Source organism: Lutra lutra, chromosome 6, assembly GCF_902655055.1.
Source record: "Lutra lutra chromosome 6, mLutLut1.2, whole genome shotgun sequence".
In the NCBI taxonomy this organism is placed as follows: domain Eukaryota; kingdom Metazoa; phylum Chordata; class Mammalia; order Carnivora; family Mustelidae; genus Lutra; species Lutra lutra.
Window position 1 is genome coordinate 84,406,859 of NC_062283.1, and position 66,650 is coordinate 84,473,508.

The 66,650-nt window shown below is 38.7% G+C and overlaps 4 protein-coding genes and 1 pseudogene across 4 annotated transcripts; all 5 read right to left on the reverse strand.

Moving 5' to 3' along the window:
• Positions 1–11,322: 11,322 nt before the first annotated feature.
• LOC125102874 (trace amine-associated receptor 5-like) lies at positions 11,323–12,336 on the reverse strand. The gene has a single exon (XM_047734476.1). It carries the CDS (start codon positions 12,334–12,336, stop codon positions 11,323–11,325), a length of 1,014 nt encoding a protein of 337 aa, XP_047590432.1.
• Positions 12,337–19,791: 7,455 nt separating this feature from the next.
• On the reverse strand, positions 19,792–20,839 carry LOC125101628 (trace amine-associated receptor 4-like; annotated as a pseudogene).
• Positions 20,840–32,461: 11,622 nt separating this feature from the next.
• On the reverse strand, positions 32,462–33,475 carry LOC125102875 (trace amine-associated receptor 5-like). Its single transcript, XM_047734477.1, has one exon. It carries the CDS (start codon positions 33,473–33,475, stop codon positions 32,462–32,464), a length of 1,014 nt encoding a protein of 337 aa, XP_047590433.1.
• Positions 33,476–40,937: 7,462 nt separating this feature from the next.
• LOC125102750 (trace amine-associated receptor 4) lies at positions 40,938–41,981 on the reverse strand. Its single transcript, XM_047734223.1, has one exon. It carries the CDS (start codon positions 41,979–41,981, stop codon positions 40,938–40,940), a length of 1,044 nt encoding a protein of 347 aa, XP_047590179.1.
• A 16,145-nt stretch (positions 41,982–58,126) lies between these two features.
• LOC125103045 (trace amine-associated receptor 3) lies at positions 58,127–59,203 on the reverse strand. Its single transcript, XM_047734818.1, has one exon. The coding sequence runs from the start codon at positions 59,156–59,158 to the stop codon at positions 58,127–58,129; it is 1,032 nt and encodes a 343-aa protein (XP_047590774.1). The 5' UTR covers positions 59,159–59,203.
• Between the last annotated feature and the right edge of the window lie 7,447 nt (positions 59,204–66,650).

Below are 66,650 nucleotides of genomic sequence, written 5' to 3' on the forward strand. Positions count from 1 at the left end.
CGGAAGGAACTAAAGACAACGAAATGAATATTGTCACCCAACGTCTAAGTAACCCAGTTATAACCACCTAAGCAACCTAGGTAAATGCCCATGTTCTGGTTGCACTAATATGCAGCCCTTACTCGGGATTCTAAATCTAGAGACAGATCAAGAATCCCCTCAGGAGTAACCAGGACCTATGGAACTATTATTCAGTGTTTAGCTCAAACAATAATTACAGTCTAAAGATTGTGCTTTTTTTCATTCCTTAATTTCTCTTGTGGGTATTTGCATATGCTTTGAATCCTGTTGCTTGTTATGTCCTATTCAATTTAAGAAACATTTCTCTTTCCAATGTGAACAATATGGTTTTTTGCATTTAGGGCAATTAATGATAAACTGAAAATGTGCTAAAGCCTACCAAATTATATGCATGAGTAATCTCTGAAAAAAAGGAGGAGGAAATACTGAAATGAAAGATTCTGTAAATCTCATGGGTTATCTCCTTTCATATAGCAACTGCATCCATGAATTCAAATTTAAGTTGAGGTCTCCCGTCCACAGATTGCAAGGCTTCTATTGGTAACAAATTTGACACACAAGGGTGCTCATGGTTTAAACTGACACTTTACATAATTTATGCTGTTGCCCTGAAAATGGAGAATAATGAGACTGACTTACTCAGAGTAGGACTGAGGTTTGATTTGTTTTTCCGGGGACAAGACTGGATGTATGACTCTGATGACCAACGACGAGCATTACTGAGATCTAAAGCCAGGTTGGAGAAATGGACTTTGGCCTGAGAAGAATACATTAAATGAGAATATAAGTACCTTTGAAAATGATTTACCATATTTGCTACTATAGCTCAGCAATTTTTTCTATTGTGTATTATTTGACATTTTAACATTACGGCACATTTTATTTGGATTTAATAATTTAACTTCTCAGGTTAGCATTTTTCTTTACATGGGTTTTAATTGTGCCAATCAAATAGTATGCAATGGAGTTGAACTTGAGAAACCAAAACACAGAGAAGTAAGAGGTAAAAAGGATGAAGACTTATTCCAGTCCTTTTTAGACTAGATTATCAACTTTGGAACAAACATTACAAATTATCTGATCACTTATCACTTAAGCCATAAAATACTAAATATTTTGAAGTCTTTTTTTTTTTATTAAGATGGTGTCTTTTTTTTTTTTTTTTACAAATTTATTTATTTATTTATTTGACAGAGATCACAAGTAGGCAGAGAGGTAGGCGGGGGGGGGGGGGGGGGGGCGTGTGCGGGAAGCAGGCTCTCCACTGAGCAGAGAGCCCGAGGCAGGGCTCAATCCCAGGACCCTGAGATCATGACCTGAGCCAAAGGCAGAGGCTTAGCCCACTGAGCCACCCAGGCGTCCCTGAATATATTGAAGTCTTAAATACCAAATTAACTCCTTAATAAATTAACTTTATTCTGCTTTTTATTTTCTTTCTTTTTGTGAATTTAAAGTTTTTTCTTTAATTCTTTTAAAAATTATCTTTATAGGTAGCTAACAAGTACCACAAAATTAATCATTTGTCACTGTCTTTCCATAAACACAGCATTCCTTGTACAAAATGTATACTCTTCAATAGTTCATGGTATAATTTGGGGAGTTTGAAGTTTTATTTTTGAAATCTTAATGCTTAAAAGAATTGCTATAACTTAAACTCTTGGGTTTGTAAAGTGAATGTCGTTTATTTCCTCTTACTTATCTTGTGTGGGAGGAAAGAAGGTATGAAACAGCTTCCTGAACTTAATCTCAAGTTTCTGACCCAAGGTTATCTCTATCAGGGAAGCCTTTAAACATTTAAGTGTTAGAGCAAGACAAAAAGAGTAAGAGCCACACATTTACTTAAAAAGTTACTACATGAATGAATTGTGAAGGTAATGTCAAAGGTAATAATACTTTAAGCCTCTACCTGTAAGTTCTTGGCCCCAAATTACAAAAGCAAATGTGGCTGCTGGTCTCCTGCTTCCTTAAACAAGGAAAGTGTCATGAAATCAAGCTCATTGAGGGTTTTGTTTTTTATTTAAGAACATAGCAGAATAGGTTCCTTCACTTTGAAGATGCACTTCCAAAAAAGATACAATAATTTTAATACAATAATTTTAAACAAAGTTAAACCCACTATGACATCTCACTTTTATCCGAAAATATTATTGTTATACCTTTTATTTTTTTATTATTATTTTTTAACCAATAACATTTCCAGGGGCCGAATGAGCGACAACATTGTAAACAATCACAGGAGGCAAGCATAGGAAATTATTAGTCATTTTTGCTGGGAGGTAATAAGAAACACTTGCAAACAACTCTGGAGAGGAGGAAGAATTGCATTGTCTTTAATTTCAAACTTAATTCTTTAAGGAGAAAGATAACATAAACAGACATAAAGGACTCTGAAAGAATTATTTCCTTAGAATTGCAAAGAAAAAATGAAAAAGGACCCACATAATAATTTCTGTTAAACATCAAATACCTAAAATTCTATTAATATATATGTATTTCCCATATAATAAGGACAATATCCGTCAAGCTCAATAATGTATTATAAGTAAAGTGGAAATTTTAGCAAAGGACATATCATACCTGCTTCATCAGGCATGATTTTTCTTCCCTTTGTTGGTGACAAGCTCAGCCGGTTTACCTCTGAGACTATTTCTGTGGGGGGAAAAGGCTATTATCTTCTTTTGATGTGTCTCACTCATCAAATAGTTTCTTAGGTAAGGGAACTTCCTTGTGAAGTAGATTTCAGAAAGTACTGCTATGGGTCCTCCTATCATTGCTTCTTTAGAATTTCCATGATTTAAAAAAAATTATCCAGATTTATTTTTTAGATCAGTATTTTAGGTTTGGTTCCTTTCAACATGCAAAAAACAAAAACAAGGATAAATGCGTCTCATCTTTTTCTTCTTTAATATATTCTTCTCTGGCTTACCAGAATTTGTCTAAAGAGATCATTTGGAGCTGAAATCTTAGAGAGATGAATGGTCTGTTGTGCTAAGGTTTCTTACCATGCAACTGGGCATTGCGCTTCACCGGCTCTCCTCTTTGCTGATATTCGACCAGAAAAGGCACGAAGGCCCAAGCTCTTACAAACAGACTCTTGGCAGATTAGCTGTCGTCAGTACATATACACAGAATATGCCTCCTGAGGCTGCATTTCCTACTTGGTCCTGCATTGGACAGGTGTGTCCTGTAACAACATTCAGTGTGCTGCCCGAGAAGTGATTACAGCAGGTCACCGGAGAATTGGCTCTGGGAGGGTGAATCCGTTCGTGTGACTATCCCTTTGACCTCACAGAAGGCCAAAGTGGAGAAAAATGAAAGGAAGGGAGGAAAGGGGCAAGTGAGGATAAGGAAAGAAGGAAGAGTAAGGAAGGTGAAAACTTAGTTAAAATTCAAAAAGTGCTCACTCCACTTTTTACCAAATGATAGACATTTTAAAACACTTTAATCCCAGGGCACCTGGGTGGCAGTCGGTTAAGCCCCCGACTCATGGTTTCAGCTAAGGTCATGATCTTAGGGTCCTGGGATTGAGCCCTGCTTGGGCTCTGTGCTCAGCGGGAAGCCTGCTTGAGAGTCTCTCTCTCTCTCTCTCTCCCTGCCCCTCCCACTCATGCTTGCTGCTCCCTCTCTAAAATAAATCAACAAAATCTTTAGAAAAATAAATAAGTAAAATAAAATGCACAACGGACCACATCACTTAAAAGGAAAATAAAAATTAAATACTTTAATCCCTAGTGAAAATTTGATTTATTTGTATCTTTTCCTTTTGCTGCCCTGCACAGTTCAGTGATATTCACACTGCAGTAAAGTCCATCATTTTCCAAATGAAGGTCTCAGCCAGACAAAAAGCACTAAGAACCATGTTTCAAACCAACCAAATGGAAAGTGAAAACTGCTGTCACCACGTGGGTGTTTTCATGAGCCCTGAGGGAAAGTGTTTCTATTAGTGTACTACAGTTCTAAACAGCAAGCTTCAAGTTGTTTACATTGATAACTTTGTCATCCATCAAGGACACAAACCTGTTATATGTCAATGCTCAATGCTTTAGACAACATCAGAGATTCAGTATTTATAAAAAAAAAAAAATAGAATCAAATTATTTGTATTTAAGCTAACTAGTAAAATCCAAACTTTATTTTGTCCTCTGAGGATTTTTCTTTATACAATGAAAAGCCTCAGTGAATGGGGATGGTTAGAAGATGTTGGGTTTTCTTTTTATGCTCATCTGGGTTTACAAAACTTTTCCTTCCAAACTGCTTCCTAGACAGAGCACTAGTAACATCATAGTATATTTTTATGAATTTTCGTTGCATCAGGCAGGGTCTAGTCAGAAAAGTAAAAAGGGAAATTATTATTTTAACTGAAAGAAATTCGTTATGAAACTGTTTTAAGAGAGACTGGAGGACTTGCGACCCATTAATGGCTTTGTTTGTCCAGGCCCAAGCTGAGGCTCAAATGTATGAAAATAACTCCTCAGGGAGCTTCTGACATGATAGCACAGAGAGAGACTTGGCTGGTGCAGTCAGGTTCTGAGCTGTCTGACCCATCATCACAGCTCTCCGGGGGCTCCGCTGGGGCCAAGAAGACGACTGGAACACCAGGACTTGGTTTTTACGGAGAGAACTTAGTTTGCCAAAGGAAAAACAATGGCATCCTTTTGATCTTAGGAAGATCTTTTCTGTCCTTGGCATTCATTTACCAGAGAACCCCTCTCAGCTGCTCATCCCCAAGATGAGTGAAGTAGTATAGGATAAAGTATAAATACGAATAAAGTCAAAGAAATAAGAATGAAGTGACATAGAGTAAAATAAAGACCACACAATAAGTAAAAAAGAAAGGACGAGAGGAGAGAAGGAAGGGCGAGAGGAGAGAAGGAAGGACGAGAGGAGAGAAGGAAGAACGAGAGGAGAGAAGGAAGGAAGGAGAAACCAACGAGCTTAATAGGTACTTGAAACTGCACATTTGAATTTTCAATAGGATTTTCTTTGTTCACCAAAGAACTAATAGATCTAAATTAAACGAAAAATAGTTTCAGGTTAGGTATATTATACTTGAAAAGCTTTGCAAAATATCTGGTCATCTCTCCTTATGTTTCCTTTTCCCCTCTAGGGTTCAAATTTCTAGAGGACAGGGTTTAATTCCAGTTTATCACTGTGTTCTGTTCTGTACCTCTCCGGGTAGGCATGGGTCACTATGCTCCGTACTCAATCACAGAAGGAGAAGTGAAGGGATACAACGGAATCACTGCGATGCAGTAAAATGAATATCAAAAACCAAACAACTGAAGTATTTACTGATATATGGCAATGAATGTACATGTGCTTGCATGGATATTTAAGTTATGATATTTCCAAATAATGGGTATTTTACAGCCTTTTTGAAAAATTGTGCAAAACCTTTTCCTGATATAGAATGAACCCGTAAGAGGTGTATTAAGTGAAATAACCAAGAGGCAGAACAACATTAATAGGTATTTTGCCATTTTTTTTAAAGTGTGAGAGAACAGAATGTGCATATATGATTGTTTGTGTATGTCTAGAAAGACATGTAGGAAGGTGGTTGCCTCTAAAATGGACGTGTATAAGACAAAAGAATGAAGACTAGAGGGAAATTTTTTTTATAGTCTATAGACCTTGATTCCTTTTCCTTTTTTTCATATGCCTGCACTCCTTTAAAAAAAATTAGAAATATTCTTAAATAAGTTTTCTTTATCTTATTTTTCTTTATGCTATCCAAATGTATTAATAAAAAATTTAGCTAGCTTTAGCAGAATTTAAAAACCGTTATAACTCAGGCTCATGAAGGCTCTGAATTAGAGAAATGCAGTCATTCAAATCCATAGTATTAACATAGTTTATGTTCAGTTTAAAGGAATCTTTGTATATTTGTCATTTTCAGTATTTGTAGTATTTAAGTGATTAGCAAATTAAGGCACTTATCACCATAGCTTTCTGATTCCCACTTAAAATATGTTATCAATTTTCTTTCTGTTTTACAATTCTTAATAAATCTTTTATTGTGGTACAACACACACCCAGTAAGTACACAAATATCAAGCATATAGCTTATGAGATTTTAAGTACGTATAGATCTGTACAGCCATAATCCGGAAGAGACATAGACTATTTCCAGGATGCAGATGATTCCTTCTTGCCCCTTTCCAGTTATACCTCTCCCCAAGGACAAACCAAGTGGAAGGAGAGGGTGAGTTGCCCCCAGATAGGGCAAACAGAGGAATGAGTTACTGGGGGCCAGTGATGCCTTCAGAGAAGTAGGAACCCCAGGAGAATGACTAAATTTGAAAATACAAGGAAAGGCAACTTAGACGTGGACAGACTTGATGTCTTTGGTGAGAATTTCAAAACCTTATCTCAGAACAATGAAAAGCTACATTCACCACGTGTCTAGCAGGAAACAGATGGTATGGTCAGCCTGGGTGACGGAGCAGAGTTTAATAAAGGGCTTATATACAAAGACATGTGCAGCATTAAGAAAACCAGCAAGAAAAAGCTTGCAGCCTTTCTGTTGAGATCAGGAACACGACAAGGATGCCCACTCTCACCACTCTTGTTCAACATAGTATTAGAAGTCCTAGCAACAGCAATCAGAGAACAAAGAGAAATAAAAGGTATCCACATTGGCAATGAAGAAGTCAAACTCTCTCTCTTTGCAGATGACATGATTCTTTATATGGAAAACCCAAAAGACTCCACCCCCAAACTACTAGAACTCATACAGCAATTCAGTAACGTGGCAGGATACAAAGTCAGTGTACAGAAATCAGTGGCTTTCTTATACACTAACAATGAAAATACAGAAAGGGAAATTAGAGAATCCCTTCCATTTACTATAGCACCAAGAACCATAAGATACCTGGGAATAAACCTAACCAAAGAGGTAAAGGATCTGTACTCGAGGAACTACAGAACACTCATGAAAGAAATTGAAGAGGACACAAAAAGACGGAAGACCATTCCATGCTCTTGGATTGGAAGAATAAACATTGTTAAAATGTCTATACTGCCTAGAGCAATCTATACTTTTAATGCCATTCTGATCAAAATTCCACTGGTATTTTTCAAAGAGCTGGAGCAAATAATCCAGAAATTTGTATGGAATCAGAAGAGACCCTGATCACTAAGGAAATGTTGAAAAACAAAACTGGCGGCATCACGTTACCTGATTTCAAGCTTTACTACAAAGCTGTGATCACCAAGAAAGCATGGTACTGGCATAAAAACAGACACATAGACCAGTGGAACAGAGTAGGGAGCCGATATGGACCCTCAACTCTATGGTCAAACAATCTTCGACAAAACAGGAAAAAAATATACAGTGGAAAAAAGACAGTCTCTTCAATAAATGGTGCTGGGAAAACTGGACAGCTATATGTAGAAGAATGAAACACGACTATTCTCTTACACCGTACACAAAAACAAACTCAAAATGGATAAAAGACCTCAATGTGAGACAAGAATCCATCAGAATCCTAGAGGAGAACATAGGCTGTAATCTCTTCGATATCAGCCACAGCAACTTCTTTCAAGATACGTCTCCAAAGCAAAGGAAACAAAAGCGAAAATAAACTTTTGGGACTTCATCAAAATCAAAAGCTTCTGCACAGCAAAGGAAACAGTCAAGAAAACAAAGAGGCACCCACAGAATGGGAGAAGATATTTGCAAATGACAGTACAGACAAAAGGTTGATATCCAGGATCTATAAAGAACTCCTCAAACTCAACACACACAAAACAGACAATCATATCAAAAAATGGGCAGAAGATATGAACAGACACTTCTCCAATGAAGACATACAAATGGCTATCAGACACATGAAAAAATGTTCATCATCACTAGCCATCAGGGAGATTCAAATTAAAGCCACATTGAGATATCACCTTAACCAGTTAGAATGGCCAAAGCAAGACAAGAGACAACATGTGTTGGAGGGGATGTGGAAAAAGGGGAACCCTCTTACACTGTTGGTGGGAATGCAAGTTGGTGCAGCCACTTTGGAGAATAGTATGGAGATTCCTCAAGAAATTAAAAATAGAGCTTTCCTATGACCCTGCAATTGCACTACTGGGTATTTACCCCAAAGATACAGATGTAGTGAAAAGAAGGGCCATCTGTACCCCAATGTTTATAGCAGCAATGGCCACGGTCGCCAAACTGTGGAAAGAACCAAGATGCCCTTCAATGGACGAATGCATAAGGAAGATGTGGTCCATATACACTATGGAGTATTATGACTCCATCAGAAAGGATGAATACCCAACTTTTGAAGCAACATGGATGGGACTGGAAGAGATTACACTGAGTGAAATAAGTCAAGCAGAGAGAGTCAATTATTATATGGTTTCACTTACTTGTGGAGCATAAAAAATAGCATGGAGGACAAGGGGAGTTAGAGAGGAGAAGGGAGTTGGGGGAAATTGGAAGGGGAGGTGAACCATGAGAGACTATGGACTCTGAAAAACAATCTGAGGGGTTTGAAGCAGCAGGAGGTGAGAGGTTGGGGGAACTGGGTGGTGGGTATTAGAGAGGGCACAGATTGCATGGAGCACTGGGTGTGGTGCAAAAACAAGGAATACTGTTATGCTGAAAATAAAAAAAAAAGAAAAAAAGAAAAAAAAAAAAAAGAAAGAAAACCAGCAAGAAACAGCCTAGCACCCAGGGACAGCAATAACACAGATTCACCACACTGCAGGCTCCAAAGTGCCTGGGGAAGGGCACTGCTTATGGGAATTTGAGGGGATGGCTGTATAGAGAGAGGGATTCCACCTGACCTTTCCTGAAGGAAGTCTACCAACCCCAGGGCAATGTTGCAGAGAGGTTGTCTGGGTTAAATACCTTCATTTCAACTTCCTTACATCCTGCAAGTACTTCTCATTGGTAAAATGCCCCTGGACACACCAGGGCAAGGGGAATCCCTTAATTCTAATCCTAATCTGTGCTCCCTTCTAGGGAAAACAGAGGGAATCTAGTATAGAAACCATGGGAGATACTTGAGAGGACAGTCATTAACTTCAGATTAACTGCAGAGTAGATTGAAAAGCTGTGAAATCTGCAGCAAGAACTCAAGTTAACATGGATGGGAAGGGAGGCCTATTTACAGATGACCATGTATGTCCTTCATTGAATAAATTAATGTCTATATCAATAAATAGAGACAATTTGCCCATAACCTAATAGCTATATATTGCATGCAGCCAGCTAGTAAATCTATCCAAATAGATGATTCCATTTCTATTCAGATAGATTTATATCTACAGACAGTCCTAGTCTAACAACCACATGCCATTGTCCCACACACTAAAAAGCTGGCCATCCCTGTAGTGATCCCTCCGTTCTTGGGAAACCCCTGATGCTGTATAATAAGCATACAGAGGTGGGGGAGGACACGTAACCGAGGCTCTCTCCTTTGACCAAATTTTAATCAGGCTCCTTTAATCCCTGTACTTAGCTAGACCAGATCCTGGGCTTCCCTCTCTGCCTTTGTAAAATCCAGTTTGAGCAAGAATCCTGCTCAGTCAGTTCCGCAAAAATCTCCCACCTTTGGTATCTAACCAGCTTCAACCTCTTATCATTCTGGCCCGCCTTCAGCAAAAATTCTGATGAGTTAGTCTAGCAAGAAGTTCCTTTAACCCTGGTGTTTCCTCTTAGTAATTTTCCACCTACTGTCCCATACCCAGTTCTTTGTGAATAGATCCCCACTGGAGTTTGTGGGAGTCAGAGTTGAGTCCAATCTCCCCTACAATACAAACCATGCTGTAGTAGCCTCCCTTGAATAAAGTCTGTCTCGCTACCATTGATGAGGGGATGAATAATTTATTCTTTAACACACACACACCGCGCAGTGATTTTTTTTAATGATTTTATTTATTTATTTGACAGACAGAGATTACAAGTAGGCAGAGAGGCAGGCAGAGAGAGAGGGGGGAAGCAGGCTCCCTGCTGAGCCGAGAGTCCAATGCAGGGCTCAATCCCAGGACCTTGAGATCATGACCTGAGCCAAAGGCAGCGGCTTAACCCGCTGAGCCACCAAGGCGCCCCTACAATAAATAATTTTTAATTAAGAAAGACAATAAAGTCAATAGAAGTTATCTTTCTATCCAGAAAGAAAGAAATGGAGTAAAATGAACTCATTTCAACTAACTTCAAGGACAAACTAAAACATTACTTCTTTATTTATGGAGATTGATTGGCTTATGTTTATATCTATGTTACATCTATCCATATTATTTGTACTTCAGAGACCTCAAATTAATTTACAAGTAAGTTTTCCAAACAAGCAATTATTGATTTGAAAAACATTCAGTAAGAAATGTGGGAATTACTAGAGACCTGTTGGAAAAGATTTAGGAAGAAGACAGAAGCAAAATGTACATAAAAGATGTCAGTGCCTTTACTAGTAACAGCTTGTAAGAAACACTTGGTTCAATGCTGAACAAGCGTGTGGGATAGGTACTTGTTTTTCCAAAGAAAATCATATACTGGTGTCCCTGGAAAGATAGTAGGTCTAACTTACGTGATTTTTAAAAAGGAAGAAATATTACAATGGCAAGATGTGGATCATTATCACTTTACAAAATAGTCCACTATTTCCAAGTTTCAATTATTAAAGGAAAAGGAGGAGATTTCCATTTAAGAATAAAATACATTTACTCAGTAATCATTGAAATGGACGAATCCGGCTTACAATCCTGCTTAGTGGTGGGGTTCCACAAAGACAGGGATTCTAAGGGAACATTATGAAAAAGAAACAATCCAAACACTTAACTATGACTATGAAAAGTGATGTGAATTAGGATGCAACTAATATTGCTGAAAATTAAATTACACAATATTAGAGCACAAACAGTATGAAACCCTAATTTTCTATCTGAAACTCTGTGAGATACAAAGGAATTCAAAGATTGCCAAAATAGTCTCACCCGGCACTGGCAGATGGCAGAACCAGGAGAGGATTCAGAAATCCCAGCTTCTGTGCTCTTTTCCTTCACCTCTGTATCTCCTCTGTCTCAATGAAGTAACAAACAAGGAGCCTAATATTTTCACAGAATTTTAACTTATCCAAGGAATATTCAGTTGACTTCATTCTCTCCTTTCCTACACTCTCCTATAGAAACACTGAATAAAGAAGGACTTTATTTCTTTTTGAATTAAGAAGTTTTTTGTTTTCCCCACCACTCAAACCATGGTGCCCTAAGAAGCATGTCCACAATCTCATGACACCACACAGCCCACTGTCACAGCACCATTCATCCTTCCTACCCCTTGCCTGCCTTCAGCTAAAGAAGTCATTCTTGGTACAAATCAATAGTGCGTGTCCGAGATGAGAAGATCTCCCAACTCAGGCAGAGTTTCAGTGCCTTTCTGAACCATCTGTAGGAAAAAACATAGATGATAGGGTTGCAGGCTGAGTTGAAGTATTCAAACCAAATAATAATGTCAAAGATCAGTGGTGGTGTGATGAAGTTAAGAAGGCTGTCAACCAGCGTGTCAATGGTGAAGGGAAGCCAACACAAGAGGAATATCCCCACAGCGATGCCCAGAGTCTTGGCAGCTTTTCTTTCACGTTTGGAAGCCCCAGCCAGGTTTTTGCTCAAGGTGTTGATCTGTTGGGCCTGCCTTGTGGCAACCACAAAAATCTTCACATACAAGCTGATCATGATGAGGCAGGGGAAAAAGAACATAGGAAAGTTTAGCCAGCCCCAAAACTTATTGAATAGCAGTTGGCAACTGCCAACACAAGGCATCTCTTCCAGCCACTGACTGAGTGCATTCTCTACCACATCTGTGTAGAGGAAGAAGGCAGTGTAAACTGCTGGGATCCCCCACCCTGCCAGGATGTACCTGACGGCCACCCTGACCGTGAACTTGGAGGGATAGATCAGGGGCTCACAGATGGCACAGTGGCGGTCTATGGAAATGAAACAGAGATGGAAGATGGAGGTGAGGCAGAAGAGGGTGTCCAAGTAGGTATGCAGGTGGCAGAGGAAGTCTCCAAAGTACCAGCAGCTCTCTACTGAGCGAACGATGCTGAGGGGCATCACTAGTAGACCCAGAAACATGTCAGCCAGGGCCAGGGAAAGCAGTAAGAAGTTGGTGGGAGAGTGAAGCACTTTGAAGTAGGACACAGCAAACACCACAAACAAATTTCCTAGGACCGTAATCACCATGCCTAATGCACAAGCCAGGTAGATGGCCAACCGAATGTCCAGAGGATGGATTGTCCTGGGGCAAGACCCGTTCACCTGGTAGCAGAATGTTATGGAGAGTTCTTCAGCACCTTGGATGAGGACAGCGCTCATTTATGATTTCTTCTTTTCCTCTCTCTCTGGGAACTGGCCACCTGTCCCACCCCCCAAAAAAGACATAGAGGAGAAACTGAAGAGCGGTTTGGAACCTAGTACAATTTCCTCAGGTACTGAATAAAATGTGCTCCAAAAATCAAAGCAACATGGGATTTAAGATCTCTCAAGAGTCACTTCTCTGCTAACTCTGTTTTGTCTGACTGGGCACTTTTGAAATTAATGTAGACTATATCTTTAAGGAAAAAGAAGAAGAATGTAAGTTAAATGTTCCCACAAAGACAAAACAGGCAATGTCACAGTAGCATTATACAATTATTGAGAGGGTGCCTCTGCCATTTTGATAATTGCACCCATTGTCAAGTGTAAAGTGAGACTTTAAGTTATAAGTCTGAACCAAAGGAAGAATTCATTCTTTGTAACAAATCATCACTTGGGGAAGGAGTAACTTCTGGCTCCTCCCTTCAAGACTTAAATAAAATGACAGTAAAATCCACAGCTTACGATTTTTAATTACATGTCACCTTTTCCTAGAAAATCATTCAAAATGCAAATAATTAAAAGAATAGAGAATGACCTGATTTCAGTTCTGCTGCTGCACAATTCTTAAAGAGAACACACATTGTTTATACATCTCTAAAGAGCTATGTGATTTGAAAAAGTATTTCTTCTATCTTAACACTAACCTGTGAAATTTTAAACAAGTTTTAATAAAATGAATTCAACATTTCTAAGCTGCTTACATAGGTAGGAATCAGAATCACTTCATCAGAAGAAGCCCTCTTATAGCAGGTGAACATAGGTATGTAGAATTCTCTCCCAGCAGCAAAGATGACAGATGTGCAATCAGGATATGATTTTATACTCCAAATAGAAACTAGTCCTCAGTGTGTATGTCACACAAATGAGGGCTAGAGGAGCACCAAGGGACCTAGTTTGCACTATTCACAAGCCTCAGTAGTTTGAGGCTCCTGCTTGGGACAGGATCACTTATCCTGCCAATTAATTAGAGATCATTAAAGACACTGGTTTTATATGTTCTTTAGTTTTATTTTTGGTAAGTTTCATATATCCCTTCTGCTTTAGGATTATTCGTGTACAATTTTTTCAACAAAATAGTTGAGAATAATTGATCATAATCCCTTTGGTTTTTGACCTCCACATTGGATTCATCATTTTTTTTTTTTTTTTTAGCTCTTATGTTTATCTTCGTTAGAGAAATCACAGTAGATGAAAAAGTGCCCTGAACACAGCAGTTAGATTCTGGTTCTGTTACTGCCTACGTCATGATTTATACCCTTCATCCCTCTCTCTCCTAATTGGTAAGAATACCTATAATTAGACTTACATGTCCCTACTTCACATGGATATGGAAAATAATATATTCAACCATATTCTGCACTCTCTGATTCTTGGTACCAAACCTCCAGAGGATGAAATGCCTCTTTATGGCCTTAGAGAGATCATTACACAATATAAGTCAAAATGACGTTGCAAAAATGACATAATGCTAAAGGTGACAAGAGATTACATCTGCCAGCAGAGTCTTTCATAGAAGGTGTAGAGGTCAAAAAGAATGAAGGAAAGAAAATGGAGAAAAAAAAAAGAAGGAAGTTGGCAGGCATCTCTACCTTCTCTACAAAGCCTAGGCTAACCTCAGTAGTGATTGCTGGAAATTTGCCTCGTACCAAGTCCATGTTCACGGAAACAGATTTCTGACTCCAGAACTTGATAATCAGACCAGGAAGGATCCTGCGTTACCACAAACCATGACACCCTTCAGTTTATAAGACATAGTCCAGGGGCGCCTGGGTGGCTCAGTGGGTTAAAGCCTCTGCTTTCGGCTCAGGTCATGATCCCAGGGTCCTGGGATCGAGCCCCACATCGGGCTCTCTGCTCAGCAGGGAGCCTGCTTCTTCCTCTCTCTCTGCCTGCCTCTCTACTTGTGATCTCTGTCTGTCAAATAAATAAATAAAATCTTTAAAAAAAAAAAGACATAGTCCATCTGCGATCAGCCAGGAAGTCTTACAGTTCTAAGTTTATGTGACCAAGAGTGTGTGAAAAATAGGAACAAATCCCTTACAAATAAAATAAGGCCTGAAGGAGGAAATTCTCTCTTAAAAAAAAAAAGTTTTGTGCTTTTTTGTTTGTTTGGGGGGATGTATTACATCAAATCTGAAATGCAATATGCAATCACAAGTCTATTTGGAGATACAGAATTTAAAAAGACTATTTCTAGTTTTGTGATCCCTAGATCAGAGATTACCTAATTCTCTGCACCCAGTTTTCTCATCCATTAATTGAGTATAATACACTACCTACACCAGAGTTTTATCATGACGATGAATGAATGTTAAGAACAGTTCCTGTCACAGAGTAAGCAGAATTGGACAGACAAGAGTGTGAGTGGATATTGGTTCAGCCCCTGTGTCAACCCTCCCAAGTTAGGGCTCTTGTCCCCTCTTCCACTCACTTTCAGAAATACATTCCAGTTACATAACAGCTAGGAGCAAAAGTCATTGGCGTCTAGAGCCTCTAGGTTTTCTTGCTTATCTCAGGACTCAGTGATGTTCCTTTCCACCAGCTTTCCCCAAAGGGCTATTTATTTTAAGACATAGGAAATAAGGGTAAGTGAAATGTTTATGAGATAGTCAAAGTGTTGTTTAGATTTAGGATTTTAACAATTAGTCTTGCTATTTTAATATCGCTAAAGTCACTATTCTAGGCCACAAGACAGGAATATTAGTGTTTTCCTGCCTAAGCAATGTCAGACTCCCTTGAAATAAACTATGAATTTTGGTCCAGTAGAGAGAAAGGTGACTAGGCAACATTCTAAAAAAAAAAAAAAAAAAAAAAAAATCTAACCAATAATCTCCAAGGAACGTGTAAATCTATAGCAATGTTAGGGACAAGGAGTTAGTAAGTGTTTAAGAATTGCCTCTGCTCGTTTTTGTAGTCTAAAACAGCAATCACTTTTGATGACTAAGGTCTGAGGAAGTGAGGGCTTTCTTTTCTTTTATTTCCTTTTCCTTTCCTTTCTTTTCTTTTTTTTAACAGAAAGAATTGTAAAAAAAAATTCCCTTGAAGATAAATAAATATATAAGCAATTATTTTAAGGAGTATAAATTTTCCAGTTTTTAGTAGCCCCTCTGTAATCCATAGACCAATTAAACGGCATATGAAAGGAAAACTTAGGTAGCAGTAGATGAGGTAAAAACCATGGGATTTATCAAGAGATAGACCTGGCTTTGAATCTTATAATATTGGAGAAGTTGCATAATCTCTTAAAGGAACTGGGGTTTGAGCTAGAGGTTATAGGGAATGCTAAGATTAGATATTTCAGTGGTTGGAAATGGCTCCCTTGTTCAATCTGATGACACATTGCTTTGACAGTTTTCCCTATACCCCAAGCTGGGCAAAAATTTCCTCCTCCATATTCCATAGCTTATTGTGCCTGGCTCTATCACAGAACATATACCATGTTGGGTAATTAAGTGGCTATGTCTCTCCTATTAGACCGTAACTACCTTGAAGCCAGGATTTCAGTTTTATTCATCTCTGAACCACAAAACACTCAAAGCAGCCCCTGGCACATAGTAGATGCTCAGTACATGTTTATTGAACTGAGTGGTTTTCAATACAGAGAGCACGGTGTCCATGGCAGCATCGTCCTCCTGAGATAATGGCTGCTCTAGTCAACCTAGATACCTTCTGGAAAGAACATTGGATTTGGAATAATAATGGAATGATTCACTTTTCCTAGGACTAGCCACCTCCCACTAGGGAAGAGCTTGTGGTGGTGTTTTGAGTAATAATTGAGCTGATGTTCACGGGCATATTTTGTACATGACAGAAGTTCTTTATGAAGGTAGGAGTGATTATGATTGCAACAGAAGCTTCCACTTGCTCTTTCATTTCTCCTCTGTTTAGCTATGCTTTTAGTGGGCAAAAGAAAATGCTGGCCTGCAAAAGGACCTGTGGCCTCAGATCCGAGGTTCCTTGATATTGTCGCATGTTTTATGCTATTCTGAGATCAAACGACAAAATGAGTTATGTACTGAGTGAAGGGCTGCCCTTCCTGTTCAGTCCCTAGGTTCTAGCAGTTCAACCACCTTGTTGAATCTCTTAAAGAGGAAGGAAGACTCATCACGGAAAGCCGATGGTAAAACGTTCCTGCCACCCTGCAGTGCTCTATTACCCCATCAGGTGCAGGAAGGAGGTCTCGCTCAGCCTAAAGCCTGAGTTGAGGAACCTCCTCCTGCTGCTTTGATTCTTCAAACAGAAGGAGTACCCTAGCCTCTGGCATGTTGCCTTCAGGATTAGGGGCAGAGGATATAGCCTCTGCAGGACTGTATTCCTGCAACCATTAAAGAATAAACCAATACTCCACTAGCATCTCAAAACCCAATTTTGATTTCAAATCCTGTCCTTTGATAATAATAATAATAATTTGCTGAAACATCTCAGGACCTAAATATGCTATATTCAAATGACCAATAATAAATACAGTCCTCAGGAGACACTTTTTAAAAATATATCTATTTATTTGAGAGAGAGTGAGAAAGAGAGCACACACAAGCAGGGAGAAGGGCAGAGAGAGGGGGAAGCAGACTCCCCGCTGAGCAGGGAACCTGATGTGGGGCTCCATCCCAGGATCCAGGGACCATGACCCAAGCCCAAGGCAGATGCCCAGTCAACTGAACCACCCAGGTGCCCCACTGGAGCTTCTTAATATTCAACAGAACATGTAGATCCAGAGAGTACTGGAAATTCTCAACCTGATAGAGATATTATTAAATGTGTTTTGGAGTAATGAGGTCACTCCCAATAATAGTTTACAGTGAGGATAGAGTCAAAAAAAGCAAAAACGTTCCCAATAGCATTTAAGATTTACATATTTGTGTGTATATATATGTATATATGTATATATTATATTACATATATTTATTATGTATATATGAGTATATTAATATATTTATATATTTATGCATAACTATACAAAATTATATAAACAATTTTATACATAATTATATAAAGTGTATAAATATATAATTACATATAATTATATGATTATATGTATTATATGATAATATTATGTATAATTATATTAAAATTTATATAAATATATATATAACACATTAGAAACCTCTAGGGTTAAGATGTCTTGCCTGGATGTGTGATGTCATTTGGCCAGATCATGAGAATGGAGGGGTTTGCTTAACCAAATATTCTGATATTACTATAAGAATTATTGTAATAAAATGCACTTAACATTAAAACCTCTGCTAATGGTAACAAGTTTTTCCTTTTCAACTTATCAGTGTCTGAGGTTATCATTCTGAAATGCAACCTTCCTTCCTGCAAAAGTAGGCCAAGTTATAAATAAAATGCATCAGCTGCATATAAACAGTTCTAAGTTTGCAGATATATTCTACTGGCTGAAGAGTCCTTCTATGAATATCTGCATTTGAGAAATTTCCCAATCTGCCATTACAAGATAGTGAGCAATATTTCTATATGACCAAATCGTTCTATGAAGCACTTCCACTAGTGAGTCACTAGGAAAGGGAAGGGAGATCTTATTTCTATTCTCAGGAAGCTCACTCTATGAGCATGAAAGCTTCATTTTAAGGTTGCAAAATGTTTCTGAGTCAGTAAGTCATTTTCCTCTAAGCACCTCTATTGGCCCTGTCCCCACGTTCCCTAATAGAATATTGTACACATATGACCAAGAGAACAGGAATTAAATTCAGATCCCTTTCTTCTTTATAAGTAGGCTCTTTCTTCATCTTCTCTCCCACTTGAGAAGGAGCCCCCACTTGTCTAACCTTATAATTATTTATTTCTGTGAATTTGAGTAATTCTCATTTTCTTCAGAGTTTTTATGTTTCTGTTATCCAGTGAACATGTTCAAAGATTTTTATGGAATGGAACCATACCAGACACTGTGGGATACAAAAATAGAAAATAGAAAGGCTACAGCGTCATACAAAGACGCTTCTAGTCCAGTGAGGAACCAACACACCTGTGTACTTTCAACTCTGTTACAAAGCTGGAATCAGAGAACAGGTTTGGGGTGTGGTAGGGTGCCCTAGAGGGAGGATGCTGGATACGTTGAGTTTGAGATCTTGATGGAGCATTCAGAAAGATACTTCATTGGTAATAAGAAATGAGGGACTCAAGTTTGGAAGAAATGATATAGCTGGAAATAAATATATTTGAAAAGAAGTCTACATAGATGTGAATATTGAGGCTGTGCGCTTAGCTAAGGTTAAAGCGGGACTTCTCAACCACGGAACTGTTGAAGTTTGGGGCCAGATAACCTTTTTTGTGGGGGCTGCTCTGTGCATTGTAGACAGCTGAGCCGTATTCCTCAGCTCTACCTTCTAGATGTCCGTAGCACTTCCTCCCTGACTGTGAAAACCAAAAATGTCTCCTGACATTGCCAAAGGTCCACAAGGGGTAAATCTGTCCCTGGTGGAGAAGAACCACCAAATTAGAGAGACAGGGTGATGGTGTGAAGGGGAAAAGAAGATTGTAAAGGACAAAATAAGTTTATGGGGTAGAAAAGAAGAGAAAGAAAGAGACATGAAGAGACATTTGAGGCAGTAAGTATTATCCTAGGACTCTGGGGTAGGGCAGGAACTCAGTTTGTGAATGAAGATCGAGCTTGGTGAATAATTAGTATGTACACACAGACACTCAAGAGGTGGAAATACCACCTATATGTTTATACCCATGTTCTCTCTCCATATATATGAGTATATATATATACATTATATATTGGGAGAATGAAAAAAATATATTCCTAAACTCTTTCTTTATTCATTCTTCTTATTCAAAAAAACTTTAATCAAAATATCACAAAACTCACATCAATCCTTTTTGAAAGAGGTTTAAGTCAAAACCACCACCACCAACCACCAAAAAAAAAAAAAAAAAAAAAAAAAAAAGAAAGTAGCTGCGCCTGTCTGCTTCCTTCTCCCCTTCACATTCACATCACGCACATGCTCAATAATCTAGGTTCCCAGTGTACTCAAGCTCACTCTCCCACTCCTCTAAGATATAACAATAATCTTAAGAAAGACTTAGATTAACCCAGCGTGGCTGCCAGTGAGTGTGAAGATCAAATAACTGTGTCTCCTCCTCTGATGTTTACAAGAAAAAAAGAGGATCCCCATTTGATTTAAAACAAAGGATGAAATTCCAAATCCTTTGTAATTCAGGAATCCACAGAGAGTTTCTTTTTATTGGAGATGCCTTCCCAGAACCCCAGAAAGGGACCAATTTGGTAGCTCTGGTACACCAGAAAGCTAGATCTATTCCTCCTGTTTAGGTGTCCAACACCAACACGAAGACTATCTTTATCCAGCAAGTCCATGGCCCTCCCTTTGGGGGAAAGAGCATCCAAGATTCCCTGACCAAAAAATAATTTTGGAGAATGGAGAACATTGACTAAGCATCTGCAGGAAATAGGTTTAGGGTGGAAGAGTCAGGCTGGAAGATGGTTCCCGTGACAATCATCCTCAAAGCCTTGCGAAACCGGGGATAAAACATACTGTATATAATGGGATTGAAAGTGGAATTGAAATAACCCAGCCAGAGGAAGGCATTGTATAAATCTTCAGGAGTTGTAAAATTAATGAAATGGGTCTGTGATCGTCAAGACAAAAAAGGGCAGCCAGCACAGTACAAACACTCCCATGACTATGCTTAAAGTCTTGGTGGCCTTGCTTTCTTTCTTGGATGATACTTTCATTTGTGCTTTCTGACCCTGCCTGTTTCCTGGTAGGACCCATGCCAATTTGCCTAGCATGCTTCCTAGCTACTGTGAAAATGTGTATGTAAATCCCCACCATTACAGTCCCAGGGAGGAAAAAAAGGCTATAAAGGAGGCCAGCACCCCCCAGAGCTTGTTAAATATCAATACACACAAACCTGTACAGTCAATGGCTGCAACAAAGTCTTCTGCAACCAATTATGTTGAACTCTGAGAATACCAGGCCAAAGGCAAAAAAGATGGGGATGGACCAACGATGAACAGAAAGGACCTCTATCACAGGGATGGTAATTATTGGTGACATAATGCAAGGGTCACAGACAGCATAAGTAGCGGTCCACAGAGATGAAGCAGAGGTGAAAGATAGACGTGGTACAGAGCATGATGTCACAGCAGCTGTGGACTTTGCAAAAGAGGTCTCCAAAATACCAGCAGGACTCGATGGACCTGACCATACTGAAAGGCATGACCACACAGCTCAACAAAAAGTCCGTGGTGGCCATGGAGAGGATCAGGAAATTGGTTGGGGGACTGGAGCTGCTTGAAGTGGGCAATGGAAATGATCACAGCCAGGTTGCCCATCATGGTCATCACTATAGCACCAATCATGACAATGTACAGGTACACACACTCAACACAGACCTCACATTTCTAGGGATGAGTTGTTGACCAAAGCAAAGCAAATTGTACTTCTGGAGGGTTCCAAAGATCAGGTGAATTCATCGTCTTTGTCCTGTGGATACTATTAGTCTTTTCCAAAAATACTATGTTTCTCTCCATTCTATAAAAGAAAGAGGAAAAATAATGAAAATTGTTTTTGGACAAATTTTCTGAAAGGCCCAGCTAGCTGCAATTCTAATCCCCAGTTGAACTCCCTATCTACCAGGAGCATTGCTTCCTAAATTTTAATGTACACAGGAATCCCCTAGGGATCGTTTCAAAACATAGATTCTGATTCTGGGATGGAGGTTGAGATTCTGCATTCTCACTGGCTCTCTGGAGATGCCTCTACTATTAGTCTAAAGACTGTCCCTTAACTCGGAAGGAACTAAAGACAACGAAATGAATATTGTCACCCAACGTCTAAGTAACCCAGTTTATAACCACCTAAGCAACCTAGGTAAATGCCCATGTTCTGGTTGCACTAATATGCAGCCCTTACTCGGGATTCTAAATCTAGAGACAGATCAAGAATCCCCTCAGGAGTAACCAGGACCTATGGAACTATTATTCAGTGTTTAGCTCAAACAATAATTACAGTCTAAAGATTGTGCTTTTTTTCATTCCTTAATTTCTCTTGTGGGTATTTGCATATGCTTTGAATCTGTTGCTTGTTATGTCCTATTCAATTTAAGAAACATTTCTCTTTCCAATGTGAACAATATGGTTTTTTGCATTTAGGGCAATTAATGATAAACTGAAAATGTGCTAAAGCCTACCAAATTATATGCATGAGTAATCTCTGAAAAAAAGGAGGAGGAAATACTGAAATGAAAGATTCTGTAAATCTCATGGGTTATCTCCTTTCATATAGCAACTGCATCCATGAATTCAAATTTAAGTGAGGTCTCCCGTCCACAGATTGCAAGGCTTCTATTGGTAACAAATTTGACACACAAGGGTGCTCATGGTTTAAACTGACACTTTACATAATTTATGCTGTTGCCCTGAAAATGGAGAATAATGAGACTGACTTACTCAGAGTAGGACTGAGGTTTGATTTGTTTTTCCGGGGACAAGACTGGATGTATGACTCTGATGACCAACGACGAGCATACTGAGATCTAAAGCCAGGTTGGAGAAATGGACTTTGGCCTGAGAAAGAATACATTAAATGAGAATATAAGTACCTTTGAAAATGATTTACCATATTTGCTACTATAGCTCAGCAATTTTTTCTATTGTGTATTATTTGACATTTTAACATTACGGCACATTTTATTTGGATTTAATAATTTAACTTCTCAGGTTAGCATTTTTCTTTACATGGGTTTTAATTGTGCCATCAAATAGTATGCAATGGAGTTGAACTTGAGAAACCAAAACACAGAGAAGTAAGAGGTAAAAAGGATGAAGACTTATTCCAGTCTTTTTAGACTAGATTATCAACTTTGAACAAACATTACAAATTATCTGATCACTTATCACTTAAGCCATAAAATACTAAATATTTGAAGTCTTTTTTTTTTTATTAGATGGTGTCTTTTTTTTTTTTTTTTACAAATTTATTTATTTATTTATTTGACAGAGATCACAAGTAGGCAGAGAGGTAGGCGGGGGGGGAGGGGGGGGGGGGGGCGTGTGCGGGAAGCAGGCTCTCCACTGAGCAGAGAGCCCGAGGCAGGGCTCAATCCCAGGACCCTGAGATCATGACCTGAGCCAACGGCAGAGGCTTAGCCCACTGAGCCACCCAGGCGTCCCTGAATATATTGAGTCTTAAATACCAAATTAACTCCTTAATAAATTAACTTTATTCTGCTTTTTATTTTCTTTCTTTTGTGAATTTAAAGTTTTTTCTTTAATTCTTTTAAAAATTATCTTATAGGTAGCTAACAAGTACCACAAAATTAATCATTTGTCACTGTCTTTCCATAAACACAGCATTCCTTGTACAAAATGTATACTCTTCAATAGTTCATGGTATAATTTGGGGAGTTTGAAGTTTTATTTTTGAAATCTTAATGCTTAAAAGAATTGCTATAACTTAAACTCTTGGGTTTGTAAAGTGAATGTCGTTTATTTCCTCTTACTTATCTTGTGTGGGAGGAAAGAAGGTATGAAACAGCTTCCTGACTTAATCTCAAGTTTCTGACCCAAGGTTATCTCTATCAGGGAAGCCTTTAAACATTTAAGTGTTAGAGCAAGACAAAAAGAGTAAGAGCCACACATTTACTTAAAAAGTTACTACATGAATGAATTGTGAAGGTAATGTCAAAGGTAATAATACTTTAAGCCTCTACCTGTAAGTTCTTGGCCCCAAATTACAAAAGCAAATGTGGCTGCTGGTCTCCTGCTTCCTTAAACAAGGAAAGTGTCATGAAATCAAGCTCATTGAGGGTTTTGTTTTTTATTTAAGAACATAGCAGAATAGGTTCCTTCACTTGAAGATGCACTTCCAAAAAAGATACAATATTTTAATACAATAATTTTAAACAAAGTTAAACCCACTATGACATCTCACTTTTATCCGAAATATTATTGTTATACCTTTTATTTTTTTATTATTATTTTTTAACCAATAACATTTCCAGGGGCCGAATGAGCGACAACATTGTAAACAATCACAGGAGGCAAGCATAGGAAATTATTAGTCATTTTTGCTGGGAGGTAATAAGAAACACTTGCAAACAACTCTGGAGAGGAGGAAGAATTGCATTGTCTTTAATTTCAAACTTAATTCTTTAAGGAGAAAGATAACATAAACAGACATAAAGGACTCTGAAAGAATTATTTCCTTAGAATTGCAAAGAAAAAATGAAAAAGGACCCACATAATAATTTCTGTTAAACATCAAATACCTAAAATTCTATTAATATATATGTATTTCCATATAATAAGGACAATATCCGTCAAGCTCAATAATGTATTATAAGTAAAGTGGAAATTTTAGCAAGGACATATCATACCTGCTTCATCAGGCATGATTTTTCTTCCCTTTGTTGGTGACAAGCTCAGCCGGTTACCTCTGAGACTATTTCTGTGGGGGGAAAAGGCTATTATCTTCTTTTGATGTGTCTCACTCATCAAATAGTTTCTTAGGTAAGGGAACTTCCTTGTGAAGTAGATTTCAGAAAGTACTGCTATGGGTCCTCCTATCATTGCTTCTTTAGAATTTCCATGATTTAAAAAAAATTATCCAGATTTATTTTTTAGATCAGTATTTTAGGTTGGTTCCTTTCAACATGCAAAAACAAAAACAAGGATAAATGCGTCTCATCTTTTTCTTCTTTAATATATTCTTCTCTGGCTTACCAGAATTTGTCTAAAGAGATCATTTGGAGCTGAAATCTTAGAGAGATGAATGGTCTGTTGTGCTAAGGTTTCTTACCATGCAACTGGGCATTGCGCTTCACCGGCTCTCCTCTTTGCTGATATTCGACCAGAAAAGGCACGAAGGCCCAAGCTCTTACAAACAGACTCTTGGCAGATTAGCTGTCGTCAGTACATATACACAGAATATGCCTCCTGAGGCTGCATTTCCTACTTGGTCCTGCATTGGACAGGTGTGTCCTGTAACAACATTCAGTGTGCTGCCCGAGAAGTGATTACAGCAGGTCACCGGAGAATTGGCTCTGGGAGGGTGAATCCGTTCGTGTGACTATCCCTTTGACCTCACAGAAGGCCAAAGTGGAGAAAAATGAAAGGAAGGGAGGAAAGGGGCAAGTGAGGATAAGGAAAGAAGGAAGAGTAAGGAAGGTGAAAACTTAGTTAAAATTCAAAAAGTGCTCACTCCACTTTTTACCAAATGATAGACATTTTAAAACACTTTAATCCCAGGGCACCTGGGTGGCAGTCGGTTTAAGCCCCCGACTCATGGTTTCAGCTAAGGTCATGATCTTAGGGTCCTGGGATTGAGCCCTGCTTGGGCTCTGTGCTCAGCGGGAAGCCTGCTTGAGAGTCTCTCTCTCTCTCTCTCTCCCTGCCCCTCCCACTCATGCTTGCTGCTCCCTCTCTAAAATAAATCAACAAAATCTTTAGAAAAATAAATAAGTAAAATAAAATGCACAACGGACCACATCACTTAAAAGGAAAATAAAAATTAAATACTTTAATCCCTAGTGAAAATTTGATTTATTTGTATCTTTTCCTTTTGCTGCCCTGCACAGTTCAGTGATATTCACACTGCAGTAAAGTCCATCATTTTCCAAATGAAGGTCTCAGCCAGACAAAAAGCACTAAGAACCATGTTTCAAACCAACCAAATGGAAAGTGAAAACTGCTGTCACCACGTGGGTGTTTTCATGAGCCCTGAGGGAAAGTGTTTCTATTAGTGTACTACAGTTCTAAACAGCAAGCTTCAAGTTGTTTACATTGATAACTTTGTCATCCATCAAGGACACAAACCTGTTATATGTCAATGCTCAATGCTTTAGACAACATCAGAGATTCAGTATTTATAAAAAAAAAAAAATAGAATCAAATTATTTGTATTTAAGCTAACTAGTAAAATCCAAACTTTATTTTGTCCTCTGAGGATTTTTCTTTATACAATGAAAAGCCTCAGTGAATGGGGATGGTTAGAAGATGTTGGGGTTTTCTTTTTATGCTCATCTGGGTTTACAAAACTTTTCCTTCCAAACTGCTTCCTAGACAGAGCACTAGTAACATCATAGTATATTTTTATGAATTTTCGTTGCATCAGGCAGGGTCTAGTCAGAAAAGTAAAAAGGGAAATTATTATTTTAACTGAAAGAAATTCGTTATGAAACTGTTTTAAGAGAGACTGGAGGACTTGCGACCCATTAATGGCTTTGTTTGTCCAGGCCCAAGCTGAGGCTCAAATGTATGAAAATAACTCCTCAGGGAGCTTCTGACATGATAGCACAGAGAGAGACTTGGCTGGTGCAGTCAGGTTCTGAGCTGTCTGACCCATCATCACAGCTCTCCGGGGGCTCCGCTGGGGCCAAGAAGACGACTGGAACACCAGGACTTGGTTTTTACGGAGAGAACTTAGTTTGCCAAAGGAAAAAACAATGGCATCCTTTTGATCTTAGGAAGATCTTTTCTGTCCTTGGCATTCATTTACCAGAGAACCCCTCTCAGCTGCTCATCCCCAAGATGAGTGAAGTAGTATAGGATAAAGTATAAATACGAATAAAGTCAAAGAAATAAGAATGAAGTGACATAGAGTAAAATAAAGACCACACAATAAGTAAAAAAGAAAGGACGAGAGGAGAGAAGGAAGGGCGAGAGGAGAGAAGGAAGGACGAGAGGAGAGAAGGAAGAACGAGAGGAGAGAAGGAAGGAAGGAGAAACCAACGAGCTTAATAGGTACTTGAAACTGCACATTTGAATTTTCAATAGGATTTTCTTTGTTCACCAAAGAACTAATAGATCTAAATTAAACGAAAAATAGTTTCAGGTTAGGTATATTATACTTGAAAGCTTTGCAAAATATCTGGTCATCTCTCCTTATGTTTCCTTTTCCCCTCTAGGGTTCAAATTTCTAGAGGACAGGGTTTAATTCCAGTTTATCACTGTGTTCTGTTCTGTACCTCTCCGGGTAGGCATGGGTCACTATGCTCCGTACTCAATCACAGAAGGAGAAGTGAAGGGATACAACGGAATCACTGCGATGCAGTAAAATGAATATCAAAAACCAAACAACTGAAGTATTTACTGATATATGGCAATGAATGTACATGTGCTTGCATGGATATTTAAGTTATGATATTTCCAAATAATGGGTATTTTACAGCCTTTTTGAAAAATTGTGCAAAACCTTTTCCTGATATAGAATGAACCCGTAAGAGGTGTATTAAGTGAAATAACCAAGAGGCAGAACAACATTAATAGGTATTTTGCCATTTTTTTTAAAGTGTGAGAGAACAGAATGTGCATATATGATTGTTTGTGTATGTCTAGAAAGACATGTAGGAAGGTGGTTGCCTCTAAAATGGACGTGTATAAGACAAAAGAATGAAGACTAGAGGGAAATTTTTTTTATAGTCTATAGACCTTGATTCCTTTTCCTTTTTTTCATATGCCTGCACTCCTTTAAAAAAAATTAGAAATATTCTTAAATAAGTTTTCTTTATCTTATTTTTCTTTATGCTATCCAAATGTATTAATAAAAAATTTAGCTAGCTTTAGCAGAATTTAAAAACCGTTATAACTCAGGCTCATGAAGGCTCTGAATTAGAGAAATGCAGTCATTCAAATCCATAGTATTAACATAGTTTATGTTCAGTTTAAAGGAATCTTTGTATATTTGTCATTTTCAGTATTTGTAGTATTTAAGTGATTAGCAAATTAAGGCACTTATCACCATAGCTTTCTGATTCCCACTTAAAATATGTTATCAATTTTCTTTCTGTTTTACAATTCTTAATAAATCTTTTATTGTGGTACAACACACACCCAGTAAGTACACAAATATCAAGCATATAGCTTATGAGATTTTAAGTACGTATAGATCTGTACAGCCATAATCCGGAAGAGACATAGACTATTTCCAGGATGCAGATGATTCCTTCTTGCCCCTTTCCAGTTATACCTCTCCCCAGGACAAACCAAGTGGAAGGAGAGGGTGAGTTGCCCCCAGATAGGGCAAACAGAGGAATGAGTTACTGGGGGCCAGTGATGCCTTCAGAGAAGTAGGAACCCCAGGAGAATGACTAAATTTGAAAATACAAGGAAAGGCAACTTAGACGTGGACAGACTTGATGTCTTTGGTGAGAATTTCAAACCTTATCTCAGAACAATGAAAAGCTACATTCACCACGTGTCTAGCAGGAAACAGATGGTATGGTCAGCCTGGGTGACGGAGCAGAGTTTAATAAAGGGCTTATATACAAAGACATGTGCAGCATTAAGAAAACCAGCAAGAAAAAGCTTGCAGCCTTTCTGTTGAGATCAGGAACACGACAAGGATGCCCACTCTCACCACTCTTGTTCAACATAGTATTAGAAGTCCTAGCAACAGCAATCAGAGAACAAAGAGAAATAAAAGGTATCCACATTGGCAATGAAGAAGTCAAACTCTCTCTCTTTGCAGATGACATGATTCTTTATATGGAAAACCCAAAAGACTCCACCCCCAAACTACTAGAACTCATACAGCAATTCAGTAACGTGGCAGGATACAAAGTCAGTGTACAGAAATCAGTGGCTTTCTTATACACTAACAATGAAAATACAGAAAGGGAAATTAGAGAATCCCTTCCATTTACTATAGCACCAAGAACCATAAGATACCTGGGAATAAACCTAACCAAAGAGGTAAAGGATCTGTACTCGAGGAACTACAGAACACTCATGAAAGAAATTGAAGAGGACACAAAAAGACGGAAGACCATTCCATGCTCTTGGATTGGAAGAATAAACATTGTTAAAATGTCTATACTGCCTAGAGCAATCTATACTTTTAATGCCATTCTGATCAAAATTCCACTGGTATTTTTCAAAGAGCTGGAGCAAATAATCCAGAAATTTGTATGGAATCAGAAGAGACCCTGATCACTAAGGAAATGTTGAAAAACAAAACTGGCGGCATCACGTTACCTGATTTCAAGCTTTACTACAAAGCTGTGATCACCAAGAAAGCATGGTACTGGCATAAAAACAGACACATAGACCAGTGGAACAGAGTAGGGAGCCGATATGGACCCTCAACTCTATGGTCAAACAATCTTCGACAAAACAGGAAAAAAATATACAGTGGAAAAAAGACAGTCTCTTCAATAAATGGTGCTGGGAAAACTGGACAGCTATATGTAGAAGAATGAAACACGACTATTCTCTTACACCGTACACAAAAACAAACTCAAAATGGATAAAAGACCTCAATGTGAGACAAGAATCCATCAGAATCCTAGAGGAGAACATAGGCTGTAATCTCTTCGATATCAGCCACAGCAACTTCTTTCAAGATACGTCTCCAAAGCAAAGGAAACAAAAGCGAAAATAAACTTTTGGGACTTCATCAAAATCAAAAGCTTCTGCACAGCAAAGGAAACAGTCAAGAAAACAAAGAGGCACCCACAGAATGGGAGAAGATATTTGCAAATGACAGTACAGACAAAAGGTTGATATCCAGGATCTATAAAGAACTCCTCAAACTCAACACACACAAAACAGACAATCATATCAAAAAATGGGCAGAAGATATGAACAGACACTTCTCCAATGAAGACATACAAATGGCTATCAGACACATGAAAAAATGTTCATCATCACTAGCCATCAGGGAGATTCAAATTAAAGCCACATTGAGATATCACCTTAACCAGTTAGAATGGCCAAAGCAAGACAAGAGACAACATGTGTTGGAGGGGATGTGGAAAAAGGGGAACCCTCTTACACTGTTGGTGGGAATGCAAGTTGGTGCAGCCACTTTGGAGAATAGTATGGAGATTCCTCAAGAAATTAAAAATAGAGCTTTCCTATGACCCTGCAATTGCACTACTGGGTATTTACCCCAAAGATACAGATGTAGTGAAAAGAAGGGCCATCTGTACCCCAATGTTTATAGCAGCAATGGCCACGGTCGCCAAACTGTGGAAAGAACCAAGATGCCCTTCAATGGACGAATGCATAAGGAAGATGTGGTCCATATACACTATGGAGTATTATGACTCCATCAGAAAGGATGAATACCCAACTTTTGAAGCAACATGGATGGGACTGGAAGAGATTACACTGAGTGAAATAAGTCAAGCAGAGAGAGTCAATTATTATATGGTTTCACTTACTTGTGGAGCATAAAAAATAGCATGGAGGACAAGGGGAGTTAGAGAGGAGAAGGGAGTTGGGGGAAATTGGAAGGGGAGGTGAACCATGAGAGACTATGGACTCTGAAAAACAATCTGAGGGGTTTGAAGCAGCAGGAGGTGAGAGGTTGGGGGAACTGGGTGGTGGGTATTAGAGAGGGCACAGATTGCATGGAGCACTGGGTGTGGTGCAAAAACAAGGAATACTGTTATGCTGAAAATAAAAAAAAAAGAAAAAAAGAAAAAAAAAAAAGAAAGAAAACCAGCAAGAAACAGCCTAGCACCCAGGGACAGCAATAACACAGATTCACCACACTGCAGGCTCCAAAGTGCCTGGGGAAGGGCACTGCTTATGGGAATTTGAGGGGATGGCTGTATAGAGAGAGGGATTCCACCTGACCTTTCCTGAAGGAAGTCTACCAACCCCAGGGCAATGTTGCAGAGAGGTTGTCTGGGTTAAATACCTTCATTTCAACTTCCTTACATCCTGCAAGTACTTCTCATTGGTAAAATGCCCCTGGACACACCAGGGCAAGGGGAATCCCTTAATTCTAATCCTAATCTGTGCTCCCTTCTAGGGAAAACAGAGGGAATCTAGTATAGAAACCATGGGAGATACTTGAGAGGACAGTCATTAACTTCAGATTAACTGCAGAGTAGATTGAAAAGCTGTGAAATCTGCAGCAAGAACTCAAGTTAACATGGATGGGAAGGGAGGCCTATTTACAGATGACCATGTATGTCCTTCATTGAATAAATTAATGTCTATATCAATAAATAGAGACAATTTGCCCATAACCTAATAGCTATATATTGCATGCAGCCAGCTAGTAAATCTATCCAAATAGATGATTCCATTTCTATTCAGATAGATTTATATCTACAGACAGTCCTAGTCTAACAACCACATGCCATTGTCCCACACACTAAAAAGCTGGCCATCCCTGTAGTGATCCCTCCGTTCTTGGGAAACCCCTGATGCTGTATAATAAGCATACAGAGGTGGGGGAGGACACGTAACCGAGGCTCTCTCCTTTGACCAAATTTTAATCAGGCTCCTTTAATCCCTGTACTTAGCTAGACCAGATCCTGGGCTTCCCTCTCTGCCTTTGTAAAATCCAGTTTGAGCAAGAATCCTGCTCAGTCAGTTCCGCAAAAATCTCCCACCTTTGGTATCTAACCAGCTTCAACCTCTTATCATTCTGGCCCGCCTTCAGCAAAAATTCTGATGAGTTAGTCTAGCAAGAAGTTCCTTTAACCCTGGTGTTTCCTCTTAGTAATTTTCCACCTACTGTCCCATACCCAGTTCTTTGTGAATAGATCCCCACTGGAGTTTGTGGGAGTCAGAGTTGAGTCCAATCTCCCCTACAATACAAACCATGCTGTAGTAGCCTCCCTTGAATAAAGTCTGTCTCGCTACCATTGATGAGGGGATGAATAATTTATTCTTTAACACACACACACCGCGCAGTGATTTTTTTTAATGATTTTATTTATTTATTTGACAGACAGAGATTACAAGTAGGCAGAGAGGCAGGCAGAGAGAGAGGGGGGAAGCAGGCTCCCTGCTGAGCCGAGAGTCCAATGCAGGGCTCAATCCCAGGACCTTGAGATCATGACCTGAGCCAAAGGCAGCGGCTTAACCCGCTGAGCCACCAAGGCGCCCCTACAATAAATAATTTTTAATTAAGAAAGACAATAAAGTCAATAGAAGTTATCTTTCTATCCAGAAAGAAAGAAATGGAGTAAAATGAACTCATTTCAACTAACTTCAAGGACAAACTAAAACATTACTTCTTTATTTATGGAGATTGATTGGCTTATGTTTATATCTATGTTACATCTATCCATATTATTTGTACTTCAGAGACCTCAAATTAATTTACAAGTAAGTTTTCCAAACAAGCAATTATTGATTTGAAAAACATTCAGTAAGAAATGTGGGAATTACTAGAGACCTGTTGGAAAAGATTTAGGAAGAAGACAGAAGCAAAATGTACATAAAAGATGTCAGTGCCTTTACTAGTAACAGCTTGTAAGAAACACTTGGTTCAATGCTGAACAAGCGTGTGGGATAGGTACTTGTTTTTCCAAAGAAAATCATATACTGGTGTCCCTGGAAAGATAGTAGGTCTAACTTACGTGATTTTTAAAAAGGAAGAAATATTACAATGGCAAGATGTGGATCATTATCACTTTACAAAATAGTCCACTATTTCCAAGTTTCAATTATTAAAGGAAAAGGAGGAGATTTCCATTTAAGAATAAAATACATTTACTCAGTAATCATTGAAATGGACGAATCCGGCTTACAATCCTGCTTAGTGGTGGGGTTCCACAAAGACAGGGATTCTAAGGGAACATTATGAAAAAGAAACAATCCAAACACTTAACTATGACTATGAAAAGTGATGTGAATTAGGATGCAACTAATATTGCTGAAAATTAAATTACACAATATTAGAGCACAAACAGTATGAAACCCTAATTTTCTATCTGAAACTCTGTGAGATACAAAGGAATTCAAAGATTGCCAAAATAGTCTCACCCGGCACTGGCAGATGGCAGAACCAGGAGAGGATTCAGAAATCCCAGCTTCTGTGCTCTTTTCCTTCACCTCTGTATCTCCTCTGTCTCAATGAAGTAACAAACAAGGAGCCTAATATTTTCACAGAATTTTAACTTATCCAAGGAATATTCAGTTGACTTCATTCTCTCCTTTCCTACACTCTCCTATAGAAACACTGAATAAAGAAGGACTTTATTTCTTTTTGAATTAAGAAGTTTTTTGTTTTCCCCACCACTCAAACCATGGTGCCCTAAGAAGCATGTCCACAATCTCATGACACCACACAGCCCACTGTCACAGCACCATTCATCCTTCCTACCCCTTGCCTGCCTTCAGCTAAAGAAGTCATTCTTGGTACAAATCAATAGTGCGTGTCCGAGATGAGAAGATCTCCCAACTCAGGCAGAGTTTCAGTGCCTTTCTGAACCATCTGTAGGAAAAAACATAGATGATAGGGTTGCAGGCTGAGTTGAAGTATTCAAACCAAATAATAATGTCAAAGATCAGTGGTGGTGTGATGAAGTTAAGAAGGCTGTCAACCAGCGTGTCAATGGTGAAGGGAAGCCAACACAAGAGGAATATCCCCACAGCGATGCCCAGAGTCTTGGCAGCTTTTCTTTCACGTTTGGAAGCCCCAGCCAGGTTTTTGCTCAAGGTGTTGATCTGTTGGGCCTGCCTTGTGGCAACCACAAAAATCTTCACATACAAGCTGATCATGATGAGGCAGGGGAAAAAGAACATAGGAAAGTTTAGCCAGCCCCAAAACTTATTGAATAGCAGTTGGCAACTGCCAACACAAGGCATCTCTTCCAGCCACTGACTGAGTGCATTCTCTACCACATCTGTGTAGAGGAAGAAGGCAGTGTAAACTGCTGGGATCCCCCACCCTGCCAGGATGTACCTGACGGCCACCCTGACCGTGAACTTGGAGGGATAGATCAGGGGCTCACAGATGGCACAGTGGCGGTCTATGGAAATGAAACAGAGATGGAAGATGGAGGTGAGGCAGAAGAGGGTGTCCAAGTAGGTATGCAGGTGGCAGAGGAAGTCTCCAAAGTACCAGCAGCTCTCTACTGAGCGAACGATGCTGAGGGGCATCACTAGTAGACCCAGAAACATGTCAGCCAGGGCCAGGGAAAGCAGTAAGAAGTTGGTGGGAGAGTGAAGCACTTTGAAGTAGGACACAGCAAACACCACAAACAAATTTCCTAGGACCGTAATCACCATGCCTAATGCACAAGCCAGGTAGATGGCCAACCGAATGTCCAGAGGATGGATTGTCCTGGGGCAAGACCCGTTCACCTGGTAGCAGAATGTTATGGAGAGTTCTTCAGCACCTTGGATGAGGACAGCGCTCATTTATGATTTCTTCTTTTCCTCTCTCTCTGGGAACTGGCCACCTGTCCCACCCCCCAAAAAAGACATAGAGGAGAAACTGAAGAGCGGTTTGGAACCTAGTACAATTTCCTCAGGTACTGAATAAAATGTGCTCCAAAAATCAAAGCAACATGGGATTTAAGATCTCTCAAGAGTCACTTCTCTGCTAACTCTGTTTTGTCTGACTGGGCACTTTTGAAATTAATGTAGACTATATCTTTAAGGAAAAAGAAGAAGAATGTAAGTTAAATGTTCCCACAAAGACAAAACAGGCAATGTCACAGTAGCATTATACAATTATTGAGAGGGTGCCTCTGCCATTTTGATAATTGCACCCATTGTCAAGTGTAAAGTGAGACTTTAAGTTATAAGTCTGAACCAAAGGAAGAATTCATTCTTTGTAACAAATCATCACTTGGGGAAGGAGTAACTTCTGGCTCCTCCCTTCAAGACTTAAATAAAATGACAGTAAAATCCACAGCTTACGATTTTTAATTACATGTCACCTTTTCCTAGAAAATCATTCAAAATGCAAATAATTAAAAGAATAGAGAATGACCTGATTTCAGTTCTGCTGCTGCACAATTCTTAAAGAGAACACACATTGTTTATACATCTCTAAAGAGCTATGTGATTTGAAAAAGTATTTCTTCTATCTTAACACTAACCTGTGAAATTTTAAACAAGTTTTAATAAAATGAATTCAACATTTCTAAGCTGCTTACATAGGTAGGAATCAGAATCACTTCATCAGAAGAAGCCCTCTTATAGCAGGTGAACATAGGTATGTAGAATTCTCTCCCAGCAGCAAAGATGACAGATGTGCAATCAGGATATGATTTTATACTCCAAATAGAAACTAGTCCTCAGTGTGTATGTCACACAAATGAGGGCTAGAGGAGCACCAAGGGACCTAGTTTGCACTATTCACAAGCCTCAGTAGTTTGAGGCTCCTGCTTGGGACAGGATCACTTATCCTGCCAATTAATTAGAGATCATTAAAGACACTGGTTTTATATGTTCTTTAGTTTTATTTTTGGTAAGTTTCATATATCCCTTCTGCTTTAGGATTATTCATGTACAATTTTTTCAACAAAATAGTTGAGAATAATTGATCATAATCCCTTTGGTTTTTGACCTCCACATTGGATTCATCATTTTTTTTTTTTTTTTTAGCTCTTATGTTTATCTTCGTTAGAGAAATCACAGTAGATGAAAAAGTGCCCTGAACACAGCAGTTAGATTCTGGTTCTGTTACTGCCTACGTCATGATTTATACCCTTCATCCCTCTCTCTCCTAATTGGTAAGAATACCTATAATTAGACTTACATGTCCCTACTTCACATGGATATGGAAAATAATATATTCAACCATATTCTGCACTCTCTGATTCTTGGTACCAAACCTCCAGAGGATGAAATGCCTCTTTATGGCCTTAGAGAGATCATTACACAATATAAGTCAAAATGACGTTGCAAAAATGACATAATGCTAAAGGTGACAAGAGATTACATCTGCCAGCAGAGTCTTTCATAGAAGGTGTAGAGGTCAAAAAGAATGAAGGAAAGAAAATGGAGAAAAAAAAAAGAAGGAAGTTGGCAGGCATCTCTACCTTCTCTACAAAGCCTAGGCTAACCTCAGTAGTGATTGCTGGAAATTTGCCTCGTACCAAGTCCATGTTCACGGAAACAGATTTCTGACTCCAGAACTTGATAATCAGACCAGGAAGGATCCTGCGTTACCACAAACCATGACACCCTTCAGTTTATAAGACATAGTCCAGGGGCGCCTGGGTGGCTCAGTGGGTTAAAGCCTCTGCTTTCGGCTCAGGTCATGATCCCAGGGTCCTGGGATCGAGCCCCACATCGGGCTCTCTGCTCAGCAGGGAGCCTGCTTCTTCCTCTCTCTCTGCCTGCCTCTCTACTTGTGATCTCTGTCTGTCAAATAAATAAATAAAATCTTTAAAAAAAAAAAGACATAGTCCATCTGCGATCAGCCAGGAAGTCTTACAGTTCTAAGTTTATGTGACCAAGAGTGTGTGAAAAATAGGAACAAATCCCTTACAAATAAAATAAGGCCTGAAGGAGGAAATTCTCTCTTAAAAAAAAAAAGTTTTGTGCTTTTTTGTTTGTTTGGGGGGATGTATTACATCAAATCTGAAATGCAATATGCAATCACAAGTCTATTTGGAGATACAGAATTTAAAAAGACTATTTCTAGTTTTGTGATCCCTAGATCAGAGATTACCTAATTCTCTGCACCCAGTTTTCTCATCCATTAATTGAGTATAATACACTACCTACACCAGAGTTTTATCATGACGATGAATGAATGTTAAGAACAGTTCCTGTCACAGAGTAAGCAGAATTGGACAGACAAGAGTGTGAGTGGATATTGGTTCAGCCCCTGTGTCAACCCTCCCAAGTTAGGGCTCTTGTCCCCTCTTCCACTCACTTTCAGAAATACATTCCAGTTACATAACAGCTAGGAGCAAAAGTCATTGGCGTCTAGAGCCTCTAGGTTTTCTTGCTTATCTCAGGACTCAGTGATGTTCCTTTCCACCAGCTTTCCCCAAAGGGCTATTTATTTTAAGACATAGGAAATAAGGGTAAGTGAAATGTTTATGAGATAGTCAAAGTGTTGTTTAGATTTAGGATTTTAACAATTAGTCTTGCTATTTTAATATCGCTAAAGTCACTATTCTAGGCCACAAGACAGGAATATTAGTGTTTTCCTGCCTAAGCAATGTCAGACTCCCTTGAAATAAACTATGAATTTTGGTCCAGTAGAGAGAAAGGTGACTAGGCAACATTCTAAAAAAAAAAAAAAAAAAAAAAAAATCTAACCAATAATCTCCAAGGAACGTGTAAATCTATAGCAATGTTAGGGACAAGGAGTTAGTAAGTGTTTAAGAATTGCCTCTGCTCGTTTTTGTAGTCTAAAACAGCAATCACTTTTGATGACTAAGGTCTGAGGAAGTGAGGGCTTTCTTTTCTTTTATTTCCTTTTCCTTTCCTTTCTTTTCTTTTTTTTAACAGAAAGAATTGTAAAAAAAAATTCCCTTGAAGATAAATAAATATATAAGCAATTATTTTAAGGAGTATAAATTTTCCAGTTTTTAGTAGCCCCTCTGTAATCCATAGACCAATTAAACGCATATGAAAGGAAAAACTTAGGTAGCAGTAGATGAGGTAAAAACCATGGGATTTATCAAGAGATAGACCTGGCTTTGAATCTTATAATATTGGAGAAGTTGCATAATCTCTTAAAGGAACTGGGGTTTGAGCTAGAGGTTATAGGGAATGCTAAGATTAGATATTTCAGTGGTTGGAAATGGCTCCCTTGTTCAATCTGATGACACATTGCTTTGACAGTTTTCCCTATACCCCAAGCTGGGCAAAAATTTCCTCCTCCATATTCCCATAGCTTATTGTGCCTGGCTCTATCACAGAACATATTACCATGTTGGGTAATTAAGTGGCTATGTCTCTCCTATTAGACCGTAACTCCCTTGAAGCCAGGATTTCAGTTTTATTCATCTCTGAACCACAAACACTCAAAGCAGCCCCTGGCACATAGTAGATGCTCAGTACATGTTTATTGAACTGAGTGGTTTTCAATACAGAGAGCACGGTGTCCATGGCAGCCATCGTCCTCCTGAGATAATGGCTGCTCTAGTCAACCTAGATACCTTCTGGAAAGAACATTGGATTTGGAATAATAATGGAATGATTCACTTTTCCTAGGACTAGCCACCTCCCACTAGGGAAGAGCTTGTGGTGGTGTTTTGAGTAATAATTGAGCTGATGTTCACGGGCATATTTTGTACATGACAGAAGTTCTTTATGAAGGTAAGGAGTGATTATGATTGCAACAGAAGCTTCCACTTGCTCTTTCATTTCTCCTCTGTTTAGCTATGCTTTTAGTGGGCAAAAGAAAATGCTGGCCTGCAAAAAGGACCTGTGGCCTCAGATCCGAGTTCCTTGATATTGTCGCATGTTTTATGCTATTCTGAGATCAAACGACAAAATGAGTTATGTACTGAGTGAAGGGCTGCCCTTCCTGTTCAGTCCCTAGGTTCTAGCAGTTCAACCACCTTGTTGAATCTCTTAAAGAGGAAGGAAGACTCATCACGGAAAGCCGATGGTAAAATGTTCCTGCCACCCTGCAGTGCTCTATTACCCCATCAGGTGCAGGAAGGAGGTCTCGCTCAGCCTAAAGCCTGAGGAACTCCTCCTGCTGCTTTGATTCTTCAAACAGAAGGAGTACCCTAGCCTCTGGCATGTTGCCTTCAGGATTAGGGGCAGAGGATATAGCCTCCTGCAGGACTGTATTCCTGCAACCATTAAAGAATAAACCAATACTCCACTAAGCATCTCAAAACCCAATTTTGATTTCAAATCCTGTCCTTTGATAATAATAATAATAATTTGCTGAAACATCTCAGGACCTAAATATGCTATATTCAAATGACCAAATAATAAATACAGTCCTCAGGAGACACTTTTTAAAAAATATATCTATTTATTTGAGAGAGAGTGAGAAAGAGAGCACACAAGCAGGGAGAAGGGCAGAGAGAGGGGGAAGCAGACTCCCCGCTGAGCAGGGAACCTGATGTGGGGCTCCATCCCAGGATCCAGGGACCATGACCCAAGCCCAAGGCAGATGCCCAGTCAACTGAACCACCCAGGTGCCCCACTGGAGCTTCTTAATATTCAACAGAACATGTAGATCCAGAGAGTACTGGAAATTCTCAACCTGATAGAGATATTATTAAATGTGTTTTGGAGTAATGAGTCACTCCCAATAAATAGTTTACAGTGAGGATAGAGTCAAAAAAGCAAAAACGTTCCCAATAGCATTTAAGATTTACATATTTGTGTGTATATATGTATATATGTATATATTATATTACATATATTTATTATGTATTATATGAGTATATTAATATATTTATATAATTTATGCATAACTATACAAAATTATATAAACAATTTTATACATAATTATATAAAGTGTATAAATTATATAATTACATATAATTATATGATTATATGTATTATATGATAATATTATGTATAATTATATTAAAATTTATATAAATATATATATAAACATTAGAAACCTCTAGGGTTAAGATGTCTTGCCTGGATGTGTGATGCCATTTGGCCAGATCATAGAATGGAGGGGTTTGCTTAACCAAATATTCTGATATTACTATAAGAATTATTGTAATAAAATCCACTTAACATTAAAACCTCTGCTAATGGTAACAAGTTTTCCCTTTTCAACTTATCAGTGTCTGAAGGTTATCATTCTGAAATGCAACCTTCCTTCCTGCAAAAGTAGGCCAAGTTATAAATAAAATGCATCAGCTGCATATAAACAGTTCTAAGTTTGCAGATATATTCTACTTGGCTGGAAGAGTCCTTCTATTGAATATCTGCATTTGAGAAATTTCCCAATCTGCCATTACAAGATAGTGAGCAATATTTCTATATGACCAAATCGTTCTATGAAGCACTTCCACTAGTGAGTCACTAGGAAAGGGAAGGGGAGATCTTATTTCTATTCTCAGGAAGCTCACTCTATGAGCATGAAAGCTTCATTTTAAAGGTTGCAAATGTTTCTGAGTCAGTAAGTCATTTTCCTCTAAGCACCTCTATTGGCCCTGTCCCCACGTTCCCTAATAGAATATTGTACACATATGACCAAAGAGAACAGGAATTAAATTCAGATCCCTTTCTTCTTTATAAGTAGGCTCTTTCTTCCATCTTCTCTCCCACTTGAGAAGGAGCCCCCACTTGTCTAACCTTATAATTATTTATTTCTGTGAATTTGAGTAATTCTCATTTTCTTCAGAGTTTTTATGTTTCTGTTATCCAGTGAACATGTTCAAAGATTTTTATGGAAATGGAACCATACCAGACACTGTGGGATACAAAAATAGAAAATAGAAAGGTACAGCGTCATACAAAAGAAGCTTCTAGTCCAGTGAGGAACCAACACACCTGTGTACTTTCAACTCTGTTACAAAGCTGGAATCAGAGAAACAGGTTTGGGGTGTGGTAGGGTGCCCATAGAGGGAGGATGCTGGATACATTGAGTTTGAGATCTTGATGGAGCATTCAGAAAGATACTTCATTGGTAATAAGAAATGAGGGACTCAAGTTTGGAAGAAATGATATAGCTGGAAATAAATATATTTGAAAGAAGTCTACATAGATGTGAATATTGAGGCTGTGCGCTTAGCTAAGGTTAAAGCGGGACTTCTCAACCACGGAACTGTTGAAGTTTGGGGCCAGATAACCTTTTTTTGTGGGGGCTGCTCTGTGCATTGTAGACAGCTGAGCCGTATTCCTCAGCTCTACCTTCTAGATGTCCGTAGCACTTCCTCCCTGACTGTGAAAACCAAAAATGTCTCCTGACATTGCCAAAGGTCCACAAGGGGTAAATCTGTCCCTGGTGGAGAAGAACCACCAAATTAGAGAGACAGGGTGATGGTGTGAAGGGTGAAAAGAAGATTGTAAAGGACAAAATAAGTTTATGGGGTAGAAAGAAGAGAAAGAAAGAGACATGAAGAGACATTTGAGGCAGTAGGTATTATCCTAGGACTCTGGGGTAGGGCAGGAACTTCAGTTTGTGAATGAAGATCGAGCTTGGTGAATAATTAGTATGTACACACAGACACTCAAAGAGGTGGAAATACCACCTATATGTTTATACCCATGTTCTCTCTCCATATATATGAGTATATATATATACATTATATATTGGGAGAATGAAAAAAATATATTCCTAAACTCTTTCTTTATTCATTCTTCTTATTCAAAAATCTTTAATCAAAATATCACAAAACTCACATCAATCCTTTTTGAAAGAGGTTTAAGTCAAAACCACCACCACCAACCACCAAAAAAAAAAAAAAAAAGAAAGAAAGAAAGTAGCTGCGCCTGTCTGCTTCCTTCTCCCCTTCACATTCACATCACGCACATGCTCAATAATCTAGGTTCCCAGTGTACTCAAGCTCACTCTCCCACTCCTCTAAGATATAACAATAATCTTAAGAAAGACTTAGATTAACCCAGCGTGGCTGCCAGTGAGTGTGAAGATCAAATAACTGTGTCTCCTCCTCTGATGTTTACAAGAAAAAAGAGGATCCCCATTTGATTTAAAACAAAAGGATGAAATTCCAAATCCTTTGTAAATTCAGGAATCAACAGAGAGTTTCTTTTTATTGGAGATGCCTTCCCAGAACCCCAGAAATGGACCAATTTGGTAGCTCTGGTACACCCAGAAAGCTAGATCTATTCCTCCTGTTTAGGTGTCCAACACCAACACGAAGACTATCTTTATCCAGCAAGTCCATGGCCCTCCCTTTGGGGGAAAGAGCATCCAAGATTCCCTGACCAAAAAATAATTTTGGAGAATGGAGAACATTGACTAAGCATCTGCAGGAAATAGGTTTAGGGTGGAAGAGTCAGGCTGGAAGATGGTTCCCGTGACAATCATCCTCAAAGCCTTGCGAAACCGGGGATAAAACATACTGTATATAATGGGATTGAAAGTGGAATTGAAATAACCCAGCCAGAGGAAGGCATTGTATAAATCTTCAGGAGTTGTAAAATTAATGAAAGGGTCTGTGATCGTCAAGACAAAAAAGGGCAGCCAGCACAGTACAAACACTCCCATGACTATGCTTAAAGTCTTGGTGGCCTTGCTTTCTTTCTTGGATGATACTTTCATTTTGCTTTCTGACCCTGCCTGTTTCCTGGTAGGACCCATGCCAATTTGCCTAGCATGCTTCCTAGCTACTGTGAAAATGTGTATGTAAATCCCCACCATTACAGTCCCAGGGAGAAAAAAGGCTATAAAGGAGGCCAGCACCCCCCAGAGCTTGTTAAATATCAATACACACAAACCTGTACAGTCAATGGCTGCAACAAAGTCTTCTGCACCAATTATGTTGAACTCTGAGAATACCAGGCCAAAGGCAAAAAAGATGGGGATGGACCAACTGATGAACAGAAAGACCTCTATCACAGGGATGGTAATTTTGGTGACATAATGCAAAGGGTCACAGACAGCATAGTAGCGGTCCACAGAGATGAAGCAGAGGTGAAAGATAGACGTGGTACAGAGCATGATGTCACAGCAGCTGTGGACTTTGCAAAAGAGGTCTCCAAAATACCAGCAGGACTCGATGGACCTGACCATACTGAAAGGCATGACCACACAGCTCAACAAAAAGTCCGTGGTGGCCATGGAGAGGATCAGGAAATTGGTTGGGGACTGGAGCTGCTTGAAGTGGGCAATGGAAATGATCACAGCCAGGTTGCCCATCATGGTCATCACTATAGCACCAATCATGACAATGTACATGGTACACACACTCAACACAGACCTCACATTTCTAGGGCATGAGTTGTTGACCAAAGCAAAGCAAAATTGTACTTCTGGAGGGTTCCAAAGATCAGGTGAATTCATCGTCTTTGTCCTGTGGATACTATTAGTCTTTTCCAAAAATACTATGTTTCTCTCCATTCTATAAAAGAAAGAGGAAAAATAATGAAAATTGTTTTTGGACAAATTTTCTGAAAGGCCCAGCTAGCTGCAATTCTAATCCCCAGTTGAACTCCCTATCTACCAGGAGCATTGCTTCCTAAATTTTAATGTACACAGGAATCCCCTAGGGATCGTTTCAAAACATAGATTCTGATTCTGGGATGGAGGTTGAGATTCTGCATTTCTCACTGGCTCTCTGGAGATGCCTCTACTATTAGTCTAAAGACTGTCCCTTAACTCGGAAGGAACTAAAGACAACGAAATGAATATTGTCACCCAACGTCTAAGTAACCCAGTTATAACCACCTAAGCAACCTAGGTAAATGCCCATGTTCTGGTTGCACTAATATGCAGCCCTTACTCGGGATTCTAAATCTAGAGACAGATCAAGAATCCCCTCAGGAGTAACCAGGACCTATGGAACTATTATTCAGTGTTTAGCTCAAACAATAATTACAGTCTAAAGATTGTGCTTTTTTTCATTCCTTAATTTCTCTTGTGGGTATTTGCATATGCTTTGAATCCTGTTGCTTGTTATGTCCTATTCAATTTAAGAAACATTTCTCTTTCCAATGTGAACAATATGGTTTTTTGCATTTAGGGCAATTAATGATAAACTGAAAATGTGCTAAAGCCTACCAAATTATATGCATGAGTAATCTCTGAAAAAAAGGAGGAGGAAATACTGAAATGAAAGATTCTGTAAATCTCATGGGTTATCTCCTTTCATATAGCAACTGCATCCATGAATTCAAATTTAAGTTGAGGTCTCCCGTCCACAGATTGCAAGGCTTCTATTGGTAACAAATTTGACACACAAGGGTGCTCATGGTTTAAACTGACACTTTACATAATTTATGCTGTTGCCCTGAAAATGGAGAATAATGAGACTGACTTACTCAGAGTAGGACTGAGGTTTGATTTGTTTTTCCGGGGACAAGACTGGATGTATGACTCTGATGACCAACGACGAGCATTACTGAGATCTAAAGCCAGGTTGGAGAAATGGACTTTGGCCTGAGAAGAATACATTAAATGAGAATATAAGTACCTTTGAAAATGATTTACCATATTTGCTACTATAGCTCAGCAATTTTTTCTATTGTGTATTATTTGACATTTTAACATTACGGCACATTTTATTTGGATTTAATAATTTAACTTCTCAGGTTAGCATTTTTCTTTACATGGGTTTTAATTGTGCCAATCAAATAGTATGCAATGGAGTTGAACTTGAGAAACCAAAACACAGAGAAGTAAGAGGTAAAAAGGATGAAGATATTCCAGTCCTTTTTAGACTAGATTATCAACTTTGGAACAAACATTACAAATTATCTGATCACTTATCACTTAAGCCATAAAATACTAAATATTTTGAAGTCTTTTTTTTTTTATTAAGATGGTGTCTTTTTTTTTTTTTTACAAATTTATTTATTTATTTATTTGACAGAGATCACAAGTAGGCAGAGAGGTAGGCGGGGGGGGGGGGGGGGGGGGGGGCGTGTGCGGGAAGCAGGCTCTCCACTGAGCAGAGAGCCCGAGGCAGGGCTCAATCCCAGGACCCTGAGATCATGACCTGAGCCAAAGGCAGAGGCTTAGCCCACTGAGCCACCCAGGCGTCCCTGAATATATTGAAGTCTTAAATACCAAATTAACTCCTTAATAAATTAACTTTATTCTGCTTTTTATTTTCTTTCTTTTTGTGAATTTAAAGTTTTTTCTTTAATTCTTTTAAAAATTATCTTTATAGGTAGCTAACAAGTACCACAAAATTAATCATTTGTCACTGTCTTTCCATAAACACAGCATTCCTTGTACAAAATGTATACTCTTCAATAGTTCATGGTATAATTTGGGGAGTTTGAAGTTTTATTTTTGAAATCTTAATGCTTAAAAGAATTGCTATAACTTAAACTCTTGGGTTTGTAAAGTGAATGTCGTTTATTTCCTCTTACTTATCTTGTGTGGGAGGAAAGAAGGTATGAAACAGCTTCCTGAACTTAATCTCAAGTTTCTGACCCAAGGTTATCTCTATCAGGGAAGCCTTTAAACATTTAAGTGTTAGAGCAAGACAAAAAGAGTAAGAGCCACACATTTACTTAAAAAGTTACTACATGAATGAATTGTGAAGGTAATGTCAAAGGTAATAATACTTTAAGCCTCTACCTGTAAGTTCTTGGCCCCAAATTACAAAAGCAAATGTGGCTGCTGGTCTCCTGCTTCCTTAAACAAGGAAAGTGTCATGAAATCAAGCTCATTGAGGGTTTTGTTTTTTATTTAAGAACATAGCAGAATAGGTTCCTTCACTTTGAAGATGCACTTCCAAAAAAGATACAATAATTTTAATACAATAATTTTAAACAAAGTTAAACCCACTATGACATCTCACTTTTATCCGAAAATATTATTGTTATACCTTTTATTTTTTTATTATTATTTTTTAACCAATAACATTTCCAGGGGCCGAATGAGCGACAACATTGTAAACAATCACAGGAGGCAAGCATAGGAAATTATTAGTCATTTTTGCTGGGAGGTAATAAGAAACACTTGCAAACAACTCTGGAGAGGAGGAAGAATTGCATTGTCTTTAATTTCAAACTTAATTCTTTAAGGAGAAAGATAACATAAACAGACATAAAGGACTCTGAAAGAATTATTTCCTTAGAATTGCAAAGAAAAAATGAAAAAGGACCCACATAATAATTTCTGTTAAACATCAAATACCTAAAATTCTATTAATATATATGTATTTCCCATATAATAAGGACAATATCCGTCAAGCTCAATAATGTATTATAAGTAAAGTGGAAATTTTAGCAAAGGACATATCATACCTGCTTCATCAGGCATGATTTTTCTTCCCTTTGTTGGTGACAAGCTCAGCCGGTTTACCTCTGAGACTATTTCTGTGGGGGGAAAAGGCTATTATCTTCTTTTGATGTGTCTCACTCATCAAATAGTTTCTTAGGTAAGGGAACTTCCTTGTGAAGTAGATTTCAGAAAGTACTGCTATGGGTCCTCCTATCATTGCTTCTTTAGAATTTCCATGATTTAAAAAAAATTATCCAGATTTATTTTTTAGATCAGTATTTTAGGTTTGGTTCCTTTCAACATGCAAAAAACAAAAACAAGGATAAATGCGTCTCATCTTTTTCTTCTTTAATATATTCTTCTCTGGCTTACCAGAATTTGTCTAAAGAGATCATTTGGAGCTGAAATCTTAGAGAGATGAATGGTCTGTTGTGCTAAGGTTTCTTACCATGCAACTGGGCATTGCGCTTCACCGGCTCTCCTCTTTGCTGATATTCGACCAGAAAAGGCACGAAGGCCCAAGCTCTTACAAACAGACTCTTGGCAGATTAGCTGTCGTCAGTACATATACACAGAATATGCCTCCTGAGGCTGCATTTCCTACTTGGTCCTGCATTGGACAGGTGTGTCCTGTAACAACATTCAGTGTGCTGCCCGAGAAGTGATTACAGCAGGTCACCGGAGAATTGGCTCTGGGAGGGTGAATCCGTTCGTGTGACTATCCCTTTGACCTCACAGAAGGCCAAAGTGGAGAAAAATGAAAGGAAGGGAGGAAAGGGGCAAGTGAGGATAAGGAAAGAAGGAAGAGTAAGGAAGGTGAAAACTTAGTTAAAATTCAAAAAGTGCTCACTCCACTTTTTACCAAATGATAGACATTTTAAAACACTTTAATCCCAGGGCACCTGGGTGGCAGTCGGTTAAGCCCCCGACTCATGGTTTCAGCTAAGGTCATGATCTTAGGGTCCTGGGATTCAGCCCTGCTTGGGCTCTGTGCTCAGCGGGAAGCCTGCTTGAGAGTCTCTCTCTCTCTCTCTCTCCCTGCCCCTCCCACTCATGCTTGCTGCTCCCTCTCTAAAATAAATCAACAAAATCTTTAGAAAAATAAATAAGTAAAATAAAATGCACAACGGACCACATCACTTAAAAGGAAAATAAAAATTAAATACTTTAATCCCTAGTGAAAATTTGATTTATTTGTATCTTTTCCTTTTGCTGCCCTGCACAGTTCAGTGATATTCACACTGCAGTAAAGTCCATCATTTTCCAAATGAAGGTCTCAGCCAGACAAAAAGCACTAAGAACCATGTTTCAAACCAACCAAATGGAAAGTGAAAACTGCTGTCACCACGTGGGTGTTTTCATGAGCCCTGAGGGAAAGTGTTTCTATTAGTGTACTACAGTTCTAAACAGCAAGCTTCAAGTTGTTTACATTGATAACTTTGTCATCCATCAAGGACACAAACCTGTTATATGTCAATGCTCAATGCTTTAGACAACATCAGAGATTCAGTATTTATAAAAAAAAAAAAAATAGAATCAAATTATTTGTATTTAAGCTAACTAGTAAAATCCAAACTTTATTTTGTCCTCTGAGGATTTTTCTTTATACAATGAAAAGCCTCAGTGAATGGGGATGGTTAGAAGATGTTGGGTTTTCTTTTTATGCTCATCTGGGTTTACAAAACTTTTCCTTCCAAACTGCTTCCTAGACAGAGCACTAGTAACATCATAGTATATTTTTATGAATTTTCGTTGCATCAGGCAGGGTCTAGTCAGAAAAGTAAAAAGGGAAATTATTATTTTAACTGAAAGAAATTCGTTATGAAACTGTTTTAAGAGAGACTGGAGGACTTGCGACCCATTAATGGCTTTGTTTGTCCAGGCCCAAGCTGAGGCTCAAATGTATGAAAATAACTCCTCAGGGAGCTTCTGACATGATAGCACAGAGAGAGACTTGGCTGGTGCAGTCAGGTTCTGAGCTGTCTGACCCATCATCACAGCTCTCCGGGGGCTCCGCTGGGGCCAAGAAGACGACTGGAACACCAGGACTTGGTTTTTACGGAGAGAACTTAGTTTGCCAAAGGAAAAACAATGGCATCCTTTTGATCTTAGGAAGATCTTTTCTGTCCTTGGCATTCATTTACCAGAGAACCCCTCTCAGCTGCTCATCCCCAAGATGAGTGAAGTAGTATAGGATAAAGTATAAATACGAATAAAGTCAAAGAAATAAGAATGAAGTGACATAGAGTAAAATAAAGACCACACAATAAGTAAAAAAGAAAGGACGAGAGGAGAGAAGGAAGGGCGAGAGGAGAGAAGGAAGGACGAGAGGAGAGAAGGAAGAACGAGAGGAGAGAAGGAAGGAAGGAGAAACCAACGAGCTTAATAGGTACTTGAAACTGCACATTTGAATTTTCAATAGGATTTTCTTTGTTCACCAAAGAACTAATAGATCTAAATTAAACGAAAAATAGTTTCAGGTTAGGTATATTATACTTGAAAAGCTTTGCAAAATATCTGGTCATCTCTCCTTATGTTTCCTTTTCCCCTCTAGGGTTCAAATTTCTAGAGGACAGGGTTTAATTCCAGTTTATCACTGTGTTCTGTTCTGTACCTCTCCGGGTAGGCATGGGTCACTATGCTCCGTACTCAATCACAGAAGGAGAAGTGAAGGGATACAACGGAATCACTGCGATGCAGTAAAATGAATATCAAAAACCAAACAACTGAAGTATTTACTGATATATGGCAATGAATGTACATGTGCTTGCATGGATATTTAAGTTATGATATTTCCAAATAATGGGTATTTTACAGCCTTTTTGAAAAATTGTGCAAAACCTTTTCCTGATATAGAATGAACCCGTAAGAGGTGTATTAAGTGAAATAACCAAGAGGCAGAACAACATTAATAGGTATTTTGCCATTTTTTTTAAAGTGTGAGAGAACAGAATGTGCATATATGATTGTTTGTGTATGTCTAGAAAGACATGTAGGAAGGTGGTTGCCTCTAAAATGGACGTGTATAAGACAAAAGAATGAAGACTAGAGGGAAATTTTTTTTATAGTCTATAGACCTTGATTCCTTTTCCTTTTTTTCATATGCCTGCACTCCTTTAAAAAAAATTAGAAATATTCTTAAATAAGTTTTCTTTATCTTATTTTTCTTTATGCTATCCAAATGTATTAATAAAAAATTTAGCTAGCTTTAGCAGAATTTAAAAACCGTTATAACTCAGGCTCATGAAGGCTCTGAATTAGAGAAATGCAGTCATTCAAATCCATAGTATTAACATAGTTTATGTTCAGTTTAAAGGAATCTTTGTATATTTGTCATTTTCAGTATTTGTAGTATTTAAGTGATTAGCAAATTAAGGCACTTATCACCATAGCTTTCTGATTCCCACTTAAAATATGTTATCAATTTTCTTTCTGTTTTACAATTCTTAATAAATCTTTTATTGTGGTACAACACACACCCAGTAAGTACACAAATATCAAGCATATAGCTTATGAGATTTTAAGTACGTATAGATCTGTACAGCCATAATCCGGAAGAGACATAGACTATTTCCAGGATGCAGATGATTCCTTCTTGCCCCTTTCCAGTTATACCTCTCCCCAAGGACAAACCAAGTGGAAGGAGAGGGTGAGTTGCCCCCAGATAGGGCAAACAGAGGAATGAGTTACTGGGGGCCAGTGATGCCTTCAGAGAAGTGGGAACCCCAGGAGAATGACTAAATGTGAAATACAAGATAAGGCCAACTTGGACGTGGACAGACTTGATATCTTTGGTGAGAATTTCAAAACCTTATCTCAGAACAATGAAAAGCTACATTCACCATGTGTCTAGCAGGAAACAGATGGTATGGTCAGTCTGGGTGACTGATGAGAGTTTAATAAAGGGCTTATATACAAAGACGTGGGCAGCATTAAGAAAACCAGCAAGAAACAGCCTAGCACCCTGGGACAGCAATAACACAGAGTCACCACCCTGCAGGGCCCGAAGTGCCTGGGGAAGGGCACTGGTTATGGGAATTTGAGGGGATGGCTGTATAGAGAGAGGGATTCCACCTGACCTTTCCTGAAGGAAGTCCACCCACCCCAGGGCAATGTGGTAGAGAGGTTGTCTGGGTTAAATACCTTCATTTCAACTTCCTTACATCCTGCAAGTACTTCTCATTGGTAAAATGCCCATGGACACCAGGGGGCAAGAAAATTCCTTAATTCTTTTTTTTTAATTTTTTAATTTATTTTAATAAATATATAATGTATTTTTATCCCCAGTGGTACAGGTCTGTGAATCGCCAGGTTTACACACTTCACAGCGCTCACCATAGCACATACCCTCCCCAATGTCCATAACCCCACCCCCCTCTCCCAACCTCCCTCCCCCCAGCAACCCTCAGTTTGTTTTGTGACATTAAGAGTCACTTATGGTTTGTCTCCCTCCTGATCCCATCTTGTTTCATTTTTTCTTCTCCTACCCGCCTAACCCCCCATGTTACATCTCCACTTCCTCATATCAGGGAGATCATATGATAGTTGTATTTCTCTGATTGACTTATTTCGCTAAGCATGATACCCTCTACTTCCATCCATGTCATCGTAAATGGCAGATTTCATTTCTTTTGATCGCTGCATAGTATTCCATTGTGTATATATACCACATCTTCTTTATCCATTCATCTGTTGATGGACATCTAGGTTCTTTCCATAGTTTGGCTATTGTAGACATTGCTGCTATAAACATTCGGGTGCACGTGCCCCTTCGGATCACTACGTTTGTATCTTTAGGGTAAATACCCAGTAGTGCGATTGCTGGGTCATAGGGTAGTTCTATTTTCAACATTTTGAGGAACCTCCATGCTGTTTTCCAGAGTGGTCGCACCAGCTTGCATTCCCACCAACAGTGTAGGAGGGTTCCCCTTTCTCCGCATCCTCGCCAGCATCTGTCATTTCCTGACTTGTTAATTTTAGCCATTCTGACTGGTGTGAGGTGATATCTCATTGTGGTTTTGATTTGTATTTCCCTGATGCCTAGTGATGTGGAGCACTTTTTCTTGTGTCTGTTGGCCATCTGGATGTCGTCTTTGCAGAAATGTCTGTTCATGTCCTCTGCCCATTTCTTGATTGGATTATTTGTTCTTTGGGTGTTGAGTTTGCTAAGTTCTTTATAGATTTTGGACACTAGCCCTTTATCTGATATGTCATTTGCAAATATCTTCTCACATTCTGTCATTTGTCTTTGGTTTTGTTAACTGTTTCCTTTGCTGTGCAAAAGCTTTTGATCTTGATGAAATCCCAATAGTTCCTCTTTGCCCTTGCTTCCCTTGTCTTTGGCAATGTTCCTAGGAAGACATTGCTGTGGCTGAGGTTGAAGAGGTTGCTGCCTGTGTTCTCCACAAGGATTTTGATGGATTCCTTTCTCACATTGAGGTCTTTCATCCATTTTGAGTCTATTTTCGTGTGTGGTGTAAAGAAATGGTCCAATTTCATTTTTCTGCATGTGGCCGTCCAATTTTCCCAACACCATTTATTGAAGAGGCTGTCTTTTTTCCATTAGACATTCTTTCCTGCTTTGTCGAAAATTAGTTGACCATAGAGTTGAGGGTCTATTTCTGGGCTCTCTATTCTGTTCCATCGATCTATGTGTCTGTTTTTTTGCCAGTACCATGCTGTCTTGATGATGACAGCTTTGTAATAGAGCTTGAAGTCCGGAATTGTGATGCCACCAACTTTGGCTTTCTTTTTCAGTATTCCTTTGGCTATTCGAGGTCTTTTCTGGTTCCATATAGATTTTAGGATTATTTGTTCCATTTCTTTGAAAAAAATGGGTGGGATTTTGATAGGAATTGCATTAAATGTTTAGATTGCTTTAGGTAGCATAGACATTTTCACAATATTTGTTCTTCCAATCCAGGAGCATGGAACATTTTTCCATTTCTTTGTGTCTTCCTCAATTTCTTTCATGAGTACTTTATAGTTTTGAGTATAGATTTTTGGCCTCTTTGTAGGTTTATTCCTAGGTATCTTATGGTTTTGGGTGCAATTGTAAATGGGATTGACTCCTTAATTTCTCTTTCTTCTGTCTTGTTGCTGTAGAGAAATGCAACTGATTTCTGTGCATTGATTTTATATCCTGACACTTTGCTGAATTCCTGTATAAGTTCTAGCAGTTTTGGAGTGGAGTCTTTTGGGTTTTCCACATATAGTATCATATCATCTGCAAAGAGTGATAGTTTGACTTCTTCTTTGCCGATTTGGATGCCTTTAATTTCTTTTTGTTGTCTGATTGCTGAGGCTAGGACTTCTAGTACTATGTTGAATAGCAGTAGTGATAATGGACATCCCTGCCGTGTTCCTGACCTTAGTGGAAAAGCTTTCAGTTTTTCTCCATTGAGAATGTTATTTGCAGTGGGTTTTTCATGGATGGCTTTGATAATATTGAGGTATGTGCCCTCAATCCCTACACTTTGAAGAGTTTTGATCAGAAAGGGATGCTGTACTTTGTCAAATGCTTTTTCAGCATCTATTGAGAGCATATATGGTTCTTGTTCTTTCTTTTATTAATGTGTTGTATCACATTGATTGATTTGTGGATGTTGAACCAACTTTGCAGCCCTGGAATAAATCCCACTTGGTCGTGGTGAATAATGTGCCATTGAGTCCTATTGGCTAGAATTTGGTAAGAATTTTCGCATCTGTGTTCATCAAGGATATTGGTCTGTAATTCTCTTTTTTGATGGGATCCTTGTCTGGTTTTGGGATCAAGGTGATGCTGGCCTCATAAAATGAGTTTGGAAGTTTTCCTTCCATTTATATTTTTTGGAACAGTTTCAGGAGAATAGGAATTAGTTCTTCTTTAAATGTTTGGTAGAATTCCCCCAGGAAGCTGTCTGGCCCTGGGCTTTTGCTTGTTTGGAGATTTTTGATGACTGTTTCAATCTCCTTACTGGTTATGGGTCTGTTCAGGTTTTCTATATCTTCCTGGTTCAGTTGTGGTAGTTTTTATATGTCTCTAGGAATGCATCCATTTCTTCCAGATTGTCAAATTTGTTGGTGTAGAGTTGGTCATAGTATGTTCTTATAATTGTTTGTATTTCTTTGCTGTTAGATGTGATCTCTCCTCTTTCATTCATGATTTTATTTATTTGGGTCCTTTCTCTTTTCTTTTTGATAAGTCTAGACAGGGGTTTGTCAATCTTATTAATTCTTTCAAAGAACCAGCTCCTAGTTTCATTGATTTGATCTATTGTTTTTTTGGTTTCTATTTCATTGATTTCTGCTCTGATCTTTATGATTTCTCTTCTCCTGCTGGGTTTAGGCTTTCTTTGTTGTTTTTTCTCCAGCTCCTTTAGTTGTAGGGTTAGGTTGTGTATTTGAAACCTTTCTTGTTTCTTGAGAAATGCTTGTAACACTATATATTTTCCTCTCAGGACTGCCTTTGCTGTGTCCCACAGATTTTGAACCGTTGTGTTTTCATTATCATTTGTTTCCATAAATTTTTTCAATTCTTCTTTAATTTCCTGGTTGACCCATTCATTCTTTAGAAGGATGCTGTTTAGTCTCCATGCATTTGCGTTCTTTCCAAATTTCCTCTTGTGATTGAGTTCTAGCTTCAGGGCATTTTGGTATGAAAATATGCAGGGAATGATCCCAATCTTTTGATACTGGTTGAGACCTGATTTATGACCCAGGATGTGATCTATTCTGGAGAATGTTCCATGTGCACCAGAGAAGAATGTGTATTCTGTTGCTTTGGAATGAAATGTTCTGAATATATCTGTGATGTCCATCTGGTCCAGTGTGTCATTTAAGGCCTTTATTTCCTTGTTGATCTTTTGCTTGGATGATCTGTCCATTTCAGTGAGGGGAGTGTTAAAGTCCCCTACGATTATTGTATTATTGTTGATATGTTTCTTTGATTTTGTTATTAATTGGTTTATATAGTTGGCTGCTCCCATGTTAGGGGCATAGATATTTAAAATTGTTAGATCTTCTTGTTGGACAGACCCTTTGAGTATGATATAGTGTCCTTCCTCATCTCTTATTATAGTCTTTGGCTTAAAATCTAATTGACCTGATACAAGGATTGCCACCCCAGCTTTCTTCTGATGTCCATTAGCATAGTACATTGTTTTCCACCCCCTCACTTTAAATCTGGAGGTGCCTTCGGGCCTAAAATGAGTTTCTTGTAGGCAACATATTGATGGGTTTTGTTTTTTTATCCATTCTGATACCCTGTGTCTTTTGATTGGGGCCTTTAGCCCATTAACATTCAGGGTAACTATTGAGAGATATGAAGTTACTGCCATTGTATTGCCTGTAAGGTGACTGTTACTGTATATTGTCTCTGTTCCTTTCTGATCTACTACTTTTAGGCTCTCTCTTTGCTTAGAGGACCCCTTTCAATGTTTCCTGTAGAGCTGGTTTGGTGTCTGCAAATTCTTTCAGTTTCTGTTTGTCCTGGAAGCTTTTTATCTCTCCTTCTATTTTCAGTGATAACCTAGCTGGATATAGTATTCTTGGCTGCATGTTTTTCTCGTTTAGTGCTCTGAATATATCATGCCAGTTCTTCTGGCCTGCCAGGTCTCTGTGGATAAGTCTGCTGCCAATCTAATATTTTTACCATTGTATCTTACAAACTTCTTTTCCTGGGCTGCTTTCAGGATTTTCTCTTTGTCACTAAGACTTGTAAATTTTACTATTAGGTGATGGGGTGTGGACCTATTCTTGTTGATTTTTAGGGGGGTTCTCTGCACCTCCTGGATTTTGATGCTCATTCCCTTTGCCATTTTAGGAAAATTCTCTCCAATAAGTCTCTCCAATATACCTTCTACTCCCCTCTTTCTTTCTTCTTCTTCTGGAATCCCAATTATTCTAATGTTGTTTCATCTTACAGTGTCACTTATCTCTCGAATTCTCCCCTTGTGATCCAGTAGCTGTTCTGCTCAGCTTCTTTATTCTCTGTCATTTGGTCTTCTATATCACTAATTCTTTCTTCTGCCTCATTTATCCTAGCAGTAAGAGCCTCCATTTTTTATTGCACTTCATTAATAGCTTTTTTGATTTCAATGTGGTTAGATTTTAGTTCTTTTATTTCTCCAGAAAGGGTTTCTATCTCTCCAGAGAGGGTTTCTCTAATATCTTCCATGCCTTTTTTGAGCCTGGCTAGAACGTTAAAAAAGAAAAGGGTAAAAGTTAAAAAAAATTTAGCAGAAGAAAAAAAAATTAAATAAAAAAATTAAATTAACTGCAAGACTTAAGAATCATGGGGAGAAAGCCATGAGTTCCATGCTTTGCTTTCTCTTCCTCTGGAATTTTGCCTTGCTTTCTCCTCCTCTGGAATTCTGCTTGCTCTCCTCTGCTGAACTTGGTCTTGGCTGGATTTCTTGTTGATCTTCTGGGGAAGGGGCCTGTTGTAGTGCATCTCAAGTGTCTTTGCCTGAGGCGGAATTGCACTGCCCTTACCAGTGCCTGGTCTAAGTAATCCGCTCTGGTTCGCTTTCGGGAGCTTTTGTTCCCTGAATGCTTTCCGTAGAGTTCTGGAGGATGGGAATGAAAATGGCGGCCTCCCAGTCTCTGGCCTGGAGGAGCCGAGAGCTCAGGGCCCCACTCCTCAGTGCACCCTCAGAGAAAAGAGCCCAATCACTCCCATCTCCCTGGCCTCTGGCCGTGCTCCGAGCTCACCCAGCCTGCGACCAGTTCAAGGTAACCCCCAGCTGAGAGCTCACTCCTTGGCTCTGTCTCTGTAGCCGGCTTCCCCGGTCTAATACCTGCAAACTCTGCGACACTCAGACACCCCCGATCCTTCTGTGATCCTGCGGGGCCTGGGGCCATGCTGACCCTGCATGGGCTTCACCCCAGTTTAGCCTCTGGAGCGATGTCCCTCAGTGGAGAAGACTTTTAAAAGTCCTGATTTAATGCTCTGTTGCTCCGCCGCTTGCCAGGAGCCGGCCCCTCCCCCTGCAATCTATCTTCCCGTCGCTTTGGATTCACCTCTCCGCCAGTCCTACCTTTCAGAAAGTGGTCAATTTTCTGTATCTAGAATTGCTGTTCTTCTTCTCTTTGATCTCCCATTGGATTTGTAGGTGTTTGCAGTGGTTTGATAAGCTATCTAGCTGATCTCCTGCTACCTGACGTAGTCTCAGCCTGCTACTTCTCCGCCATCTTCACTCCATTCCCCGAAATCCCTTAATTCTAATCCTAATCTGTGCTCCCTTCTAGGGAAAACAGAGGGAATCTAGTATAGAAACCATGGGAGATATTCGAGAGGACAGTCATTAACTTAAGATTAACTGCAGAGTGGATTGGAAAGCTGTGAAACCTCCAGCAAGAACACAAATTAACATGGATGGGAGGGGAGGCCTATTTACAGATGACTATGTATGTCCTTCATTGAATAAATTAATGTCTATATCAATAAATAGAGACAATTTGCCCATAGTCTAATAGCTATATATTTCACGCAGCCAGCTAGCTAAATCTATCCAAATAGATGATTCCATTTCTATTCAGATAGATTTATATCTACAGACAGTCCTAGTCTAACAACCACATGCCATTGTCCCACATACTAAAGCTGGCCATCCCTGTAGTGATGATCCTTCCCTCCTTGGGAAACGCTGATGCTGTATCCATGATAAGCATACAGAGGTGGGGAAGCACACATAACCAAGGCTCTCTCCTTTGACCAAATTTTAATCAGGCTCCTTTAATCCCTGTACTTAGCTAGACCAGATCCTGGGCTTCCCTCTCTGCCTTTGTAAAATCCAGTTTGAGCAAGAATCCTGCTCAGTCAGTTCCGCAAAAATCTCCCACCCTTGGTATCTAACCAGCTTCAACCTCTTATCATTCTGGCCCGCCTTCAGCAAAAATTCTGATGAGTCAGTCTAGCAAGAAGTTCCTTTAACCCTGGTGTTTCCTCTTAGTAATTTTCCACCCACTGCCCCACACCCTGTTCTTTGGGTGTAGATCCCCACTGGAGTTTGTGGGAGTCAGAGTTGAGTCCAATCTCCCCTACAATACAAACCATGCTGTAGTAGCCTCCCTTGAATAAAGTCTGTCTCGCTACCTTTATGAGGGAATGAATAATTTATTCTTTAGCACACACACCATGCAGTGATTTTTTTAAAAAAATTTTATTTTATTTATTTGACAGACAGAGATTACAAGTAGGCAGAGAGGCAGGCAGAGAGAGAGAGGAGGAAGCAGGCTCCCTTCTGAGCAGAGAGTCCATCTCTGAGATCCCTGAGAGCAGAGAGCCTGATCTCAGGGTCATTCCCAGGACCCTGAGATCATGACCCAAGCTGAAGGCAGAAGCCCAACCCACTGAGCCACCCAGGTGCCCCCGTGATGTTTTTAAAATAGAGAAATAGTTCAGAAGTAGAGAAACAAATGAGACCTTTCAAAAAGATTTTATCTATTTATTTGTGAGAGAGAGAGCAAGAAGATGGGTAGAGGGGGAGGGAGAGAAAAGGAGAGAATCCCAAGCAGACTGTTGAGCACAGAGCCCGGAATGGGGCCCAATCTCACAACTCTGGGTTCATGACCCGAGCTGAAACTAAGAGTCTGACACTTAATTTCCTGAGCCACCCAGGCACCCCCCAAATGAGACTTTTAAAAGCAAGAACTGAGAGGAAGTCAAAAGTGGTACAACTATCACTGATAGGAAATATCTGTCACTACTGAAGAGGGGCAAGTCAGTTTTAAGGTCTTCATCTGTGGTAATCATTTTTTTTAATAGTCTTTGTGGGCTCGAACTCAGGACCCCAAGATCAAAAGTCGCATGTTCTATCAACCGAATCAGCTGGGCACACTGGTCCTCAACTGTGGGTCCACATGGCAGTATCCATCATCTTCTAGGATTCTGAGGAAAAAGGACCTGGGCAGTTCTACTCACACCTAATATCTCTCCCTGGAGACAGCCTAAAATGTTTTCTCAAGACCAGCAGTTATACTGCATTAGTAAATATCCTTTGGTAGACATGAGAGTACTTCAATTATGCATTTATTATGCACCTTTGCTTTTCTACCAACAAGTACAGGGAATGAAAACTGTAATGATGGTGAAGAGGAGTCATCTTTATGGAATCATATTGTCCTTCAAGGCACATGTTGAGTCTGGCTAATTGTGTACAGTTGGATCTAGGACATGGTGTGTCAGGGAATGTGGAGAGAAGAACTTAGAAGAAAGTCAGAAAAAGCCAAAACTAAATTTTCCTATTCTAAATTATCTAAATAACTAAATTATCCTGTTCCTGTTCTCAGGAACAATCTGCCCTCTTTCTGCTCCTCTTCTTTTCCCTCCTACAATGTAATCCCATGTAGGAGAGGAAGAGGATATGGTTGTTACATGTATTCATGTATTTTCCAATCTGTCAGGTAAAGCAAAGTTTCTGTTTGTTTCTTAATGTTTTACAGAAGAATCACTAGAAGGATTTTCACTAAACATTAATGATCTAACTTAAATCATAGACATTGTAGTGTGGATGAAATTTATTTGGCAGGACTCTAGGGAAACTTTTAGAAAAAGTGATTAAAACAAGTACAGGGAAAAGCCCTGTGATTGCTGGCTGTTAGTGTAGACACATTGTGCAGAGGAAGAAAGTAGAGACAAGGAAACAGGAAATAATTTCAAATATAAACCACAAAGTGAAAAATCACAAGAATAAAAGCACAAATTGCATATGATGATTTGTAATCAACAGCTTCTCCTATGGTTAGCTCTTTATAATAAGCTTCAGGGTGTCAGGAAATGACTAAGTAATTTATATAATGATGGTTAATAATTCTCCCAAGCCAAATGATAAAGTGGACTTCTAGTTCATAGTAAAGTCCAACCTTCTGTCCCACTTCTCCCATGGGTCCATAGCCCACAACAATCTTCTCTTGTCTTATTTTAGAGTGGAATCAACAGCCAAAACCATTAAAACTTGATTTTTGTTATTTCTTATATTGGTTTATAATTGTCTTGTGTGTGTAAATAGAGGTCAACCTATTCTGAAATGTTTTATATTTCTTTTATATATTTCCCCCCAGTCAAATGGGAGTGTTGATTGACAGAGTTCACAATTAATAAGTGATTGATTGATTGGTCAAAAATACTGAATGTAATTCTTGTGCAGATTACAAAACACTTATCTAGATTACTGAAATTTAATAAAATAATTAATGTGAAGTATGAGGCCAAAATAATAAGTCTCATTTTCAATACTCTCTTCACTTTTATAATAGTTTTTTTTTTATTATTAATGTGCTTCAGGAAACAGATTTGCAGTTTCTGAGTGAGAGTTAAATATTTTGCCTGACAATATGTACTTAAGAGCATTCCGAAACCATGGATAAAAAAAACCATGAATAAGGGGATTGCAGGTAGAGTTGAAGTATCCAAGCCACACTAAAAGATCTAGTAATATTATGGGAGTGGAATAGTCTAAATATGGGTCTATCAAAACAGCAAGAAAGCAAGGCAGCCAGCAAGCTAGAAAGACCCCCATTACTATACCTAAGGTCTTAGCTGCTTTCCTGTCCTTTTTCTTAGATATGTTTTTTTTCACTTCCCCCTTTGCGTTTTCAGGCATGTTGCTGATAACTCGAGCATGTCGTTTGGAAACAATAAAGATTTTGCCATAAATACCAACCATGATGGAGCCTGGAGTAAAGAAACAAGTAGTGAACAATATTGTCCCCCAAAATTTGTTGAAAGTAAGTGCACAGAAATGGAAACAAGCAACAAGAATCTCATAACTCTGCATACCAGCAACGTTGGCCTCAGACAGAACTAAACTGAAAGAGAAAAGAGCAGGGGCTGACCAGCAAAATACCAACAATCGCTTTATCATAGAGGTTGTCATGGTGGCCGAGTAGTGCAAAGGGTAACACACGGCATAAAATCGATCAATAGCAATGGAACACAGGTGGAAAATGGAGGTTAGGCTTAGCATCATGTCAAAGCTTGCATGGAATTTACAAAAGCCATCCCCGAAATACCAGCAACTCTCCACTGATCGTACCATGCTATACGGCATAATGACAAAACCCAGCAGGAAGTCAGTGGTTGCCATGGAGAGGATCAGAAAATTTGTGGGAGAGTGAAGCTGCTTGAAATGTGATATGGAGATCATTATAACCAAGTTTCCAAAGATAGTGATAAACATGGCTGCGGTCATAATAGAATACATTATCACTCGGACATGAAAAGAACGGCTGATGGGAGGGCAAGATTTATTTCCAAATTTTGGACAACTGGATAAGTCTTCAGGAATATAAGTTAGATCCATGGTGCTTTATCATTTCTAATTCTGTTCTCTGGAAAGATGATTCAATGTTTCTTCTCTTCTTAAAATGATTACAGAAATTTCAGCTCCTAAAAGTGCAATAAGGTTCAAAGTCATCTGTTATTAATTCATTTCCATATTTATTTATTTAAATATTTAAAATTATACAATTGTGGTGGTTTTCTGAGTTATTTGTTGCAGTAGGAAAGGAGAAGTTTCAACTGCTTATTCTTTCCTTTTCTGTTTTATTCTATTCCACCCATCTGTTTGTTTATCCAACATGAGTTTATCTATTGAGTGCTCTGTTCTTTTTAATGTATTGGAAGCTTCTCAAGAGTTTATTCCACTTCTGTAGGTATCTAAAAATAGTCAAACTCATGAAGCAGAGAATACAATACTGGTTACCAGAATGGGGAGGGAGAAATTATTGTGCCATGGGCATAAACTTTCAGTTATGCTGGATGAATAAACTTCTAGAGATCTGCTATACAACATAGTCCCTCTGGTTAATAATATGGTATTGTGTACTTTAAAATATGTTAAGATGGTAAATCTCATGTAAGTGTTCCTAACAGACACATATACAAACAACTAAAACTAAAAAAGAAAACAAAAAGGCAGGGGGACAGAAGGTTTTGGCTATGTCCATTGCCTTGATTATGGTGATGGTATCTCAGGTTTTGTATATGTCCAAACTAATGAAATTGTCCAGCTTGTATATCAATTTTACCTCAATAAAGCTGTTTTAAAAAAAAGAATTTATGGTTAACTTTTACTTGAGCAATGACATTTCTAGAGACTCTTTTGAACTATAACAAGTTAACATCCCTCATCATAAAAATACTTCATTCATGAAAGCTAAGTGAAATCACAATGTTTTTCTTTACACATTCTTTCAATAATTTCACATTTTCTCTTTAAAGAGTCTGCAGGTGTTGTAAGAGTTATAAATGGCATATGGCAGTTGAAATATAAGGAAAATCAGGTACCTATGGGTCAAACCTGGGTCAATTCTTCATAGTTTCTCTACTCTCTTCACCCCCTCCTCTCTGTCCTTTACTGCCCTCTCCTCTTTGTTCCCCTTCCCTATGTTTCTTGAGTTTTGTCACTCTTCTGAAATTCTAACTACTGGAACCATGTCATAAGTGCCATCCCTGAGTGATCCATAAGGTTCACAAATTTCATGTTCATAGACTTAGGCCAGTCAAATCTCATGTGATTCTTACTGGTTACAGTGGGCTGAATAAGAGATAATGGATAAATGGGCATAAATCCAAACTCTTAGTAAGTTATTGCACCTTCTTTGCTATTTACTTTGGGATATAGGCTATCATGAAAAGTCATTTAAAGGGCTGGTTCTGGAGGTGTTTGATACTGTGCGGAGTTGGGGATTTTCTTCCAGCTGAAACTCACATAATCATAAATTTAATACTGTATGGAAAGCACAGACTCACAAAATTGTACAGTATGTAAGTTCATGATGATATATATACTTAAAGTATATTATTGCCCAAGAAACTCCCTGTCATACCTCAATTACACATATGAACTTAATGATGACAGCCAGGACATTGAAACATCATATGAGTGTTGCATATAAGTAACCACTCCGTTTTTCTTTTTAAGGATTGAGAGGATTCTAGGAGGTGTTTCAACACGAGATCAAATTTTCCACCATGCACATTACTACTTATATAAGGGGAACTAAGCATACTTTCAGAACTGGAGAAGACCTCAAGTGGAGTGTTTACATAAGACATATTATGGGATGCAGTTTCCAGCCTCCTAGCTGTTTTACATCCTACAGTATGGCTTTGAAATCACACCAACCTAGTTTGATGATTGGCTCAACCACTTATTAACCATATTACTTTAGACAAGTTTCTCAGTGTCCCTGAGCCTCAGTTTCCTCTAAAATGGGGACTCTGTCTCTGAAGGTATTTTAGACCATTCACATTATTTTTACCTTCCTCCCTGATTTTCCTTCCAAGAATTACAGCATCTCTTCCAAGTTTGCTTTATTTTGAATCTTCCATGTAATCGATTATGTTGAATCACATGCCTCTATGAAATTGCCATTTTTGTAAGTTAGAAATGTTCAAATATTAATAAGTTCAAAGAATTTACTATTGGGAACTTTTTCTTTTTCCCTCTTAAGTTTCAGATGGAAGAATGAACTGATAAAGAGGTTGGCATATCCTCAGTCACATACATGTGCTAGAAGTCAGATTTTCAATGCAAGCTTATATTATGGAGGTAAAGTTTATTGAAAAGAATCTTCAGTGAGCACATTGATTTTAGTAGGAGGAAAAGGTGGCCCAAGCAAATTATAGGTTCAGAATCTAATTTTCATAACTTTAAAGTACAAATATCGGATAAGATTTAGTAGAAAATTGGAAATTTACAATCCACAGTTCTAACAGAAAGAGGCAAGTATTTCTACATGCTACCTGTAATGTACCAACTAATATTAATATCACTATTGCTAGAAAACATTACCTTGTTCTGGAACCTGTGTGGTAAAGAACTTAAAATTGCCGTTACTATTCTATGTATGTATGTACAGATATATAAATTAATCTAAATTAAGATTTTCCTCATTTTTTTTAAAGTAGGCTCCATGCCCAGCGTGGAGCCCATGACCTTGAGATCAAGACCTGAGCCAAGATCAAGAGTCAGACACCTAATTGACTGAGCCACCCAGGCACCCTAAGATTTTTCTCATTTTTAATTGTTGAGAAAATATCAGTGATGAAGGATCAACAAAAGAAGATATGAGTAATTGGTATTGTTGTTCTTTAATACACTTATTCAAATTAAATGTAATAAGGACATTTTAAAGTTTTTTTTATTTGAACACAAATTTGGATAATGTTTATAAATAATGTGCTTTCTTTCTTTTTCTCCTTTAAACTCTGATTGCCCTGCAATTTAAGGCCAAAGTATAAAGTGTCTAAAGTATTTCGGCTGAGGGACGCCTGGGTGGCTCAGTAGGTTGAGCCACTGCCTTCAGCTCAGGTCATGATCCCAGCATCCTGGGATCGAGTCCCACATCGGGCTCCTTGTTCTGTAGGGATCCTGCTTCTCCCTCTGCCTCTGCCTGCCACTCTGTCTGCCTGTGCTCACTCTCTCTCTCTCTGACAAATAAATAAATAAAATCTTAAAAAAAAAAAAAGTATTTCGGCTGATTGCTCAACTGCTTAAGAGAACCACATAAAATTTCAAACTAACCTCTTAAACCATACACTCTGAATGTCTGCTCATGGTGTACCAGTAAGACAGTCTCTTATCAAAACCCATACCAATTTAAAGACCTAAAACTAATATTAACAATGACTGTTATTCCTCTGTTATTCCTCAGGTCAGAAAATGTCAATTTTAACATAATCTTCTAAGAAATCGATCTTAAGCTGCAAAGTCTCAAATTTGAATTCTGTTTTCCATGCTTCAAAATTATTCTTAGCCTAAAAGCAAATTCCACCCAGAGAGCAGATTTGTGTGAATTTCTGATTGAAATTGTCAAATCAAGACAGCTGTACAAGCATATATAGTATAATAGAAAAAGTAAGCCAAGGTTTGAAATTTATGAAAAGTCATGATATTGGATCTTTTCTGGTTAATTCCTTAACATCTAATATGAACTATAATGAATATTAAAAGCCTGCAATCACAAAGACTCTGGAAGATGTTTCAGGAATGATAAGTAGGCCGTATTCAAATGTAACACTGAAAACTAAAACAAACAGAAGAAAAAGAGTTCTTTCTGTTAAGTCCACTTTATAACTTTCTGTAGCAGTTTATACCTCATGACATCAAAAAGTACAAGTAGTATCTAGCACGTGAATGACTGATTTATTCCAAATGGCTCACAGTTCATAAGTCAGCCTTATAAAACCACGTGGCACAGGCCACAGGCAGAGATGACCTCTTGAAATGTTGTCTTCTCAAAAGCAGCTGGGATCAGGAAACACATTTCAAGTGACAATAAATACACATGGGGAATAGGCAGAATAAACTTCATTTCAGAGAGCAGGGGCAGAAAGAAGAGTGAAAATGAAAAGCAAAGCAAACATCTTTCTTATAATTAGCTATCAATGATGGCATCTTGAGGGGCGCCTGGGTGGCTCAGTGGGTTAAGCCTCTGCCTTCGGCTCAGGTCATGATCACAGGTTCTTGGGATCGAGCCCCACATCGGGCTCTCTGCTCACCGGGGAGCCTGCTTCCCCCTTTCTCTCTCTGCCTGCCTCTCTGCCTACTTGTGATATCTGTGTCGAATAAATAAATAAAATATTTTTTAAAAATGATGGCATCTTGAACGCCTGCAGAACAGACGAATCTTTACTAAACCTAGGCAGCAGAGAATGTGTTCAAAGTAGAGGCTCCAAGAGGAATTGAGCTGAATAAATCTTTTATCAAGATGACAGATACAAGGGAAAGAGTGAGAAAACACACCTTGGCTAGAGCCATGTCACTTCAGGGATCTGTCTTACCAACACGACACAACTGCTGGTGCTAACTCAATCACCTGGCTGAGGTAGTGTTTGTCAGGATTTTCCGCCATGGAATTGCTCTCCCCCTGCCTTTTCACGCCGTACCCTTTAGAAGGAAGTCAAAACACAAAGCCCACACTTAAGGAATGAAGAGTTACACTGTATCCTATTGAGGGATACATAACATTGTCCTGAAATCTGCTACCAAGGAGACTGTCTATTCTCCTCTATCTAAGTCTATCTATCTATCTATCATCTATTTATCTATCATCTATGGATCAATCAAAGAAGAAAAAAAAATTAAAAAACAAACAAACAAACAAAAAAAACCCCACATGATTTTGCAGGCTGTAAATTTATGTTTTCAGCATCTGTTGCCTTTCCTGCCTTCAGTCTCAATAGCACAGCCACTTCTGCCCACAGTCGTCTCCATGTTGCCCTGTGAATGCCCACCGCGTGGCTTGGCCAGCCCCCCTTTCCTGTGTCTGATTGCCTTTCTTTTCATCTCTGAGCACCTCAAGGCTCAACAAAACTACCATTTCTTTCCAGAAACCTTTTTTGGCTCTACCACTGGGAGTTAACCTCATGAAATTATAGACTGTTGGGGTGGCCAAACGTGGTAGAGCTAGGTGATTCTGTTTCCTCATTTTACAGCTGACTTTGCTTTCAAAGACCTTTGTTTCCTTCTTCTGGTACAATTCTTTTTTTAAAACAGCCTTATCTTAATGATAAATTAATTTCTTTCTCTTTTTTTCTTTCAAGATTTTATTTATTTATTTGAGAGAAAGAGTGAAAGAGCACAAGGCCAGGGAGGTGCAGAGGGTGAGGGAGAAGCAGGCCCTCCGCTGAGCAGGGAGCCCAAAGTGAGGCTCAATCCCAGGACCCTGGGATCATGACCTGAGCTGAAGGCAGGCATTTAACCTGCTGAGGCCCCTTAGGTGCCCCTTAACCATAAGTTTCTTGAAAAATTTCTCTATCTATCCCCATTAATCTTCCAACTCTTGCAACACTTTATATAGAGCTGTGTACATGGCAGGTATGTAGGAACCCCTTATTGAGTTAAATGCAAGGACACAAATCCCAACACATCATGAAACCTGGTTAATGAGCATCTCCATTCATGATATTAAGAGACATCTGGCTTAAGAAAGATTAAAATATTAGGAAAACAGTAAATCCTGTTCAGAAAGTAGCTAATAAACTTCCTCCCAAAACAAACAGTATTTTGTTGAATGAAATGCAGCCCACAATGAAAATTTTGTGTGTCTTAAAGTTTCTGAATTACTTGACAACACATTCCCACTATACCCAAGTCCTTGAAGGAACTATTGCCATTATAGGCTGTAACCAACATTAAAACATAGGTCTTTCAGCTCCTATCCGGTGACTCTCCCACCACATCTTACTTTCTCTAATTATGGTAACATTTTACTCCTCATCTATTTGGACAGCATGAAAGTTTATGGCTTCATCTGCTTATCATTTTTCCCTCTTAGCCTTACTAATCAAAGTATCATCCATGAACCAGCCACATCATCATCTCCTGGGAATATTTTGGGAAATTAAAAGATCTTAAGTCATTCTAAAGTGTACATCTTAGCAAGATACCTATATTATTTTTATGCCCAATGAATTCCATAATAACAATTCTAGACAAAAGAGAAACTGCATTTTTAGTTTGGACACTCTCAGTATCCAAAATGACTGAATGATTTTGAGCAGCAAAGAGCAACTGAATACCTTTAATCAATGTTGGTGGCAAGAGAAAAATACAAAAAACGAAATAGGTAGTGAATTAAGTAGTATATTACAGCAATTGTTTATAAAATTCTAATATTAAAAAGAAGAGTACATTTTAGCACTTGAGACACATAAATACCTTTCATTTGTTAAATCATATTTGCATGGTTTTTGAATTTTACAAAAACATTTTTTATATGTCACCACATAGAAATTTACAAACCTTGCCAAACAAAACTTAATGAAAAATTTAAGAAGTTTCTTTCACTTAAATATCATAAGAATCATTTTCCAGTCAGGAAAAAAACCCTACCTACTCTACTGCAACAATTTCTGGTTCTCTATAAAATTTAATTATCTCTGTTCAATTATTTTGAAAAAGAGAATAAGTTAGCACTTTAAAAAAAAAAACGATAGTACATTTCCAATTCTTAGTATTCACCCAGTACCTTCCCTCTCCTGAAAAGTTAGTTGTGAACAATGAGTCTCTTCTGGTGGCTTTGCAGGTATAAGATCAGGAAATTCTAGAAAGTGTAGTGTTGAGGACTGAGATATCTGATTCATATAACTTTGCCTTTGCTCTCAAGAGACCTGAAATGGAGAACTCAGATCCAGGAGCTCCAAGAGAGGAGCTAAGTGCAGAGCCCCAGTGGGATTGCTCTTCTAACTCTCTTTCTTGGAGGATATTGAAATTGTGTGTGTGTGTGTGTATGTGTGTGTGTGTGTGTTTTAAAGATTTTATTTATTTATTTGACAGAGAGAGACACAGCAAGAAAGGGAACACGAGCAGAGAGAGTGGGAGAGGGAGAAGCAGGCTTCCCACTGAGCAGGGAGCTTGATGCGGGGCTCAATCCCAGGACCCTGGGATCATGACCTGAGCTGAAGGCAGACACTTAATGACTGAGCCACCCAGGTGCCCCTGTGTGTATTTTTATTCTGTTATGTTAGTTACCATACAGTACATCATTAGTCTTTGATGTAGTGTTCAATGATTCATTGTTTGCATATAACACCCAGTGCTCCATGCAATACACGCCCTCCTTAATGCCCATTACCAGGCTAACCCATTCCCCTACCTCCCTCCCCTTTAAAATCCTCAGTTTGTTTCTTGGAGTCCATAGTCTCTCATGGTTTGTCTCCCGCTCCGATCCCCCCTCTTCATTTTTCCCTTCCTTCTCCTAATGTTTTCCATGCTATTCCTTATGTTCCACAAATAAGTGAAACCATATGATAATTGACTTTCTCTGCCTGACTTATTTCACTTA

Coding starts and splice junctions, on each gene's coding strand:
- LOC125102874 (XM_047734476.1), bottom strand. CDS start 12,336: ATGAGCGCTGTCCTCATCCAAGGTGCTGAAGAACTCTCCATAACATTC.
- LOC125102875 (XM_047734477.1), bottom strand. CDS start 33,475: ATGAGCGCTGTCCTCATCCAAGGTGCTGAAGAACTCTCCATAACATTC.
- LOC125102750 (XM_047734223.1), bottom strand. CDS start 41,981: ATGAATTCACCTGATCTTTGGAACCCTCCAGAAGTACAATTTTGCTTT.
- LOC125103045 (XM_047734818.1), bottom strand. CDS start 59,158: ATGGATCTAACTTATATTCCTGAAGACTTATCCAGTTGTCCAAAATTT.